General features: G+C 34.3%; 5 protein-coding genes across 8 annotated transcripts; 1 reads left to right on the plus strand and 4 right to left on the minus strand.

Annotated features, from left to right (window-relative positions):
- Window positions 1-7,752: 7,752 nt before the first annotated feature.
- LOC104908752 (uncharacterized) lies at window positions 7,753-9,148 on the plus strand. The gene is made up of 3 exons (XM_010697905.4): window positions 7,753-7,998; window positions 8,148-8,320; window positions 8,464-9,148. The coding sequence occupies exons 1-3, from the start codon at window positions 7,762-7,764 to the stop codon at window positions 8,525-8,527; spliced, it is 474 nt and encodes a 157-aa protein (XP_010696207.1). The 5' UTR covers window positions 7,753-7,761; the 3' UTR covers window positions 8,528-9,148.
- Window positions 8,601-14,735, minus strand: LOC104908761 (hypothetical protein). The gene is given in 11 exon segments (XM_010697917.4): window positions 8,601-9,068; window positions 9,071-9,521; window positions 11,509-11,616; window positions 11,718-11,789; window positions 11,896-11,995; window positions 12,159-12,230; window positions 12,431-12,480; window positions 12,624-12,914; window positions 12,996-13,229; window positions 14,320-14,351; window positions 14,464-14,735. Coding segments are annotated over 9 exon segments (1,416 nt in total). The 5' UTR covers window positions 13,224-13,229; window positions 14,320-14,351; window positions 14,464-14,735; the 3' UTR covers window positions 8,601-9,024.
- Window positions 14,736-29,213: 14,478 nt separating this feature from the next.
- LOC104908745 (putative L-ascorbate peroxidase 6) lies at window positions 29,214-35,067 on the minus strand (the record flags this gene model as incomplete). The annotated part of the gene is made up of 10 exons (XM_010697898.3): window positions 29,214-29,642; window positions 30,435-30,501; window positions 31,207-31,337; window positions 32,072-32,155; window positions 32,821-32,917; window positions 33,024-33,066; window positions 33,324-33,394; window positions 33,567-33,694; window positions 33,991-34,108; window positions 34,833-35,067. Coding segments are annotated over 10 exons (1,077 nt in total), but the record flags the coding sequence as incomplete, so codon positions are not given.
- Window positions 35,068-36,641: 1,574 nt separating this feature from the next.
- LOC104908727 (G-type lectin S-receptor-like serine/threonine-protein kinase SD2-5) lies at window positions 36,642-48,439 on the minus strand. 4 transcript variants are annotated; one of them, XM_048639269.2, is made up of 4 exons: window positions 48,254-48,439; window positions 45,586-45,766; window positions 44,448-44,634; window positions 36,642-41,888 (listed from the first exon to the last, which is right to left on the minus strand). In XM_048639269.2, exon 4 carries the CDS (start codon window positions 39,267-39,269, stop codon window positions 36,804-36,806), a length of 2,466 nt encoding a protein of 821 aa, XP_048495226.1. In that variant the 5' UTR covers window positions 39,270-41,888; window positions 44,448-44,634; window positions 45,586-45,766; window positions 48,254-48,439; the 3' UTR covers window positions 36,642-36,803. The 4 variants fall into 4 exon arrangements, with proteins under 4 accessions (XP_048495226.1, XP_048495224.1, XP_048495225.1 ...); XM_048639267.2 differs by having other exon boundaries at window positions 44,448-44,668; XM_048639268.2 differs by having other exon boundaries at window positions 44,448-44,673.
- Window positions 48,440-56,290: 7,851 nt separating this feature from the next.
- LOC104908713 (G-type lectin S-receptor-like serine/threonine-protein kinase SD2-5) lies at window positions 56,291-59,586 on the minus strand. Its single transcript, XM_010697862.3, has one exon. It carries the CDS (start codon window positions 58,944-58,946, stop codon window positions 56,469-56,471), a length of 2,478 nt encoding a protein of 825 aa, XP_010696164.1. The 5' UTR covers window positions 58,947-59,586; the 3' UTR covers window positions 56,291-56,468.
- Window positions 59,587-72,089: the final 12,503 nt, after the last annotated feature.

Below are 72,089 nucleotides of genomic sequence, written 5' to 3' on the forward strand. Positions count from 1 at the left end.
TATGAAGTAACATCGTTAGATATATGTATCATGCTGTGTCTCATTTCTAAAAAGTTTTTGGCACTTTGAAATAGGAAAAATAAAAGGAGAATCAGTAAGCGCCTGTTCGTTATCGTTTTCTGTTTTCAGTTTTCACTTTTCAGTTGTCAGTTTTCAAAATCATCATGTTTTCAATAAATTTGACTAATTTTTTATTCATTATAGGACATATATCATATGACTTTGAAAATCAAAAAACCGAAAAACAGAAAACCACAATAATATCGAACGGGCCTTGATTTTTATTTCTCGTTTTTTTACTAGACATTGTATTTATTTCTTAATTAATGTCTTTCTCATACTTATAGGATGCTCTACTCTTTTTTCCTTTGTGTTATAAATTTGACCTTGATTTCTTATATGTAAAATTAAGTTATTAATGAAAGAGTCATACGACATTTACGTAGAGATATAAACTAGCAAATATATAACAAATTTGATCAAATAAAATTCTAAATTTGCAAAATTAATATACTTCTAGACTCTAATTGAGATTATATGACTTAACATGATACTTTTGTATACTTTTTTTTACAAGGTTTGTTTCGATTTATTATATTTTTTAAATAGTATTAATTTTTTTTATTCAACTACGAATGCAGTACAAAAAAGAGAAAGGGGGATTCGAACTTATTGTATGAAGGTACATTATTATTTGTCTTTTGCTTCCACCAAGATCCAAGTACTCCAAACCGAAAGATTTTGTGTATAAACGAGTAAATATCAAGACAAGAGACCATGGAATTCGTTGGCTGTCTTATCTGACTATGTTATGATGATCTGGAAACTACAATCATCAAATAATTGATATTGCCAAATGCCAACCACCCAATAATTAGGATCTTAATCATATACTTTTGAAATTAATGTTAATCATACTAGACATTTACCTGACCCAAAATGCCAAATCTTAGAAAACATAATTATCGAAATAATTGCTATCTATTTAAACAATGAAAAAATAAATTTTCCCTGAGAAATTGTTCATAATAACAAGAATAGTCTACTAATTTACTTATCTTGAACTCCAACAGAGACAATGAAAAGAAAATTAGCCAATATGAAGTAGACAAAATAATAGTGAAAGTATGAATAGATACATTATTCAATGAAAAATATTCCAGGGAATGATTAGAGCTTTTACTCTAAACTCAACAAGAATCTGATCCTTCTAAGAAATTTCTTTCTACTAGTTTTTTCTTTTTTTCAAAAGTAATGAGCATGTTCGATAGACTTAGTGCTTATTTGGTTGGATGTAGGAAGTAGTATTTTCTCTTAGGAAGTTGTCTTTCACGTGAAATTGTATAGCTTAGGAAATCATGTTTAGTATTGTTTTAACTTTTCACAGAAATTTCCACTTACCTAAAGGGGTCTAAGTAGGTAAATTCCTTCATTTTGCAAGAAGAATTTCTTAAAAAGTTCTAATTCCCATGATTTTGCCAACCGAGCAACACCACCTTCTTCTAGTTCCTAGGAAATCGCACTTTTTGGTTAAACAAACACATATTGTATTTCTTAATGTTTACGCCTCATTAAAATTAGCAATGGTAGTTTGATATTCGGCTTGGTTGATTCCAATTCAATCTGAAATGAAGTGAAAAACATAATGTAGATGAAATTCGATTCCAGATTTTAGATACCACCCCTACAAGACTTTACTAATAGCATCTGTAAAGAAAGTCAAATGTCCTAATCAGTAAGAAACACTCATACGTAGCAAAGAAAGATATATCAATAAAAATACAGACTAAGTTACAAATGGGGATTATTATAAATATACACCGAGAATCAATAGAAAAAAAAGTTGCAAATCCAGAGGCAAATTAAACTAAGCATCTTCTGGAAAGGGGTCAAAATCATAAGCGATTTGGAATATGGTTATGCTAACCAAAAAAGATATCCAAACATTTTGCAGATCATCAGGTATTAATCTCTATGAAATTAATTGTATAAAGATTCCAAGTGTCATGGATTAAAGACAAACAATTACACAAGTTTCGCAGCAAATCTTCCATTATCAACTTTTTTTTTTGGGTGCAATCAACTTTATTCAAAGTGCAATCTCTATAAATATTCATTCTTCACTCAATTGCAGTATTCCACACATCCCCACGTGGTCAACAACATCAGATAGTGGTATGATGTCATATTATTTTATTTAAGAAAATTTAATGATACTTTCTCTATCTCAGAGTCATAGTATAAGAGTTTGAGTATGCGTCTCATCGTGACATTTCACGTAAAAATACAAAAAAAAAACTCAAGAACTTTGGTACAAACTTATATCAAAATTGAGTAAAATTGGTACCAATATTAAAAGGAAAAATTCCTCAGGTATCCCTGAGATTTGGCGTAATTCCCAAATTATCCTCTACATTTGGGGAATTCCTTAGATATTCCTGAGATTTGTGTTTGGGCTCAAGATATCCTTACTATGGACGGAATCCTAATGTCGTTAGGTATTCCTTCTGTCTCTCCCCAATTTTCTCTCTCCTCCCATTCGGCCACCTACTGCCAAACCCCCCTCCATCACTCCGGCGCCGACGACCCTACCCCCTCTCTTCCCCATTCTCGATTCCTTATCCTCGACGTTGGCGCCGACCAGAATAGCAGAACAGCAACCTATGGTGGTGCCTAGAGTGGTTTCGAGGGCGAGTTAAAGGGTTTGGGGGCAGCGTATCTGGGTGGGAAAGAGGAGGAGGCCGACTCACGATGGAAGACACGAAAGGGGGGCCATTTTCGATAGGGGGAAAGGGGGATGGGTGGTGTCGGGTGGAGGGGTGGGGGAATCGAGAATGGGGAAATGGAGGGTAAGGGTGGGGTGTTGAGGGTGGGGGAAAGGGAGATGGTGGGGTTGCCGGGGGGTGCTGCTATTCTGGTCGGCGAAGGGAAAAGGGTGGGTCGCCGGGGTGCTGCTATTCTGGCCGGCGAAGGGAAGAGGGTAGGATCGCCAGCGTCGAATTGGGTGATGGTCGCCGGCTGTTGGCCGCCGGCTAGGGGAGAGGGGTTGACAGTTGGTGGGGGAATGGGAGGAGAGAGAAAATTGGGGAGAGAGAGAGAGAGGGAAAACCTAACAGCGTTAGGGTTCCGTTCATAGTAAGGGTATCTTGAGCCCAAACACAAACCTCAGGGATACATGAAGAATTCCCCAAATGTGGGGGGTAATTTGGGAATTACGCCAAACCTCAGGAGTACCTGAGGAATTTTCCCATATAAAATAACTCTTATTTTGATACCCAATGTAAGTGAACTTTGATATCAACTTTGCATTTTGGTACCAAATTATACGTACTTTGGTATCAACTTTGAGCTTTGGTATCAGTAATACCAAAGTAGCCGCCCTTACTTTGGTACCTCCTGTGAGAGGTTTGGCCTCTCATGATGACACACCAATACTTTGTCATAATATAGTGCTTATATTCTTTTTGCACTGTTTCCAAGACATACTTTTGACCTTCAATATCTCCAATTTCGTATTTGATAAAAATATATGAAAACTGATATTATGAACGTACACGTTCAAGCGAAACTAACAAGATTCCACATGAGTATATATATATATATATATATATATATATATATATATATATATATATATATATATATATATATATATATATATATATATATATATATATATATTAATATTTGCTCAAAAATTTAAAGTTTATATCAAAAAAGAGAAACAAACATTATATTATGGGCGGAGGGAGTACAAAATTACAAGAGTTACACATGTCTATCCAATTTTAAAGTTTGACATCAAGAAAGGGAGACAAAAAGCTTTTTAAATACGAGTTTAGGGAAATTAAAATGAGTTTAATAAGTTCTAATACCTTATAAAATATAACTAGTATTTTGGCTCGGGCGATGCCTCAGATCAATTACAATAAGGAAATATGTTATTATTCACAAATTTCATAATTCATTTGTTACTTTTCGTATTTTTTTGTCTAGTGAATAATTGAAAAATTGACGTCATGACGTGATAAGTAAAAAAAACCTTAGAGGTTTGATTTTCAAAATAATAGCTTAAAAGAAATTGGGGTAGGATAATATATATGTTATCAATAGTCTCTTGGTCGTCGTACTGCCATAATAAGAGTTTGAGAGATGTAAATACTTAATTAAATCTTTTTAGTTAAATATAATTATTATAAGATTTTCTGATATTTTATTTGAAACATTAGACAATAAAGTAATAGTGTATTAATGGTTAAACTCCCACTTTTTATTTCAAAGGTCACGTGTTCAATACTTTGTAGTTACACAATATATATATATATATATATATATATATATATATATATATATATATATATATATATATATATATTATATATATATATATATATATATATATATATATATATATATATATATATATATATATATATATATATATATATATATATATATATACTTCCTCCGTTCCATAATAAGTGAAACACTTCTCTAAAAAAGCTCTCACATAAAAGTGAGAAGTGTTTCACTTATTATGGAACGGATGAAGTATATATTTGTAAATTGAGGAGTTCACATGAAAATAAGACATTTGCATTGGATGCTTGAGGAGAGTGCCACGTGGCACATATAATTCAATAATTAAGTTCTAAAAAGTTCTAAATACTAATAATTTTTTTAATAAGTTTAGATTAGTATATATTTCTTTTGGGGAGGCAAATAAGTAGAGAAATTTAGATAAATTCATATCAGTTCATATAAATTAAGATAAGTTAAATAGAACGAACTCTTACGTACTTGGAGTTAAACTAGTTCAAGCTATATGTGACTATGTGAGTATATATTGATATTTTAAATTTAATACAAATAATGTGGATCTTATCTAAATCAATTGATAAAGTCTTGTGGGCATGGTACTTAGGTCTAGAAATCAAATCTCGTGTACATCATTTTACTTAGTTGCACTCTAACACGAAAAAAAGATTAATACAAAAAACAATTTATAATTGTCATAGGCGTATTAATTATATGATCTAGTTATAATTCAGTTTTAATTTGTAAGAAATCGTGTTATATACTTACCTTTGTTTTTTTACTAGTTACAACTCATTGACTTTTACACTGCTTAAAATAATACTACCTCCTTTTCTTTTTAATATACACACTTTTCTTTTCGTACCGTTCCATTCCAATAGTTATATTTTGGATTTTTTTTTGTCTCAAACCTCCTTAACTTTGTGCCACTTTGCAAGAAACTACTTTAAGTAAACAAAATTGTCCAAAACTACGTGAACTCCATAAAGCCATTATTGACCAATACCCAAATGGTTTTCCAACCAGTTTACCATGGTTTTTTGGGCAATAATAGTCATGTGCCAAACACGTGAGTCAAATTTTTGTCATTTTTTGTTTCTCCTCTTCGGGGCCACCACTCACCATCCCAATGTCGTCACCCTTGCCTAGCCACAATTACCAATACGAGCACGTACCGTTGCTCGCCACAACCACTAGGACCACCCATTACAACCCAAAACCACCTAGTGCAACCTACAACCATCAATACGAACACCCAACAAGCACTCGACACAACCACTACGACCATCCACTGCAACCCACAACCACCAGTATGAGCACCCACCACAAGCCACATCCACATACAGCCACCGACCGTACTTGCCACAACCTATACGACCATCCACCACAACCCACAAACCGACCAACCCAGTTGCCACTACTCGAAAATCCAGATATCGAATCGATAACCCACAATCAATAATTGCCCCACCCAAACCCTACCACCATCATTAGCATCGAAACGAGGGAATGGAGGGAAGTGAATGAAAAATGGCAAAAAAAAGGGTCACGTACCCAACACGTCGTTATTATTGAACTGAAAATCACAGTCAACTCCCCTTTAAACCACTTAAGTAGTAGTCAACAATTGTTTTTACTATTTAAGGTAGTTTTGGATAATTTCGTTTACTTCAAGTAGTTTCTCGCAAAGTGGCACAAAGTTAAGGTGGTTTGAGACAAAAAAAAACCTTATATTTTTATAGGATAAAATGTCCAATCAATATTCCTCACTTTTGTCCCCTATGAGGTCTCTCACCAAATAAATTAACCTACTTTAATACTCCCACCTACCCCATTTTTCGTTCTCCTCTATTTTTTATTTACTTTTTGAATATTACGTCCCACTTCTCAATATTCCTCTCCTCTCTCTCTCTCCTACTTTTTCACTTTTTTCTTGGTTATATACCAAAGCAGACCGTGTATAATAGGAACGAGGTAGTATAAAAAAATTCATTATTTGAAGTCATATGACATATTGGGTTGAAAATGGCCTAATATGTCTAAACTACTCGCGAATAATCTTGTTCAAAACTCGGACAAAACTTATTGAAAACATGTTTGTTGAGTATTTATTTTTAGGGTTTCAAATTCTTTTAGTTGATGAGTCAAATTCAAACACTTTCTAGTCGATTCATGGATATTTGTGAATAACTCCTTTATATATACTCCATTTGTTTTCTAAAGATCTTTATATTTGAAGAAGTGAAAATATAAAAGCGGTAATTACACGAGAGTGTACTTGTGAGAGAATGTATAATATTATGGATTTAACATGAGAATAAAGTAATATGAAAAGGGAACAAAGGCTTTTAAAAAAAAGTAGGAAGATTTTTAGAAACAGACTTAAACAAAAAGTAGAAGATCTTTAAAAAAACAGATGGAGCAAGTACTTGCAACTTTGTAAAAAAAATAAAATGTCTTGTTAGGATGATTTCTTCTACTTGTATCAATAAATCACTATATAATTATACTTTGCTTATGTACTAGTTGGTCATTGTTAAGTTCCCTATTCTCAAACCCATGGTGTAGTTGGACTATCAAGGGCCACCTTATAATTTCATTTGGGCCATGCATAAATTGAACAGGGCCAACAAGCGTGCCAGCTCTTCCAAACATTTTTATTGACAACAGCCCAGTTATAATATCAACTATCTAGTTGGCTAAATTACACTTTCATGAAGTTCAAAAATTTGTGTCGTTAATTTATAACGGCAAATGCCAAATTCGGTAAAAGAAAATGGTCAAACTATTAATTAGCTAAACAAAAAATCATTGAAGCAAAAGTTACAAAAAGCTGTAGATAAATTCAGTAGTTAGAAAATCTATATATTCAAAACTCAAAAGTTAAGAGAGAAAAGAGGCAAAAAGTTGATAGACTACTAAAAGCCCGTTTGGTTAAATCAGCTAATAAGAGATTAACTAGTTATTAGGTCTATAGACTACGCTCGATATATTTTTATTTTTCTTTTATTAATATTTTACTTTAAAATGATAACACTAAATATCCTTTGATTGAGTGGTTAAGTTTTGAATATATAATCTTGAGATTATGGGATCAAATCTTATGCAATGTACTTACTATTTTTTTAATTTGTACATGGATTACACAGAGTAAAACACCCGACTAAAGAGTGTCACATGGTACCGTTCCTTCTTTGGAACACTTTTTAATACTCCGTGTAATTGTATATAGTATTGATGATAAAAAAAGAAAGTATGTAACTAATAATTTTTTAAAAAAGTGTTGCTATTATTTATTAATATACATTTGATTCCATACGGATTAAATGGGGGTGGAAGCAGATGCTAAACTTGTTTAGCAGACAAAATTTAAGTAGATATTCACTCTTTCTTTCTCTATTATCTTTGAGAATCAAACAAGTCAAGCTTTTTCATTAGAGAAAAATGATTCTTGGAATCATCTCAGCCCATAATCTAGCAACGCAATCTATCTTAGTTTCCCTTTCATCACAATTTCCTTCCCAAACTATCAATATGAAGTCATCCAGAAGCAAAGTGGTAAGATTATGTATGCTAAGAGATGACCCTGATGAAAGCACAGATCAGTATTACCAGAAAATGATCAAACACAATCCTGGAAATGCCCTGCTTCTCGGAAACTATGCTCGATATCTGAAAGAGGTAAGAAAATGCTATGAATATGATAACGATAACAGAAAAGCGAACTTCATTTTATTTTTTCGGTCAGGTTACAGGTGATTTTGCCAAAGCCGAAGAGTACTGTGAATGATAACAGAGTAGCAAACTTTTTCATATGTTTTTTGTGTCAGGTTAGAGGTGATTTCGCCAAAGCCGAACGGTACTGTGCACGAGCGATTTTGGCAAAAGCTGAAGATGGTAATGTACTCTCTCTTTATGGGGAACTAATATGGCAAATCAACAAGGACGCCACCCGAGCTGAGGGTTACTTTCATCAAGCTGTTCTTTCTCATCCTGATGACAGGTATAGTGTGAAAGAGGCAGTACATTGGAACTTGAGGTTAAGTGAAGAGTTTGAGTAACATAGTTTTATGGTGCTTTTTAGATGAAAGAACACATGTATCCTAGTAATGATCCTAACATAGTTTTGCACTATTGTCAATGCAGTTACATTCTTGCAGCCTATGCAAGATTTCTGTGGGATGCTGAAGAAAAAGACGAAGACAATTAGCAGATTCAGCAGCACAAAAGACCTCAAAAAAAGAAGCTTAAACACAAATCCATAATGACTTAGCACAAAGATGTGTTGCAAGAATAAACATATTAAATAACAAAACATTGTTCCAAATGCAAACTACACCAACTTGATCAATATCAGTCCTCCCCGTAGGCCCATAAGCTAATTTTATGTATTATAAACTACAACTGGTGTACTGAGAGAATCTCAAAATTTACCCACAACCACAGTTCAATGGCAGACCACTAAAAAGAGTACTTTGTAGAGTAATAAATTCTTAAGAATAAACAACTCGAAATGCAGTGATCCGACAATCCAGAGAAAGTGCAAATGCAGACGATTAAGCGACCAGACTGGCAAGTCTAAAAGCAAGAACAACCAAACCTCACCAAACTATGGACAAACTGCTTCATGACTTCGTTCATATTCATCTTCTGCTAAGCCAACACTTCGTGGAGGCGACTGAGTCCAAGTGCAACCGAGCTTTCTTTTCAATGCTGTATTACAACTTCATGCTCAACTGGGAGCTTCACTATTCCTCGACAATAGGCCCGTTCTCAACTCCAATTTGAGTTTCACCTGTGTCAGATGTTGAAACTTCCTCTTCAGCATGAGCGATAGGTGCAAAACCTGGGTTAGAGAGAGATACTTCCTCTTCAACACGGGCTATAGGTGCAGATTCTGAGCTAGAGAGAGGAGTTTCCTCCTCAACACGCGCTATAGGTTGAGAGCCATTAATTGTGTGATCCTGCACTTTAGCATTTTTCGACAAGCGTGTCTTCTCAGAAGGCAATCTAGGAAGGGACTTCCTCTGAGGTCGCTTAGACTGGACAGGTGAAGGTTCTTTGCTAGGGTTGGTTTGTAATACCGCCTTCTCATCCAGACTTAGTCTTCCTAGCCGATAGCTTTGGTCACCATCTTCAGCTTCCACTGAAGATGAGTTCTTCTTCCTACCGAGCTTGGGGGATCTGGGACGTGTAGTTGGTATCTGAATCAAGGAGAAATTTTTTGTAGAAGCACTTTTGACATTCCAAATATAATAACGCAAGCAATGAGCTAACTAGCTAAAAAAAGGAAGGGAACAAAACAGCTAAGCTAAAAATAGAAGTGCTGTGAGAAAAGAAAGAATGCTCTCAGAAGGACAAAAGGGAAGTGCATGTTTTAGCAAAAATCCAAGGTATTCTCCCCCCCCCCCCCCCTCCCCTTTACGGGCACAAGAAGAGGCAATGGAAACTTTAACGCATAAATGTTACATAAATCAACTCTTTTGCACCTCACCCACAACAGCAGGGAACTCTTCAGAGGTATTAGGGTAATGTTTACAAGTCTTAAGTATACCATCCTAAAGACCTTAACTAAGTAAGCAAAATGTTCAACCAAAGATCCAAGATTCTATAGCGTGTCCTGAATTTCTGCAAAATATCATTTGCAGCACCCCATCTAAAAAACCAAAATCAAATACATCATAAAAGGAATGGCATGAAAACCAAAAACTAGTTAGCAATGAAATATGAAACTAACTCTCTGCTCTTATTTCATTTTCTGCTATCCTTTTTCTCTGGAAATCTTTAACTTGTAAAAGCAGTCTGGCTGAGTCGATATATTAGCCTAGGTCCTCGAATAATACTAGATTACTAGTTTCTTACCACGCTAACTCATTGTCCCAGAAGAAAAATCACATCTGACTTTGGTGGTTAAAAACCTGCCAACTTAGAACAATAAGTTGTCACTTGTCAGTATGGGCAGCAAATTATAATGTGCAGAAGTTACTTTCTTAAGTTTATCTTCATGGTTTTTGTAAAAGGATTTTTCTAACCTATGCCACAAGGCATAGGGTTAAGAATTTCAAGATCTCATATTCTTCTCATTAGAAAAAAAATATATAATACAACAGGATTCTATTTGGGAATAATAAATAAGGATAGATACTCGAGATAGAGATAATTATGTATGTTTTCTTAGATAGTTGAATTTTGAAATGGAAGCTTTTTGTAAAATTATATCTTATATAGGATTTTTGATACTCTTAAACTATGTCTTGTGGCATAGATTAGGAAAATCCTTTTTCAAAATATTGTGCCACAGAAAGATGATCGCAAAAGTTGATGTGCCTATTACATTAAGATTGAGGGAGTACCTACTTTTTCACCCAAATCAATCAAATGCAATTTATTCAATCAGCTTATGATCAAGAGGAAAACTTTCCCTCGACTTTTTGGGCCAAATGTGAGGAAAGGAGGCCCACCAAAAACCACATTAAGTTAAACAGGGCATAGCATATCCATTCTGGTCCTGCAAAGAATGGAGACTCTGAAATCCAATTAAACACAGAACTTCCTCCAGATGAACAATACGATCACAGAAGTGGTGGTAGGCTGGTTGCGCATGGCTTGCCAATGAACACTTCAAATGCACCGACTATAAACATGGATAGGCTGACTTGTGTGGAAGACAACAGAAGCTGTCGCAAAACTTGAACAGCTTGTTTGGTAGAAAGAATTTGGAAGGAAAAGAAATGAAGTGGAAGGAAATTTGTTACTTTCCAATGTTTGGTTCATTAAATAAAAATTAAGTAAAAGGAAATGGGAGGAATTGGAAGGAAAGACACTTTGATAAAATTTCACTTTCCTTTCCTCCCAAAGGTGGGGGAATTTGGAAGGAAAGAGAAAATTCATACCAAACATGGGAAGTTAAGGTTTTTTTCCTTTCTCTTCCATTCTTTTCTTTTCTCTTCCCTTCCTTTCTCTTCTCTTCCTTTCCTTTACTAAAAATGAACCAAACACACTCGAAATTCTAAAATCTAAACTACTTAAATGAGTTAGATCACTGCAGAAAACTTTTCTACGGAGAAAATGAACATAAATACAGGAGCCAGCTTTTCATCTAAACAAAAGAAGCGAGAAGCAATTATAAGACTTTTGGCAGCCATCAATAGTCCAATAGAGTGTGCCAACAGTTAAAAGAAAAAAGTTTACCTTCTTAAGTTCAACTTTAGGTGTAGGTTCCTGGTAGAAACTAGGCATTGGTGATGCTTTAAAAGTTAACTTTTTCCGAAGCCTCTTAATCTCAGCCTCTTGAGATTCCTGCAAAAAAACATAACTCCTCATGAAATTGTAACAACTATTCACAGAATTTGGTCCTCCTTAGAAGAGCAAAAATAAAAGCATAAAAAAAAAAAAAACACCTTGGACTTGGCTTGCAGGTTATTTTTCTCTAATTCTTGTGCATGTATTTTTTCCTCGAGTTTGGTATAAAACTGTCCAACAGCAAGAAGATTAGTAGAGGACAAGATCCAGGTTACTTGATAAACATAGTCAACACAAGGAATAAATCCCAAACGAGAATGAAGAGAAAACACTGACCTCTCTTCTCTTCTCAGCTCGTTCATGACACCTAAAGCTGAAACCATACGATGGGAGCTTACCCTCTCTATTGGGCTTTCCATCTGCGGCAGAGGGGCTTCTGCAAAGTACTTAAGGATAATCTTATATATCAACTCAGAGACTGACTATAAGCAATTAAATAAACTATCAACTTTGGTTAAATAATGTCCCGTAACCCTCACCAAATTAGAATGAGGAAGAAAAGAGGAGAAAGACAATCAGATCAACATTACAAAGGATACTCAACAGATTCTTCATCTCCTTCAGCAGTAGATGGAGGTTCTTGTCTCAGGGGTTTTAACTTGGGCTTTTCCCTGCATTCAAACAGTAATGAGTTAATAAGGTGCAAAGAAAACCTGTTCTGAGCTTAATCATCTACAACCTCAAATTTCTGATAAACAAAGATTATGTAAAAGCAGCCAGGATTAGTTATCACGTGTTCATGATGCTCAGAGACTTCATACAAAAGCATGTTCAAGGGAAGAAAAGAAAATATCATAGCAGTTAAACCTACATGGCATTTTCACACTGCACAACGTTATCAGAGCCAGACTTCAGCGGCTGCTGTAACATAAGCATGACAAACCATTAGCCAATAGGAGACTGCAAATCACTAAAAAATATAGGAAATAAATGGATATCCTAATCAGGAAAGGAGCCCATATATAGGATGGTACACAACGAATTTTAAACTAAACAGTATCCACCTTAGCTTTTTGAGCATTACTCGCCATAGATACAGGTATCGTGCTCTTGCTCGAATTACTACTAGTAGCATGACGATCATTAAAAGATTTAACCTTTGCAACAAGCTGCTTTGGCCGTGTATTTGTAGGCAAAGTACCATTAGAAGTTGTCTTCACTGCTTTATTACTGTTGTTCTTATTTGACGTCACCACAGCGTTTTTCGCGTTGGAAGGCTTCTCATTTTTTCCCCTGCCTTGATTTTTTTGTGGCTTTGGCTCCTTCGCAGCTGTAGCTTCTGTTGTTTTCACTTCCTACAAACCAATAGATCAAATATAAGCAGCAAAGCTAACTTAGCAATACTTATCAAAACAACCGCGATTGAAGCAATGTACCTCAGGAGTTAGGGAACCATTGTTTTCCACATGCACATCACTAAGCTGTTCCACTTCGTCAGTAAGAGGATTAACCATTATATCGCTATTAAACTCACCAACACTTTCTTGACTAACATCAGGACCTACACTTGTCATAGTGCTGTCAAGGGTTTCATTCACCTCAGATGCAATGTCATTTTCTCCCAAGCCGTGGTGTCTGCTAAGTATATCCGTGTCAGCATCCATTATCAACTGCACATTGATAAAGAACCCTGTTAGTTCTAAGTAATATATAAGTATTAATGGTATTGCAGAAGACAACATAACCAAGCACTCTTGTGATATTCTACACTAAGCAATTATCAATTGGGCCAGTTTGAAAAACTAGGCTATCAGTAGTCCAAAATTATAATGAAGCCGACCACCACTAATCATAAGTTCAAAGGAAAGCCTTGACGCGATGGAAAGATTATCACTACCCTGTTGTAATAATAAGGCTATTAGTATTTTCTGCATTTAAAAGCCTCTCTTTTGATAAAAACTTTAGTGCAACGTTTGTGCACCTAATATGTCCCCTCATTCACCACAAATCACAAATTTTAAACTCTAAACCACCATTTCGTTCTGCCAAATACATTGCAATGAACTACAATGACAATAAAATCTTAATGTCTTCCATTGATAAAGACCCTATCAATATTATGCTGCTCTTAGCCAAAACTAGAATCCAGAACTTCCCTTTCAAGAAATGAAGTATTCATCTTTCAACAAGTAAACCAATCTAAAGAAGCAGTTTCACAATTCAGGATAAAATATGTCCAAGCAAAATGGATCAATAAAAAAAGAAATCATCTTCATAACAAAATTTCCATTACTCACAAACTAAAAGAACTTCAACACACTAATTCTACTCAAAACAGTAGAAAAAAGCAACAAGAACTACAAACCCACAAATTTATCAATCAGAACTCCAGAACACTTTATTCAAGTAGTAAAAGGTAAAATCAACCCCAAATCACTTCTAAGTCACATGATTTCAACCAAAGTTTTCTCTACACATAGTTTTAAAACATCACTAACTTCACTAAACAAGTAAACAAAACTCACAGCAAATTAGGTCATATTGACCCACAAACAATTCCACTTCAAATCTCAAAAACACATGATGCAAAAATCAACACTTAGATCCCCAAACCCAGAAAATTAACTTAAATCCAACTTATCAAAAAAACCCAGAAACCAACAAAGTCTACCTCTAAAAAAGTGAAAAAAAAATGGAACTAAAAAAACACCCAAAAAGATATAAAAAATGAAAAAATAATAAAGTTTGCATTTTGATCACCTGAGAATTAAAGTGCCATGAACCAACTCGATCTGAGAGAAAGAAAGAAGAAATGGGTAAGGGGGAATTTCAGTTTCTGGGTAGTGGGGAAAAATTTAAAAACAAAAAGACAAAAAAAAAAAAAAAAAGAAAAAAAAAACTGACCCACGATCTTATAACTGATGGGATTTTACAGTTTTTTTCAAAGATGTTATCTTTTTGTTTTGACAAATTGTATTTTTGTTCTTGGATGATTTGATATTTGATTCAAAAATGAAAAAAAAAAAAAAAAAACTGAAGAAAGCAGTTTTCTTCCTAGAGAGTGTGACTGGGTAAGAGAGAGAAAGTGGGGTTTTGAAATTGGAGATTAGCAATAGCAGCAGGTCACATAGAATAGAGATACAGACATACAGTCATACACACACGACCATTTTTAGGAGAGAGAAAGAGAGAGTTCACTTCACTATTACACATTTTACACTGTTGGTGTTTTGGGCAGTAAAGAAAAGAAATTTGCGGTTGGTCAGAATTGGATTCAGGGGAGAGTGAGTTAAAAACGGTTTTTTCACTCAATTTTGGCAAAACCTCACTTCACTACACCATAACATAATTATGGATCTCAACATAATTATTATGAATATACCTCTAATTTAATTTTTATCATGGTTATTTGGTTATATTTTTCTATATAAATTGGTTTGTTTGCATGATTTAATACTTTAACTAGTTATTAGGTCCGGACTATGCCCCGGGTAAGAAAATTTTTCATTTATTAATATTGTATTTTGATATGGTAACACTAAATACAACTTGGTCTAGTGGTTAAAACTTTAGTACATGAACTTGAGGTCATGGGATCAAAACCTAAACTATGCAATTTCTAATTTTTTTTATTGTACATGAATTACATGAACTAAAACCCTCTAGGGAGCGCCATGTGGCACCGTTATTCGTTTACGCACGCCTTTTAATTTTAGTTCAGTTAATTTTCTCTCACATTTTTTATTCGATTTAATTTAGTTTAGTTCATTTCAGTTCAGACAAATTAAGTCCGATTAAGTACAAAAGAATAAAGCGTAAATATATTGAGATTATGAATACAAGTTTTTTTTTTCTTGGTGCTATAACAAAGTTGTATGAAGTATGAACATAGTTTATTATCAGGTTCATGATACCTTATTACAACCAATTTTCCATAAGATCTAATTTGCCAATTTCCCTTCATGTTTGTATCATCAAAATCAAGTTTTTTTCAGTTCAGACAAATTAAGTTTGATTAAGTACAAAAGAATAAAGCGTAAATATATTGAGATTATGAATACACATTTTTTTTTTCTCGGTGCAATAACAAAGTTGTATCAAGTATAAACGTAGTTTATTATCTAGATTCATGATACCTTAGTACAACCAATTTTTCATAAGATCTATGTTGCCAATTTCCTTTTATGTTTTTATCATCAAAATCAGCTTTTTTTGTTAGAGAAAGATATCATAAATTTGCATATATACTAGACTTATTGTTTATTGATCTAAAAAGTCTGGAAATCTCAAAGAAAAAACCTGACCAATTATTATTTAGACACACCCATATTAAATTTATGAGAAATGATACATAGTAATTATGCATTGTAACCCTATTTCAATATTATCCTTACTTATCTGGTAGTTCAGTACGAAACCTTACACTCCAAAACGTATTATAAAAAATTGTGTGATATTCAAAGTTTTTATCATCAATTAAAATATCTCGAATATGTTATTATCTACGAAATGATGTTTTGTACTTCTATATAAAAAAAAAAGTTTCAAATAGACTCCTTTGTAGTTTGTAATAGCAATAGAATGTACTATTTTTTCTAGATCTCTATTCTATAAGGCAACACATGGGGGACACCAAAAAATAGAAAAAGGAAAAAAAGAAAAAAAAAATAGAGGATAACTAACTGTTTCATTTGAATGAAAAAGGGAGGAAAGTAGGACATTTAAAATATCTGTTTTTTGATAAAATAAAATGTAAAGACATATATTCTACCCAATTAAATTTTTTTTCTACTTCATTTGTTATCACACGTTATCGCACGCATTGCGTGCATGTAAGACTAGTAAGCCTTTAAACGAAGCAGTGAACTATTTGCTTCTTGGGCCCAAAGCAGTAGGCTTGATGAGTACCAATGTTTAAAGATATGCTAGTATTCTCAACTAAAGTCGATCTGCTAATTAATAATAATAATTCTAATTTGAGTTGCTTCAAATTAATCAGTAGAATGACATAACCTTTCAAGAATTATGTGGTGATGTTGATCAATCAGTTGAACAAGTAACAAGGGCCCCATGTTTTTTAACCAGGATTTTTTAAAAAATGAAGCGATAGAAGCAAAGTTATCCTTAGTATAGGATCATTGACTCCATTTAAATCTTGATATGTAGTATTTTTCAGTTAAAATTTTAGATTTATTTTAGTAAAATTGGACCATTTACCCCTATTAACATAATGGAAAATATAATTTACACCCGTTAATATGTTATTATGAATCCGCCACTGGTCCTTTACCTTCCATCTCTCTTCTATCGTAGCTTACCAATTCCCTTCCTACCACTACTTCACCTAGTAAGAATTCTTGCATTTTGTGTGCGAGAATCAGACAATAGAGCTTGAGAACTTCTTTCTCTTTTTATGTCCCACAATTTTGTTTTTGTCCAAATCGTGTTAAAGATTGAACATTTGAACATCTTGATTTTTGGGATTAAAGATCAAAATGTAATTAACGTGACAGAAAAAGGGCTATGTGGTTATTTTAAAATTAATAAATGAATAATTCTGGATTAAATTAGAAGATATAAATTGGGGGATAATATTAAGGGAGCATAAGTTGCATGGGATGTTTGATTGTGTTTCAGAATTCATGCATAAAGTCTCTTGATATTAATTACAGAAAGCTCCAACTTTCCAAACATGTCCACGAGACCACGAGGTGTAGGCTGTTGACTCTTACTCCTTTATGGAATGTAATTTGCGCCATCAATAATCCTGGATGTCTACAGTTTTCATAATTTGTCACCAAATTAATCTATAAATTAGTATTTGGCGACTTGGAGTATTTAATTTGCATTGATTTTTCATAAAAAGATAATGATTTTTTTTAAAAAAAAACAAGCTAGGTAACCCTCTAATGATGAATATACTTATAACTTATTTCCGTAGTTTGTCCTTGTTGATATATACCTTGAATTATCTTGCGTTAGGATTATTCTAAATATGTCATAAAGCTAATAAAATCAAAATATATGTGGATGTAGCTGATACATTATTAGAGAACAGACGTTAAATCTTTGTGCCAATTGTTCTTCAATTTTTCATTATTTTATAGCGTCCTTTACAACAATCCTCGTGAGATGTTAAACTATAAGTATATCAGGTTTTCAATAGTTTGTTGCCAAATTAAATGCAAACTCCTAAGATTGTACTTCCTCCATTCCGTTTTCAATGAAATATATATAGAGGATTGACACGGGGAAGTAGGAGAGAAGAGAGATACAGAGAAAGAAAAAAAGGGACCTATGTGATGAGAAAAGAGATAAAGAGAACTAAATACCAAATAAAATAACATCTCGTTTATTTTGAAATAGCCTAATATGTTAAGTGTTTCATTTCTTTAATTTTAGAAAGGAGAAAGTATTTAAATATATATATAGCTAGGCATAGTAAAGTAAACCCTTCAAAAGTAAAGGTATTGATTTTATGATATTTACATTAATTATATTTTTGGAAACATTCATCATTTATTTGTTTTTAAAATGAATTATTAACATGAAATATATTGTTCTTAGCAAATCTATCCCTTATTACTAATATTGGATATATTTGCATGTTTTCACGTAATGATCCGGGGTCTCTTATGCAAAAGTAGTTGTTGCGTGCGGTAGCCATTAACTCATGTAGCAAGGAGTTGTATTAAATTATTAGTTGTTAGCTGTCAGATATATTAGGTATTAGAGTTCGGCTTTGGAAATTTTTTGGAAAATTTGTCAGAAACCACCTTTTATAATCACTTTTTTGTGAGAAACCACCTTTTAAAAAAATTTGGTTAATTAGCCACCTTTTTTGTTCTTTTTTTTGTTGGAAGCCACCACTTGCCGGAATTCGACGTTGACCTTGATTTTTCGACGTTGACCATCAGATTTTCGCCATTTTTTTTCCAGATTTTTCGCCATTTCTTCCACCTAAGATGCCGGGAGATGCGAGGGAGGTGATGGGCTTAGGGCTGGGAGGGTGGAGATGGTCGTGGGGGGTGTTTGCCGGCGGGTTGCGAGGGAGGAGGGGGGTTGTCGGGGATGCGAGGGGGGAGGGGGGGTTGCCGGGGATGCGAGGAGGAAGGGGGGAGAAAGATAAAGGAGGGAAAATGGCGAAAATCTGATGGTCAACGCCGGAAAATCAAGGTCAACGCCGGATTCCGGCAAATGGTGGCTTCCAACAAAAAAAAGAGCAAAAAAGGTGGTTAATTAACCAAAATTTTTTAAAAGGTGGTTTCTCACAAAAAAGTGATTATAAAAGGTGGTTTCTGACAAATTTTCCAAATTGTTTTTATGATAAATAGTGTTTGGTAGAGTAGCTCTTAGTTTAGAAAAATAACAAAAAGAAACTATATTTAATATTTAAAAGCTATCTTTATCCAGAAACTAATATTTAAAAGTTTTTCCAAAAGACTAGTTGACTTCAAACAACAGAATGTACTTTAAACACCAAAATCTAATTCAAACACTACTTCACCAAATACTACTTTCACCATTACTGAAATTTTAAATTAATCCAAACACCATAAACTACTTCAAAAGTTATTAACGAACACACACATAATCATTAACCTGAGAAAAAATCGTTGTTCAACCTCTTTCTAATTCTTCCATAATGTCAAGGAAAATTGGACAGGAATAATCCCACCTTTGGATTATTCTGGAAATTATTCTGGAATAATCCTACCTTTGCTTACTAAATCAATTTTTTGGTCCCAAGAACCTGTAACTTGGCAAACCGGTAACTCCAAGTTAGTTCTTCCTCCTAGACCCCGCCCCAACCACCGGACCACGCACCAGCCAGCCACCAGGCCCCTCCACAGCCATCAGGCCCCCACCCCCTCTTTCTCCCCATCTCGCCGCTTCTCTCTTCCTCATGTCTCTCTCCTCTTTGCAAATTTCAAGGTGGTGCGAATGGTGAGATGATGGAGGATTGGGGGCTGCGAATGGGAGAGGATTGGGGGCTGCGAATGGTGAGATGATGGTGGTGAAATGGTGCGAATGGGAGGGGGTGAGGGTTGCGACGGGGGGAGGGGGTGGGGGCTGCGACAAGGGGAGGGGAGGGGGAATAGGGAATTGGGGCGGTGGGTGGGGGCTGCTAGGGGTGAAGGTGATGGTGGGGGTTGGGAAGGGGATGCGATGGGGGCAGCAGGGAATTGGGGTAGGGTGGGGGTTCTGTTGGGGGGTGATGGTGATGGTGGGGGTGGGACAACAGGGAAAGGGGGCTGGTAACTTGTTGTTAGCGGTCACTATGATTTGGGGACCAAAAACTCAATTTAGTAAGCAAAGGTAGGATTATTCCAGAATAATCCAAAGGTGGGATTATTTTTGACGGATCGGCCGAAGGTGGGATTATTCCTGTCCAATTTTCCTAATATCAACAAGACAAAATGAGAATCTGACTTTATTGATTACATAAATTATGAGTCGATGATCTTAACAATAATGGGATAGGCAAGGAGTCAGGTTTGCAAATTACTAGGTGTTCTCGAGAACTCCATGTTCTTTATCACTTTGTATTCTTCTAGTAATAATGAGAACGGGATATTGTCTCGTTTTTTATATGTAAAAAGGAACATACCGAACATTATTATATTGTGAAAAAACTCATTAAATTGACAAAATAAGTCTTCTTATATCTCAACAAAGAGAAAAGAAAATTGGTGAGTTTTTCAATCAAGACTATGGGTGCGTTTGTCCAATTAGAGCAATAAGTTCCAATCAGGTCTAATAAGGTCCAATAAGTTCCCATCAGGTGCAATAAGTTTCAATCAGGTCTAATAAGGTCCAATAAGTTCTAATCATGTGCAATAAGTTTCGATCGGGCCTAATCAGGTCCAAATAGTCAATGTTCAATAAATATTTGTATTATTGTCCATTATTGTATTATTCATATCACTATTAGTTGATTATGTTATTATTAGAATTTTAATTAAAGTACCACAATGATTATATAGTATTATACTTGTATTGTTGTTTATTCTTTTATTAAATATTTGTATTATTGTCTATTATTTTATTATTCATATTACTATTAGCTGATTATTTTATTATTAGAATTTTTTATTAAAGTACCACAATGTATAGTATTATACTTGTATTATTGTCTATTATTTGATTATTCATATAACTATTAGCTGATTATATTATTATTAAAAAATATTATAATCATGGTCAAATAAGGTCAACAATAATAATCATTATAATTACAATATTTTGCAATTCGTCTTTAAATAACTAGAGATAACATGTTTTCGTTACTTAATAACAACGAAAGATATAAATGTTAATCAATCTTTGATTTTCTACTAGTGTTTTATGAAATCAAAACAAGACTATTAGATATATTAGTGGTGAAAGTTATGTATAGGTAAATATATAAATAGTAAATTTTTTTTGTTAAATCATTTATAATAAGAGATAATTAATAATAATTTTTTTAAAGGACGAATTTTAATAATCATTACCTCATAATAAATTTTGAGGGGTAGTATTTACGTTAGAGGTAACATTTATATTATTACTCGTCAATTTTTTGTCTAATAAGGTCAAATAAGTTACAATCAGGTCCAATAAGATCTAATAAGTTTCAATCAGGTCCAATAAGGTCTAATAAGTTTCAATCAGGGCCAATAAGGTCTAATAAGTTTCAATCAGGTCCAATAAGTTCCAATCAGGTTCAATCAAGTCCAATAAGGTAAATCAGGTCCAATCAGGTTTAGTAAGTTCCAATTAGTTTAGTTCAGGTTCAATAAGTTCAGTTCAAATAAGTTCAGGGCCAATAAGTTAAAAAGAACGCACCCGTATACATCATGCATTCACAGAAAGAACGAGGTTGTTGTTCGCTAATGATTTATAAGAATATTTAAATTAGTTAATAACCTATGAACAATTTAAAACAGTAACCACTTTAAATTTTAATGTAGATAACAATCAAATAATATTAGCTGCATGTTCCCATAACACTTTCCCACCAGCAGAATGTGTGCTTTATTAAATCCAAAAAGAAAGAAGGATCAAAAAGGGATAATGGGGCTTCTTTTCAAATAATGTTAGTCAAGAGTAATGATACACATCTAATCTCTTAAGTTCTTAACTGATAAATATTGAGGGTAGGACTTAGGAGCGGAAGAGAATGGGGTCCATAATGGACATCCTTCGGAATCCGGATATTTTGTACGAGTCATATCCTATTATTTACTCCATCCTATCTTTATTGGTTTACCTCTTTCTTTTGCACAGAGTTTTAAGAGAAATAACATTGTGGGTCATAAAAAGAAAGAAAAACTATTATTTTATACTCCCTCCGTCCCATAATATAGTGCCTATTTCATTTTTGGTGGTCAAACTTTAAAATCTTTGACCGAATATTCTCATTTGTATATATAAAAAACATATTCATGTAGGATCTTGTTAGATTCGTCTCAATGTGTAATTTCATAATATCAACTTTTTATATTTTTTATCAATAAGGAATTGAAGATATTAAAGGTCAAAGTTATGCTTTGGAGACCGTGAAAAAAGAAACAAGCACTATATTATGGGACGGAGGGAGTACTAAAGAATGTATGTGTGATGAAAAGTTAGTGGTCTTATTCCAAAAATAGAAACAAAAGAAAGGGGTATACAAATCAGGGACATTAAAAAAGAAATACGGGTAAACTAATAAAGATCGGAGGGGGTATATTTCTATTTTCTCTTCTCTCATAATGCATGTTGTTGACCAAACTGGTCTTATGTAATTATATTTGATTTAAGCGAGACAAATATACTATGGAGTAAAATTTCTTTTACTTAATTACAAATTATGTTAGAATAATAGACTTTCTCATTAATAGCTGTTTGATTCAGCAAATTTAAGGGGGTCGTGCTGTATTGCCCGATCTGGTTCATTCTATAGTTTCTTCGAAGACGAATTTGATTTAAACTTGTTTAATTGTATTTTGTTTTTCTTTAATATCTATTGTACATGCCGTTTGACTTTCAATTAATGAAATTTCTCTTTTTAAAAAAATCACTTTGAAAGGGGAGAATATTGCTTTGAAAAATTTGTCAATCCACCAAAAGTTAAAAGCAAACAAGTTATAAGTGAGGCGAAATTAGAATAACTTGTTATAACAAAGTTATTTCTTGAAAAAACTCCTTAAAGAGTAACCTTATAATAGAAAAACAAACCCCTCACTTGAGAATTGAAGTGTAGGATTAGATGAGTCAAAAAAACATTTTTTTGAAATAAATAATTAGGACTTAGTATATATTCTATTACCAAAAAATTAAGTATATCATGATAGTCCCATATATATTTCGTGTAAGAATAATATCATACTCCCTCCGTCCCATAATATAGTGCCTATTTCATTTTTGGTGGTCAAACTTTAAAATCTTTGACCGAATATTCTCATTTGTATATATAAAAAAACATATTCATGTAGGATCTTGTTAGATTCGTCTCAATGTGTAGTTTCATAATATCAACTTTTTATATTTTTTATTAATAAGGAATTGAAGATATTAAAGGTCAAAGTTACGTTTTGGAGACCGTGAAAAAAGAAACAAGAACTATATTATGGGACGGAGGGAGTAGATTGTAACTCTAATAGAGAGATTGAATATTCAAAGTTAGACGTATGTGGCACAGAAATATAGAAGATGGAGACCTTACATTATAGAAGGCCAAGTTGATTGCAAAAGCAAAGTGATGCAATCAAAATTTTAAATTTTCAACTATTAGTATTAGTTTGAATGCAAATAACATATATATATTCCCATAAAAATTGAGGCAAAATGACAAATATGTTAGGTATATATATGATCCCCAAACAAAACAAAAAAAACTATTTTCATTTCTTATCAGTGGAGGAATTATTTAACCACATTCGAAAGAAAAATACTCAGCCATATAATGATGTTGATTGACTTTTTCACAATTTCTAAATCCATTGGATAAGTCGAATTGACACTAGAGAAAAAGAGTATTGATGAATGACGCTTGTTAATAATTTTTTAAATGAATTAGTTGATGAATTCTTGGATACTTTAGAAGTAAAATCAAGTTTATTAATATTCTAAAATTCTTAATTGACTATGTAATTATTTTTTTTTTTGGTGAAAAGGGTCTTAAATTACTTAGTTAAAACATTACATACTATTATGGTCCATATTGGCCACATCCGGCCCTGGAATACATTCTGCATGATATAAATCCATACAATAACTAGGGGGGAAGGGGAAAAGCCTAGTTACATTGATACAACCATATAAATCATCATCCCGTCGCCGGGCCATACAATCCGCTATGCTGTTTAGATCCCTACTGCAGTGCATAATCTTGATCTCCTGGAACATCTGTCGTAACTCCCTGCAAATATCAATGATATGAGAATATTGGTTAGTCTGAGAACTACCGTTGGACACGAGGTACACTGCCACTTTACAATCCGAGAAAAGGACCAATCTTTGAAATCTATGGCTGATAGCTAATTGAAGGCCTTCCCAAATTCCTAACAACTCCGCTAATAATGTCTCTCGCAAAGGAGTATCTCTTAAACCCTACCACCCAATTGCCCCTATGATCCCTAATTACCCCTGCAATCCCGCTCTCTTCTCTCGCATTCAAGAAGGATGCATCTGTATTAAGCATCATCCACCCCGACGGTGTTTGGTTACTAAGCTGACCCGGGATTACAGGATTGCTATTCATGTTGATTGTTTTTGAGCATTGGAGAAAAGTTCTAGTATGGTTTAGGGCTATAATTAGCACACTAGCCGGGCTAGGGGTGGTGAGGTGAGGGTTGAAAACTTTTTGGTTCCGGTTCTTCCAAATCTCATGACAAATGAACAGAAACAGGCTGGACCACTCAACGCCCCGAACTAACTCATTACACTTGGAGTTATCTTTGATCCATTCTGATAACGGGTGTCTATATTTGGTACTAAGGCTGGTATCTCCCAGATCTCTTGGGCTTTTGGGCACAGACGGAGTATATGATTTGCGTCTTCTCCTGGGGAGGAACATCTTGGACAATTTGAATTTTCGGAAATTAACCTTTTGAATAGGAGGATCTATGGGGCAAACGATCAAGGCATGTAAGCCACAGGAAGAATTGGATTTTGGGTGATGTTTTGGTTTTCCAGACCCATCCCAACTCGTGAACATTCGAAGGCTGTAACTGAACATGGTATGCTTGAGATAACGAGAAACCAGCATGTGTAAGGAAAGAAGGAGCTCGCATGTCTCGCTCTCTATCTGGGTTTGGGGGGGGGGGGGGATGCTCTTGATTCTATCTATCACCTCCTGGGTTAAATAGATAGATAAGTCGCCTAAGTTCCATTGGCCATTTTCAACCAAAGTGCTCACCTTTCTGTGGTCTTCCACAAGATTTAGGGGCCCCTGTACTTTACTTCTAATGGTTCCTATATTCAACCAATCATCATGCCAGAAACTAATATCCTCTCCCGTGCCTAGAATCCATTCCCCATGCTTGTCAAGGATATCCCATCCTCTCCCAATGCTCCTCCACACTGGTGATCCATTTGCAAAGGGTGTTACCTTATGATCATGGATATACTTTGACATTATACACTTCTGGGCAAGATTAGGGGGACCTTGAGCTAATTTCCATCCTAGTTTTGCCATGAATGCTTTATTCATTAACTTCTGATTTCGGATCCCTAGTCCACCCTCAATCTTGGGCCAGAACGTTGTTTCTTTACCCACTAAGTGAAGTTTTCTTTTATTCTCTTCATCCCCCCATAAGAAATTATTACAAACCTGGTCCAGCTCATGAAGGGTACGGGCCGGGAAAAAAGTTGCTTGCATGTAATATGCAGGTATAGTTGATAGGGTGGAGTTAATCAGACATAGACGACCAGCTTTTGATAGATATTTTGTCTTCCATCTAGCCAGTCTATGTTTTATTAATCGCATGTGTTTCTCACCTCAATGAGGGAAATAGTTTCTCACATGTCACATTAATTTAACTACACTTTCTTATTTGCTATCTCATTGTTTTATGTCGGGCATCGATCGTAAAAGTTTATTACATGATACGAATTTGTGTGATTAATTTGTTGATAACTTATGTATCTTCTTAAATGAAAAGGGCTTTTAGTGCCACATTAAGATGAGGTATTTGGATGGAGTTATTTGTTTCCATTTATAACTGAAAAATTGGGGCTTGTTGAGCCTCTGGGTGAGTGACTTTGTGCGAGAACAACCGAAAAGAAATTTATTTTATCATGGGTTTATGAAAGGGGCCCAAAAAAATTTCTTTGATGATTCTTTGATTATAATCTTTCACGGTTTTTCCTTTCCACTTCTTTGTTACCATTTACATTTTTTTTTTGATGCCTAAGGGGTTGGTAGTGGTATGAGCCAGCATAGCCACATTTAGACCTGGGTATGGACCGACCATGTTCACGAACTTGGGTAACAAGGGGCCAGGCCACATTTAGACCTCGGCATGGGTCGAGCATGTTCACAGGCTTGGGTAATGAGGGGGCAGGCCCAAGCCCATGAGTGGTGGGTTGTGCCGGGTCGGGCCTCCAATTTCCAGATTTTGCTCACGAGCTTGCAGGTCGGGCTCGTGCCTCTTGCGGACTTGTCCTGTACTTTATGTTTTTATTACATTCTTAACCATTTTAGACTGAAAAAATAAAGAGAAGGGACGTTCGGCCGCGGGCCATATAGGCGTGCTCGTGCAGGGTCGGTTCTGAAATAAAACTTCTTGATTGTGGTAGGCTCATGACCCACGTAGCGGACAACGAGTCGGACTGGGTCTCAAGCAGGCTGGCCGCGTGTCGACCCGACCCGTGCCCACCTCTAACCACATTGCTTCCATATTACAGAATCCCATACCAATACCATAAGGGTTTGAAGTATGAGTTTAAAATTGATAATTTTGCCAACCAAACACTTGATATAGAATACGATGACATCGCTTTCAGCCATTTAGTCACATACACGAGACCTAGATTTCGCAAACCACCTACTAAAACCATTTAGTTAATCAGACATGATTAATCAAGGGAGACAAACCATCGTCTAATAGAATCTAATATTTTTACCACCTACATGTAAGAGCGATTTTCCAGTTGTGCAAGTCTCCAAGTTAAGAGGGGATCAAAGAGAAGAACAAGCTTGATTTGAGCACATGGGTGTGCATCATGCAATGACTAATATAATCCAACGTCTCTAAGAGGAAGAAAAAGGAAAAAAAAAACATTTCAATCAGGGTGTACTGTTCACATAAAAGAATAAAGTGTTTTACTTATTTCAGAATGAAAGAAGTATATGTTAGAATTTACAAACGGGGGTACGTAGCACAAGATGGCTAGAATCCAGTGTAGGAAAGCACAATTTGAGCACCGACGGTGCTACATAATACACGAAAAAGATGTACTCTTGTTCTAAAATACTAATATAGTCTTAATAATATTCAAAGTAAATATATTGACATATTATTCTTGGCACTTTGCTATCTACTCTCATAAAAGATATTCACAGGCTTTGGTTGACCTTTTGTTATACCACAGTCCACATTTTGTTTTCACGAACAAAACTAAGCCACAAACTTAATAAAATCGTGTTCATTTAATTTATTCAGTTAGGTTTATTGATGATATATGCAATTTTGTACTTCCTTTGTTTTTAAGTTGATTACTTGTTTTTTGCACAAGTTTTAAGAAAAGAAGGGAGAGAAGGAAATTGGACCTCTTTGCCTATCTCATTAGTTTTATTATTAGGAGAGGTGAGAAAGTAGTTGAGGGTAAAAGAGTACAATAATTGTAATTTTTTTTTGTCAAAACGAATATGGTGCAACTAAAAGAAAAATGCGTCAAAATAACAAAAGGTGCAACAAAAAAAAAAAAAAACAGATCAAATATTTAGTTTCATTTTCCTTTTCGAGAAGTCAGGTATTCTTCTTAAATGACGATATCTTAGACTATTATTTTGGGATAAATCAGGTTAAATAAGCTAATTCGTTAGATGTATTTGTATAAGGTTGAATTTAACTAAAAAAATAAGTCCATAAAATTAACCAATGCGAGTTTCCAATCCAATAAGACAGTTCTCCTTACCAATAAAAAAAAGATTTAGGCTGTAATATTGTACTACTTTATTAGTTCATTTATTCTTTTTTCTTCAAAGTTAGCTAGAATCTTTTTATAAAAGAAACTTGATCAAAATATAACATTTTAAAAGGAAGTAATAGTAAAAATATAATGTCCATTTTTTTTGACAGTTGAACATTCTCTTGGCTACTCGCATAGGGCCTGACCTAGAGGCCAAACATTTGAAAAGAGGGGGAATTATAAGAGAAATCCTCCTTCAAATACCCCTTATTTGGTGGGAATCAAACTCCTGACCTTGACGTGATGTAGGGGTGGTTTTTGGCCCATATAGTCACGGTCATAGAATAGGGCCCCAAAAATATAAGGGTTCCAAAATATATCTATTTCTAATTGTTTGAAAATTAGACAAAAGAAAACATTTGGATCAGTAAGGGAAGGAACAACGAGAACATGAAATTAATCAAAGTTTTGTTGTTTAAACTTTTGAAAATAGTCGTCATTAGCTAACTGGAAACATCTTGCTAGTGAATTGAATTTTAGACCTTGCTAGGGAAAATGGAAAAGCTCACCATTTGAACCACCCCCAATTCCTAGTATGATGTCCATATAATTCAATCGAAGTATATGTATGTTGACATACTCGTTTTCTAATCTACTTTTAAAGACGTGGACATACCAATTATTTTTAGACATTGCTATTTAGTATTTATTGAGACATACTTGGACGTTGGACCAAAGAGTCTGAGATAAGACATGGTTGGACCAAAGAGTCTGAGATAAAAACATAACAAAATTATTTAGCAACTTCAAACATGTGGAGTATTACAACATAAGACAAACGCTTCTTTTGGACATAGGTGGTTGGACTCATGTAGTCATGTCCTTGGATAAAAAAGAAAGATAAAAATATTGCTACTAATAAACATAGCTCTAAATTAAATATGGGATAATTTCATTATCTAAAGTGAATAGTTTAAGTTTAAGTTCAAGTCAATTTTCAATAGTATTATTTCAAGTTTGAAAACTAAGTTCGAAGTGTCTCCCTTAAATTTCGGTAAATATGGTTTATTTTATTTTGATATATTTACACTTTTTAATTTTAATAGAATCCTCATTTACAACTAATAATTTAATCGGAGACATTTTTTTTCCACATAGGTGCTTAATCATTTGTTGATTTTAAACCTCCGTATCCTTTACGATTGTGTTTGTTTTTGGATGGTGTAACGTGTTCAATTGGATTAGTTTTGATTTTCTAAATTTAATTCTCAAGCACCTTTCAAAATTCTCTAATTCTGATCATCATGAGCTTCTCCTTCTCTCCTTACTAAGTGCATAATTAGGGAAGCATTGTGTATAATCTTGGGAGGCAACACTAACATTTGATTAAAACATTATCATTAGCGCGAATTTGCTTCTAAAATATTGTTATTATGCAATAAATCACAGCAACTGCATCAAATTAACCCATCACAATGCTATATTTCCTACATGCATTGTAAATTGTGGATTTTTTGATGAAAAATTACCAGTAAACAAGACTTTATGAATAGAACAATTGCTGGTTCATCATTAGTAATGTCATTTTCAGGCAATACCGTATAATCCAGGGTAATAAGCTAGTTACAAACATCTATCCTAGGAAATTTTCTAAATGATTAATACAATATTGGTCCCCAGCTCATTCTACTTGATAATAGTACAAATTAAAATGTATACTAACAAAATACCAAAATATATCTGAACTTCTATTCTTCGCCCCCAAAATATCTAAATCTTCCATGATCCTTAGTAGCAGTAATAGTGCAAAATCCTTTTCATGGTTTGATATGCCACCATATTTTCTCATAGAAGTTGCAGGTGGTGCATATATTTCTCATAAAGCTTTCCACCTTGCACCTGAATTGACTAACTTGATGTAAACATTCTTAAAATCCTCAAAAAACTTATCCTGGTCGTTCGCGTAATCTGTAATCCATCTGCACTTGAAACAGTGTTGCCATCAGAAATCAGCATTACAACAACAGCAGATCAGATTATTATTGATGCATGAGTTTTAATTATACTATATTTTGACCCAGGTTCTTACAGTGATATTCATGAAAACAATGGGGTGTGAAGATTGTGAGTGAGATGTTTACGGTTTCTAATTTGCTATACACGTTCGAAACTTCCAACCTATGTTACCAACACTTTATATTTTACATCAAGTGCTTGTGTCGGATCTCAACACTCCAACATGGATATGGATACTTGACACTTTACTTTGGACCAAAGACTCGGAGATTTTTCATAAAAAAGCCGAGTCTGAGTGTCTGACACTTGACATGTATTTATATCTGACATCTTTATTTGGGTCCAAGTAATACAGGTTCCAACAACCGTGAACAGTTGAGTCATGCTATGTAGAGAACTCCTTATGCACCGAACATGTCAGGACTCAGGAGGGCGCATTTTGGAGAATCTACTTAGTGTGGATCCTACACCAAATCCTCGTCTTTGTTCGACAGATAACTCTCTTTAACTTTTTCGTAAGTTATAAGCGTAGACAAAAGGAAACAACTATATGCCAAGGATAGGGAACCAAAGTACAGAGATAATACTATCCTGCATCAGTGTAGTATCCTAATTTAAGAAGGCAACTTGGTGGAATAGGGAAGTTCATAAACACACACTTCTAGTTACTACATTGAAACATAAAGGAAAATGGATCATGATGGTTAACTACAGAAGAAAATGATGAATTCTTCATGAAAGATATATTGACCGACCTTAAACATTCATCATCCTCGACTAGTGCACGATCAGAAGGAAGTCCAACCATACTTGACATTCCAGCTGCAATGAAGGAATCAACATATATCGAGAGTTCGAGCAGTGAGAAGTTCATACAGGAAAATTCCAGTCACATGCAGAAGATAATGTTAAATTCCTATTTGCAGTCAGTAGTATCAGTTTCAGAAAGAATACATATTTGAATCTAGTTCACTTAGTATTTCCATCAAATTCAACTGCTATATATAATTATTTTACCTCTCAGTTGGATAATTTTTTTGAAAGTGATAGGTTTGTGGATCCTGGTTTTAAAAGTTACCCTGAACAGTGCAATACTAATGCACTTCTTCCTGTCAATTGTTTTACTATAAAAATCTCTGCTTCTAGATGGGCTGAAGGACAGGAAAAAACCTTTGAAGATTGGTAGTAATGATATTATACATGCTGCTGGTTGTAACTGAAATGTTCATAGTTTAATATATTTATATATATTTTCAAGTTCCTGTAACAATTACATGTGAGGATGACCTATATGTTACTCAGACTCTTTCACCTCAAGTATCCATGCAGGATTATAGATACTCTAATATGAGTATGGCCTATGAATACTTTTATTTTTGGGTCAAATAATGGAGAACTTTCATAAAATAGTCGAGTCGGACACTTGGACACATAGTCGTGTCTAACATGATTACTCGAGTCCAAGAATAATCGACTCATTCTATCCTTCTCCTCGATGGTGGATGTGCAGATCATAACAGAATTTACCTGGCTGACCTGATGACATCCAAGATTTCTCAAGGAGTATTTTGTAATATGAATTGTCAAATACAACAGGGCTTCCAAAACCTTTACTTCCAAGAGTATGAGCCCCAGAAAGTGCAACAAGTTCTTGTGTCCTGTTCACAATCAGGAAGGTCACAAATTAAATAAAAATCTATAAAGAAAGCATAATGCAATCAATTTATCAGTAATGATCATTGAAATAATATATGTCCAATAGCTTTGTGGGGGCTACTAGTTGAGTTCTTAGAGCAACACCATTTATGACTACTTGTCAAATAACTGAGTTCCTAGAGCAATACCGTTCACGACTAATTGTCAACTGAATTCTTCGAGCAACCACATTCCCTCAATCTAGAATTAATTGTCAAGTTACTTCATTACTCCACAATTATAGCCTTAACATAGTTTCCCCTGAAATACCTTTTGCAATGGTTGTGTGACACCTATCCTCTCTCCCTTAATCAATTAAGTAGAGGTATGTTAGGAAATCCCAGCTTACATTCTAGAATAGCATATTCGAATATGATTTCCGGACAGGAGTGCTTTTACAGTTTTACTGGAGTATCTTTATACATTCTTAGCTAGAATGGCAACCCAAATTTGATCGCATACTTCTGATTAGAATAAGTTCTTACACTCTTAGCAATTAATACTAATGAAATCAGGTGTAGTAAGAAACTAATGCCAAGCATAACAACCCCATTAGGAATAATATACTATTATAAGCATCTATGTGATAGCTTTAAGTAATGCCATATCACTAAAGAACTTGTTAACTAAGCTAATTTTTCCAAATCAAGTTCATTTCATGTTTTAAAGAAGTTCATATATAGGTATACGCACTCACGAAAAGCCTTTTCTTTGAAAGCACTGCTTCAACCTTAGCGCATCCAGTGATTCTTCAGGTAGTTTCCCTTCAGGATCAGGATTCCTGTAAAGGAAATAGCATAACATTATAATGGAAAAGATAGGAATTGAGAACGCATATGGGATAAAAGGATTGTATTTTCTTCAAACTGAATTGACTCAACAACAGAGTTTCTATGTAGACCAGCTAAAGGTGCAAAATACATGCTACTCCATTATAATTATTGGTCTTAGAAATTGGGTTGTTATATAGAATGCCATGTGTTTGTTGATAAATTACGTTTCAAGTTTTGAAGTCTTCACACCACCTACGAGGTTCAGAAATGTCTCGATGTTGTCTCTGCAATTATCTCTCAGTTAATAACTTCGTCAAAGAGATGTTTATGCGTTCTAAACTCATTTTGGGGCTTCGGAACTGATAAAGCTAAGTTTCTTGTAATTAGGTGGGGAAAGAAATCAACTTGATCCCAGTTTATCCTACTTTATAACAAAAAGCTAAAACCATTATGAAGAGATAACGGTGGGTAAATCACTGAGATACTTCTAAAACAACATGAGTCTTGTGGAGACTTCGAAAAAATTTGATACCCATGTAGATTTTTAACAGACACAGGAGAACCCATAGAAAAAAACCTTATAATTTATAAATCCAAGATGAAATTCAACATGATTTTAAACCAAAACCAGAATCTTATCAGCAGGCTCTAAAACCAAGTGTAAGGACATTACGGCAAATCAAGTCTCCCCAACCGAAGAGGGATCTCTGGACCTCCACAAATCGAGACTGCCTCAGCTCCTGCTACAGCTATCATGTCTGCCCATGACACTAAAAAAAAACGCATACCCAATTAACTAGTATTAGTTTGCTGCATAAGATAGGAAACTGAACACATCCTCAAGAAAGTTGCTACAACTTTTTAGTACAAGCTCACCTGACAGTCTTTCATCCACCACATTTTTCGCTTTTTCAACAATCTATAACCGGGATTCATGAAGGAGTTAGATGGGTTGGCACCATATAATGTATGAAGATAAATAATTTAAAACTAAAATCTAAAATACCCACAGAACAACAATTTACGTAGCGATTAGCATGAAGAACAGCCTTCCAAATAATGCTTGCATTATGCAAAATACATGTCTATACAAGGATACAAATATTATAAAAAAAAACATAATAAAATACTCTGAGGTTGGGAGAAGAGGATGAAAAAAAAAGGGAGGGAGCATGCCTTGAGAGATTTTTTGAGCCCTTTATTCTCAGGCCTCTCGAGTTCATATGTTATGGAGCCATTCATACCTCCTGTCCAGGAAACCACGTAAAAAATGCATCCAAGTTAGCCAGATATCTAGAATTTTCTATAATCTCAGCTCATACTCAGTTCTACCAAATTTAAACAAATTCAGTAACTAGCATAAACATAAATCAGAATTGAGTTCCAAGTGCTAAAACCCAGTAAAGTTCCCTTGAATACCTGAGTTCTCACTGAGCTCAAAAGTTCCTGCATCATGAAACACAAGACGAAGTACACCAGCTGCCTTTCCTTTTGTCAAAACCTTCCTTATCTCATCCTTTATAAGTAGGTAATCAGGAGCTCCCAGCCTTCATGTATAACATAAAGTCGTAATGTTTGATGTTCATCCTAAACGATAAACTAGCAGTGAAAGTTGAGGCAGGAAAATTATAGCCTTCAAAATCTCCCTATATTCATGACTAAGCACACGCGAATTCTCAGTGATTTGCCAAAGAACTAGCAATAACCTTCGAACCAATATGAAAATCCACAAACTATATGCTGAAAATGGATATAGAATTATGATGGATGCTGCAAATAAAATATATGATCCAAACATCACATAATCCAATCAACAGAACAGAAGTACAAAACTTTTACTCACTCTTCTGCTTCAACAATGAGATCATCGACAAAATCTCGCAAAGGAAAAAGAAAAGGAAGAGTGGCAGAAAGGAAAATGAGTCCTCTTCTACCACGCGAGTTGACATTGCTACATTCATCTGTGATCAAATATTTAAGCATTAAGACAAAATTAACAGTACATATTTCTTAAGATTGACCATGTCAACCAACAAAATTTCAAAATTGTAAAACACACCCCATTTCCTTCATTAAATTTCAAAATATAATTCGATTTACAGATTAATCAAGCATTCCTTCTTTCTGATCCCTACTTCAAGCATTTACACCATAATTTCAGTCCTAATTTCCATATACTAATTTAACTACTCCATAAAATCATTGTAATAACTAATAACTAATGAAAAGTGATGACAGAAAAAAAAATCACAAGACAGACAAAATGTTCAATGAAACTTCCATAAAAAACGAATCTTGGAAGCTCCAATAAGTGCTACATAGACATATTTCAGGCAAGTAAAACATAAATATCCAAATTTTCAAACATTTGGAATTTTCTCAACTAAAATTAACTGAAATTTCTACTCCTTTAATTTTATATACAACTTCTATTGTTATTCATATATTTGTAAAGGCGGTATTCTTTTGGACTGAAATAAACTGAACTGAACAGAATTTGTCTGAACTGAAGTGAATGAAAACTGCAAGAGGAAACTAAGTGAACTGAATCGAACTGATTTGTCTGAACTGAACTGAAATTTTAATAATTCATTCACCCAAAAGAACATAGCCTAAGTACTAGTTAAAAGATAGGATTTTTAGAATAATACAAATAAACAGGAAGTAAAACTGTAACGAATTTACCTGAAATGGGTGGAAGTGCAAAAGTAGGAGTGAGAAATGGAGAAGCTTTGGCGCCAAATTGGACAGTTGACGGAGAAGATTTGGCGGGAAATTTGAAGTTGTTGAGGGGAGAAGATGATGATTGGGTGGCAAAACAGCAGCGTGAAATGGAAGATTCGCCGCCGACCGTCGTCATCTTCAGGCAACGGTCCAAAATTAATAGCTGATCCGTTTTAAAGGTTTTTTTTTTATCTAATTACAAAGAATGGGAGATTCGAACATATGATTTATCATTCATAGCACTCAATTTTAATTACTAGATCAAGACAACTTTGATATCCGTTTTAAAGGGTTAATATATTCTACTTCTGCATTAATTTTAATCGATGTGTTATGCATTGGGCTGTTTTATTTGGGTAACAATTATTACAAGCCCAAGATCAGTTATATAGGCTTATAGCCTTAAAGACATCTTTTGGGTTGAAATAATTTGGAAAAATTAGGGGTACTGAATGGATAACCTGTATATCTATTTGTTATATAGGGGAATTTTTTAGAATTGAGTTATGTCCTTTCTATAAATATGTCTTTTTTGACAAATAAATATGCCCCTTACTATAAATAAAACTACATCACCTATTACTCTATTAGTTTAAACACAAAAAAATGTAAAACAATTTAACGTTTGACATTGCATACATAGCGTGCATATAAAAGCTAGTCTCATATAATTTTAACGGATAATGAGTTAATGACTAATGAGATCCAACTTAGTGAATCACATAAATTTTTTAAGTAGTCTATTCAAGTAGGAATATTTCCCACTGAGTAAATGTAGCTATCTCCAAGTAATTTAGGTCGTAGGGTTGCCTTCCAACCTAAAATTTTAAGTTGTTCTCTCTTTTCTGCTCGTGTTTTACATGGTTGAATATGACTTGATATTGGTACATCAAAGCAAAATTTTGGATGTCTCATGATTTCAACAATTCACTTTATTCAGGACCGTGGATGGTTTGAGTTGAATTTTATTAGAATTATGTTCAAAGTTCGAATAAAATTTCATTATATTATCTAGTTACATAACTCATTTACTTGCTACTACATTTTTTTTACAAATTTGTCAAATTCTCAAAAGAGGCTTCATTAAGATATGTTCTTTTCACTTAAAATAAGAGAAATATGATCTATCTTTCTATGTCTTGTTTGTTTAAAATGATTATAGTCTTGTATGATCCAGTTAAAAGTTATGTTTACATCTACAAGTTTTGCAATTAGGTGAGTGTTTAAGGACAAGTTAGGGGTAAATTCTCAAGAAATCTTACTACCTACTACCCTGTTTACTTTTTAAGTTTTTTAATTTGTTTCTATGATTCTACCAAAGTTACAAATTCTTGTTTGAATTTTGCTCTATAAAGTTATATGTTACTTGTTCCTTTGGGTAATAGATGTATTAGTGGATCAGTGAGTGGGGATTTCAACATCAGATAAGCTTCACATCTGTGAGCAATCATATACGGAGGAATTATCTATTAGTCAAACAAGTTGCATTTCTGATTTTGCAACAAACGCAATTGCAAATCTATAGTAATCCGTGACAAGGAAATAAGAGTAACTCACACGAAGACTTTTTATGATATGGCGACATATAAGTACAGTAACTTGATGATATGAATCATTTGAAAAATAAACGGATTCATTCTATAGGAGATCTCTTACAAAATCAATTCGGATTGGTTCTAGTTCGTTTAGTATTTGTTTGTTGCTGCTTTGACTTAAACTCATTTTATGTTAGCATTTGTTAAGGTACGGATCATGGCAATTGGCAAAGAATGACAAACAATAATTTCATTAGTTTTGAAGTATCATAATAGAACAAGTTGTTGCTTAATCATCATGTACTTCATAAGCATAATCTATACAGGAAGATATAACTAAAATTAAAACGCTTAACTAAATTATTAAGTTTATGGCTAATACTTGTATGTGCATCAGCTACCTTGGCCCTGAGAGCTGGGCAGCCGACAGTACAGATGAATGCCCACTCCTCGCGTCTTTGTTGATCGACAATGTACAGAAGTTCGGAGAGGATCCTGCACCTTTCAAGGAGGACGGTGGAGGATGTGGAACAGGGAAGATCCCTTCAAGCATTTGAACAACTGTAGTCATAGGTGGTCTCATTGACATGTCTTCTTGTACACACCACAATGCAACCTTAATTGCTCTGTTTACACTCTCATCATTTGGGCCATATTTTAGGCTCGAATCGAGGATTTCTCTTATCTTCCCTTCCTCCATCATCTTAAAAGCATAGGCCGGAAAATGGGATTTTTCGGAGGAAACTGTAGGATCATAATTTTTCCTTCCTCCAATAATCTCAAGCAAAACCATCCCGTAGCTAAAAACATCGCTCTTTTCTGAGATTGCGTGGTTTGTTATCCATTCAGGCGCGAGATACCCACGTGTGCCTCGAAGTGTGGTGAAAACATGGCTTTGCTCCCTCGTCATCAATTTGGCTAACCCAAAATCTGATACTTTTGCCTCAAAGTTTTCATCAAGAAGTACATTCTCAGGCTTTATGTCACAATGAACAATCTTCACTTCACAATCCTCATGAAGATATGCTAGACCCTTAGCAGTACCCAACGCAATATTGAACCTTGTTGGCCAATCAAACGCACTGGAATTATTACCCTTGCTGAAGATCCATTTGTCTAAAGAATTGTTTGGCATGAATTCATAAGCTAGAAGTCGGTGAGTCCCTTCAGCACAAAAACCCTTCAGTTTGACGAGATGGATGTGGTGGATGCTGCCTATGATACTAACTTCAGCTCGGAACTCCTTTTTCCCCTGACCAACACCTTCGAGTTTCTTGACAGCAAGTAGAGTTCCATCTGGAAGCTCGCCTTGGTAAACTGACCCAAAACCTCCTTGCCCGAGCTTCAAAGAGAAGTTGTGGGTTGCTTCTTGCAGAAACTTGTAGGTATATCTTACTGGCATACCTGATAATGCCAGAAAGAAAGTTTCATCATCATCTTCTGAGGTTATCTCAAGAGGAAATTCTTTCTTTTTGATGTAATATATGTATCCTCCATAAATCATAACAAAAATGAATAAACTCACTAATAATGTACTCATGATAATAAACAAGTGCTTTTTGCTATTGCTTCCCCCACTTTTTTCTCCATCTTTAACAACAATTCCATTCTTCGAACTTACTTTAACATAGACGGAGAATTTGGACGTGGGATCAGAGATAAAGCTTCCAATCCAATCTAGGAAAAAACAGTTGTGTGACGTTTTATCAAAGATCAAACCACGGCATGTGCAATTGGAAGCACAGGAAGTCCGGCATGCACTCAAATTAGTAGTTTTCATGGATGGCTTAGCAAACTTAAGAGCAAAATAGTTGAGTCCATCTCCTGCATTCACAAGATCAAAGCTCTCATTCGTATTTCCACATGGATTCATGATGCTTATATTACAAGACCGGGAGACTAATCCTGAAGGGCACCCGCATCTGCTACTTGAACAAGCCAAATACGCCTCACAAGCCACAGGTGTTCCACATGGTCCCCTCGGTATCCTCATCGAATATACCACTTTTGATCGCCCGTTTTTGAGGTCGTACATGGCCAAAAACCCATCACTCTGTAAAATTGCAACCCAAGTTGAATTCTGAGCGTTGGTATTAGAAGAGAGCACATATTGCCATAGCAAAGCTTTGCTCTCATCATAAATCTTCCATGAATTCGACTCAATCCTGGCTAAACTAATCACTTTGCCATCTTTGTTAATGATCTTCCTAGTGTCCTTTCTCATAGACCAATATATCTGGGGCGTTGTAGTCTTGTAGCCAGAAGTGAGAATCATATCACCTGATTTTGTCTCCAACACATATGTCAAGTTACCCCTTGCAGGATCAGGATCACTTGACAACTTCATCCCTTGCACGAAATCTTGATTCGAAAGAAGGGTATTGGTAGGATACCTAAAACTCTCCCAAATGATGGTGCTATTATCACTTCCATACAACACCAAGTTCCCAGAATCCTGCAATTCAATTGCAGAAACCAGTTTTCCACCAGTATCAGCCTCCCAAACCGCCTTCCCACTGCTTTGGAGGGACACACTACCATTAGTGTCAAACACAAATTTATCAGCATTTGCAACTGGGGAGGCTCTGTTTGCGGTCCACACAACTGTGGAGGTATCTTGGTGAATGATCACTAATGAGAACAAGGTGACATCATTTGGAATAGGTTTGAATCCAAATGCAAATGTACTGTCATTCGATAGGAGAAACAGCCCATTTTTATCAATATAACCCATTTGAGAGGCTATAAATCCAGGTAGTATGGTGCCACTTTGTTGAATTGCAGCCATACAAGGTTGGAATAATGCAAGAAAAACAAGCAAACATGGAGGGCATTTTATGTGAATGAAATCCCACTTTCCCATAGCTAACACAAAAAGGAAAGAAGGCTGCAAAAAGATTTACCTACTCAAATTCAGAATGATAATCAAAAAAAATTTATTATCTTCAAGGACAGATCATGCATATAAAAATGAAATGCAGGGACTGCAAACTTAAATAAACATTGAGCTAATACAAGCAGACTACAGTATGTGAAGCAAAACTAAATGGGAAATGAACTACACCATACCCAGATCACCTTTTCGGAAAGGTAAGTAGGGAAAATTGGATCAGGAAAAGGTAATACAAACAATAAGACTTATTAGAATAGTAATTAAATAGGTAAAGTCAACTTACAACTTAGACACACAAGGAGGACACTGAACACCCCCCTCCCACCCCCCATACAGAGTTAAAGTCTACATTTAGTTGAATAAAAGTCAAAGATAGAGACCTAACACCTATCCACTCCAAGTCATAGATATTAAATGCCTATAGTAGATAAAGAAACAGGACCAACCCTCCACTTCCCATTACAGAGTTACCTGTCCTATAATAACATAACACTAAACTTTTTAGTGGAGAGAGAACCACAATGGTCCGTAATGTTGGTGGGATTTGAACATAAGTCTTCGCTTCTACTCCAAGACATTACCATCAAGCTAGATACCAACGTAGCACTATATATAGCTTGCAAGTTTGAGATACTGACAGAATCTTGCTTATTTTGGTACCAATATAATAAGAGTAAGAAATTAAAGTAACTCATATATTTTTTGGACTGAGAGAAACTGAACTGAAATGAAATGAACTGAATGAGAATTGTGAGAGGAAAATTAACTGGACTGAAATGAAATGAACTGAATGAGAATTGTGAGAGGAAAATTAACTGAACTGAACTAAAAGCCTTATTCCGATTCTTCATTTCTCCTCAAGTACCTGAATCGTATCTTTGACACTACGACAAGGACATATACACTTTGATATATTATGCTACACTTATAACAATTGTATATAAAATAATTAAGTTAGACACTCAGGCCCTGTTCTTTCGAGCTTATTTTCGGTTCAGTTGTATTGTTGTTGTTGTTGTAATTACTATTTATCATTATATTATTGTCATATATCCCCTGAAACCATAAAGAAAAAAGGCCTTTGATTTGTGTAAGAATAAAAAATCACAGGTGAGCAATTTACTATGGGTATGGGCATTTCCAAGCAACTTATGACCAAAATTAAAGAAGCCTGGTATTATGATATTGTACATAATAATAATATGAGTTTATTATGACAAGGATTAGGCTATGACCTTATCTAGTCCCCCAAGGATTAAAAAGCTAAGTGTGGTTGTCAACACTTCCACAATCAAATGCCAACTATCTGCTAGAAGTATCACTTAGTCTAAATAGATCAAGGCCGTTTTTTATTCTTGTGGCCCTGTTCTTATAACAAAGTGAGGTCCGTATTATAGGTAGATGCGTGACTTGGGAACTTTTGGGAAAGAGGTATTAGTAATAGCACGGAGATAAAGGCGTATTCGTTGTAATTGAGAAAAATATTAATAAAAATTTAGTTGGGCTTAACCTCAATATTGAGCCCCTAGAAAATGTGGCCCTGTATTGTATACCTTTATGCACATGCCAAAATTCGGCCCTGCGATAGATACCTATGCAGTACGTAGTAATGATAGATTTATCTCTGAAATCCATTATAATAAGCACTTTTAAGTGAAATTTGTTCTTTAAAGGCCATTTTGAGTAATTTTAATAAAGTAAGGGGAGGTCTAGAGAAGGTAAATACAAGAGTGAGTGGACCTTTTAGTCCACTTGTAGACATCCTTACCACTTAACAAGGTACATCTAACAACTCATTTGTTGCTTGTGATATTGTTTTTGGCCAATGTCCAAACACCTTTTTATACAATAGAGAAAAGGTATACTCGATACATTCTTTGGAGGCCAACTCTTGAGAGTAAACATATTGGTGTTAATGCTCATAGTAATCAATAGGATCTCCTTAATCCTCTCACCAATTGTGCAGATAATGTATTCCAGATGTGATAGAGAATATATGTAAATAATTCTCTTCACGAGTTTAGAATATTTATTATGTAAACATTTCCTATTGTTGTCCGGTTTCCTAACACAATTAGGACTGACCCTTTATAACCCAATATATAATGATCAATAGAAATCTCTCGAGGCAAGGAGATTCACATAATCCAACAAGATGTTTTTTTCTTTTTATAATAAAAACAATAATACTCAGTTGCTATATCAAATGGACACTAGGAATACCACTGGGAAGTTAAACCTGAGTTGTTAAGAAAAAAATCAGTTTTTATGTATCCCTACATACCCTAATCCATTCAGCAAGAGTAATCTCTACTTTACTCACATTTGGACACTAAAAGATGATCATAGATCTAACCTTTCCATGCTGTGCTAACTCCATAGCAGCACCAAATTAAGTGTAAACCAGTTTTCATGGTTTGATATGCAACAAAAATGTATATTGGGAGTTGCAGGTGCATATGATCATAGAGCTTTCCATCTTCCACCTGAAAGGACTTTCATAGGCTTAAAATGCCTAACACCATGGACTCTATTCATTTGCAAACTTTGTAATCCCTCTCCACTTGAAACAATGTTACCATCAGGCATCTGGACATCAACAAAAAAGAAATATGAATTTTGATGCATGTCTAATGTGCTAATTAACCTCTAATTGAACTATACTGTTTCCAAAACCGAGGTTTCTACAACAATCAACTGTGTATTATCAATGCTGAAGAAATACACTAAAATTGTGAGTGTGGCACCTAAACAACAGCCAAATGCTAACGTAGAACATAGATGAAATTCCCAAACCATGGGGAAATGAATTAATCTAATTTAAGAGGGGAACTAGGTAAAACAGGGTAGTTCATAAAGACATCATTCAATTACCACAAAGACAGCACAGGTAACAGTTATTCACATAATGAAGTGCAAAAAACATCGACGATCTTATGGAAGTCCAATTATACATTGAAAGTTCTGACTTGAGGAACAAAATATGACAAATATAAATATATAATGTTATAGTCCTTTGAAGAAATTAAGTTACTGTAAAAGTTCATTTTCAGTCTAAACTCTCTCAGTTGGATTCACATATGCAAGTAATATCTGCCAATCTGAGTTTCAGAAGTTGCTAAAACCATATAATACATGCCTATTTCTTCCCCTTAACTGTTAAAGTCTACATTTAGTTGAACAACAGTCAAAGAGACATACTCCACTCCAGTTATAGATATTAAATGCCTATAGTAGATAAGAAACAGGCCTGACAAGTAGATACTCCATTTCCCATTATAAAGTTATCTGTCCATTTATATTATACTACATTATCTGAGCCTATAATACATAAGTACATAACACTAACTTTTTGGTGGATAGAGAGCCACAATGGGACACAATGTTGGTGGGATCCGATCACAAGTCTTCTCTTCTTACCTCCAAGACTTTACCAACGAAGCTAGCTACCATCGACAGATAACATAGCACTATAGCTTGTAAGTTTGAAAATACCAACACGGTATTGCTTATCCTTGGTACCAATATAATAAGAGTAACAAATAGAAGAACTCGTATTGTTTATGTACACTATACGTATTCCTTCATTTTACCTCAAGTACGTGTATCGTATCCTTGAAACTACAACAAGGATATGGATACTTCATATTTTACGTCAAACTTTAAAAAATTGTATATAAATAGTCGAGTTGGAAACCAGAAAAACATGTGTCTAACACGAGTATCTTAATCCAAGAAACATATGTGAATAAATGTTAAACTAACTCTTCTCATATTAAATATGGGGTTGCTTTTACGCATTCTCCCATACCCACCAACATTGTTACTCCGACACCTTCATTTACCTCAAAAACGGGGTGTCGTTACGACACTTTACTTGGATACTTCATTTTAAACTAAAAACTTGATTTTTCCTACAAAATAGCCGAGTCAGACACTTGGACACCCGTATCCGAGTAGACACTCAATCCGTGTCTGAGTAACATAGCCCACAAAAACGAAAAAAAGAAAAAAGGCACTTGATCTGCATAACTGCATAAGAGTAGAAAATCACACATGTGAGTGATTTACTATGGGTATGGGCATCCTCAAGCACTTATGACTAGATTAAAGAAGGCTGATATCATGATATTTTATATTGTGTATATACTAATAGGAGTTTAATGGTGATAAAGGCTATGACAATTAAACTTAAGAGAAAAGCTAAGCGAGGTTTTCTACACTCACAAATCAAATGCCAGATGTCTGCTGGAAGTATCACTGGGATGATGCCATTGCCACGTTCAAAGGGACCAATAGTTACCCAGGTATACGTACGAATGATAGATGCTTCTCTAAAATCCATCAGCATTTTTTTAGTGAAATTTTGTTTATTAAAGGCCATTTTGAGTAATTATAACAAAATAAAGGGACGTTCTACTTCTAGAGAAGGTAAATACAAGAGTGGTGGAGCTTTTAGTCCACTTATAGAGAGATTGGGGAATGGGAAATGGGAATCAATCCTCAATAACACCCCTTCCACCTAGCAACCTACACATGCTCATCTACCTCTTAGAGATCATATAATATCTTTAGCATATTATTTGATTCTCCCTAATACATATTATCAAGATTGTAATCTCTTAATTACCTTCCTATATCTTTAGTTATCCTTTGTTATCTCTCATGTATATCTTTATTATTCTTGTATATCGTTTAGATATCACGGTTATACTATAAATAAGTTGTAAATCCTTTCAATGCATTTAAGCTTTCTCATTAACTTCATCACTATCAACTCATTGCTTGTGATATTGTGTTTTACCAAACACCTTTTTATACATAGAGAGAATGTATGGTCGATACGTTCTTTAAAGGTCAACTCTTGTGGGTAAACATGCTCATAGTAACCGATAGTATTTCATTAATCCTCCCACCAAAGCTTGTGCACATAATCTATTCCAAATGTGTGTTTTTCTCTATAAAAAAAAATTTTAGTGCTCAGTTCCTTTTTCAAATGGACACTGGGAATACCATTGGGAAGTTAAGCTTGAGTTGTTAAGGAAAAATCAGTTTTTACGTATTCATACGTACCCTAATCTCAGCAAGGGTAATCTACTAATCTCTACTTTAAACAAATCTGGACATTAAAAGATGATCATATCTAACCTTTCCATGCTGTGCTCACTCCATAGCAGCACCAACCTTAAGTGCAAATCAGTTTTCATGATTTGATATGCAACCAAAATCTGTATTAGGAGTTGCGGGTGCATATGATCATACAGCCTTCCACTGAAAGAACTAACTTGACATAGACATTCTTAAAATCCCTCACAACATGAACTTTGTAATCCATCTGCACTTGAAACAATGTTGCCATCATCAAGCATCTGGACTTCAACAAAAAAAAAAAAAAAATTGATGCATGTCAGCACGTGTAATGTGCTTGACCTCTTGAACTAACTCCTTCCAAACCGAGGTTTCTACAACAATATTAATGCTGATGAAGAAATACACTAAAATTGCGAGTGTGGAACAGCCAAATGCTAATGTAGAACATAGATGAAATTCCCAAACCATGGTGAAATAATTAATCTAATTTAAGAGGGTAAAACAGGGTATCATTCAATTACCACAACAAAACAGCACAGGTAAGGGCCATTCACATAATGAAGTGCTGAAAATATCGATAATCTTATGAAAGTCCAATTACACATTGAAAGTTCTAACTTGAGGAAGTTCAAGGTAAAAGTTCATTTTCAGTCTAAACTCTCTCGGTTGGTTTCATATATGGAAGTGATATTTGCAAAATTGAGTTTCAGAAGTTGCTAAAACCATATGATTCATGCCTATTTCTTCCCCTTAACTGTTATAGTATACACTATACAGGGACATATGTTGGCAGTGCTTACATTGTTCATTGTTTGATGTTTAAATGCATATTATCCAATGGAGACTAAAATACTAAATATGCATACACAGACATGCAGCAGGCACAAGAGCAATCTAATTCCTCCATGCTTCTCTTCATTTGTTAATTGTCAATCATTATGCATAGGTTTATGATGTGAGCTGAATGACCTGAAAACAAAACCACAGTTTCTCATGAAGCACTTTGTACTATGAATTGTCAGTTACAATAGATTTCTCAAAACTTTCACTTCCAAGAGTATGAACATGTGACAGGGTAACGAGTTCTTGTGTTTGATCCTGAATGAGTAACGCGGTAAAGAAAACAATACGAAAAGCACCTGCAATTCTGCATAGGACACAGGACATGTATAGAATGCATGATGCAGTGAATCACCTGTAGCAATCACAACAATTGTACAGACCCAGTGACTTCAGCAGCAACTAATACTCCCCCACTTTGTCAAGTTATCTCGTCCTTTCCAAATTATGATTTTCACATTGTATATCCAAAATGCCTTTTATAGAAGTATTGGTCCCTCGGGTGATAACTCACAGTCCCTTCAGGATCAGGAATCCTGTAACATGAAAATTACACAACATTGTCATGTAAAGATAGGTGTGAAGTTGTTCTTGATATTATTACACTTCAAAAACTAAACAAAAGCTAAGTACAGGATCTCTGGAACTCCACATATCGAGACTACCTTAATTCCTTCTATAGCATTAATGACTGCCCACGACACTAGTAAAACGACAAACCAATATTAAATATTGTAATGGCTAGCTGCATAAGATTAGAAATCAAAACATATTGTGAAGAACACTTTGCTACAACTTTTTTGTACCAGATAAGATGATAGTTCCGCACCCACCACAATTTTTGGCTCTCTCAAAATCTGGAACAGCTAATTATACCAGAGGTGAATCTAGCAAATTTTCTAAGTGGGTATAAGAAAGGATTATATGGATTAAATATAGAAAAACAGTATTAATGGGCTCTTCAAAGATTTAAAATTGGGACTGTGCGTGCAGGTGTATGATGGGTTATAAAAATAGAGGTCATTATTCATGGCGTGTAAGAATATAAAAACTTAATATATAAAATACCCACATAGAGCAAGACAATAAGTAGCATGAAGAACAGGTTATGCCCGATTACACAATTGCTAAGATTTTAGATAATGCAGGATCTGGTCATGAATAAAACCAGGATATCAGATAAAAATGTGCCCAAGTTAACATTGTCAGATGGCTTAACAATATAAAGAAGAGGTATGCTTATATATGTGTTATACTTTGATATTATAGATACTAGCATGTGCTTGTCTGTGATGATGGGTTCAAATGTTGACTAATCAGGTCTTGAAGACATTGTCTGCGTTTAATGCTTCATGTTGTATCAGTATACTCCACAGAAGACACCTTAATATTCATGTATTACAAACAATATAAACTGTTGTTACATCATGTGATGATGTATGAATGTTTGCTTTGTAATCAGGCAAGTCAGCTCCATAAAATGTTCTATACTCTAGTATAGTCAAAACCAAATAATATTACTAGAATTAGACAGTAAATTCAGAATGGAGTTTCAAATGCCAGATCTCAGAATAGGTCCTATCAATACCTGGATTCTCAGGCCTTGGTAAATTATTGCTTCACCAACTAGCTTATTAGGTTTTACGCATATACTCACTTGTCCGCCAGACCGCCACAAAAACACCCGTCCCATTTGAGTGGTCGTTTTGTTAGATGTGGGAAGTTCCACTTAGGGAATTCAGAATCAGATAAGTAATTCCTTATTTTGACGGGAAATAGAAATTCCTTGGAAGTTGTACTTCTTAGTCAATACCAGTAACCACCCTAACAATTGTGCATACATCTATTTACTAGATCATATTCTCATCTAGATGTCAATCAAACAATCACTAATTAGCACGGGTTAAGCATGCCACATTCATCCTAATGCATCGATATATTCGTGCAAGGGTGAAAGATGGGGTAAGGTGGGCGAAAGAAAATTGATTCGACCCCTTAAATAAATTGAGATAGCCATAACCAATTAAAGCATTAAGTTATTTTATTCATAGGCTCTAAAATTTTTAAAGTACAAGTTTGGTTTCCCCACCCCTAGTTATTGTTATTGAACAATTAACCTCGGATTGTAATATTTTCAACAATACTATCTCTGTATTTTTCTAGTTGCAACATTTGCTTTTTCACATTTGTTGAGACACTTTTTTAGACGTTAATATCTCTTATTGGATATAAGTAAAAATTTGATATCCGGAATCCTCGTATTGAGACGAAACGAACAAGACTCCACTTGACTATGTTTTTTCTTATATAATGGTGCGAGATAACTTAACAAAGTTGGTTGATAAATAGTGCCAAAAAGGCAAATGATGCAACTAAAAAATGCAGAGGTAGTATTAGTTAATGAACGAATGACATTGTTTACCAAAAAAAAAAATACAAGTTAAGCTCAGCAAACATATATGCAATTCGCCAAATATAAGTTCGGAAAAAACTTGGTTAACCTACCGGGTAGACTACCCACCCCATAATATAATGTTGTGGTAATTATGATAGTGGAATCCAACTAGACTTAAATACTTATATTTTAATTATCTATTAGTAGCGGGTAGTCTACCGGTGGGTAGATAAAGCAATGTCCAGTGAGTTCAACAACAATTTTACATTTTCCCATGTAATTTTGAATTTCAACAACAATCACGATATCCAAGTATTAATTGCAAATCAAGTCACAAATAATATACTAATCACTTCGGCGAGTTATTCGCAATGCTGAATCATCATAAATTACTAAACCAAAAAGAAATTACTATACATTTATCTTTCCTCTTTTCTTATTCTTCGAGAGCAGAAACATAATTTTTAAAGTTTTACAGGTCCGAATTATTTGTAATTGAAATTTTGCACAAATCAGGTGCCCTAAATCGAAAATTGAAAAGTTCCTCAGGCCCTAATTATATGTAATTCGATAATCAAATAAATAATTAATAAGAAAAAATAAGCGAAGCAAGAATGTCGCGAATTACCTGGAGTGGGAGTGAGGGAATGGAGCTGCTTTGGCGCCAAATTGGACCGTTGACAGCGGAGATATGGCGGGAATTTCGAATTCATTGAGAGGAGAGAGATTGATGATGATGATGATGATGATGATGATGATGATGAAAGCAGCGTAATTTTGCTTCGTCTTTTTTTTTCGATCGTCATGTATCTATATATATATATATATAAAACAAGGTTCAATTGGCTTATGTGTCAAGCTAATGCTCATTTTGCCACATGTCATCACTATACTTATTCTTATTCTTTTAGTGCCACGTGTACAATGGATCAATTACAATCTTATAAATTTGGTAAGTTTAACTCAACAAATGGAATTGCTTTACAATCATATTATTTACGGCACAGTTGCTAACTAATAGTAAACAATATTAATATTGATAAAACTTACCATTTTACATTACTATTTATGTAACTTATCAAAAAAATAAATGTTATTATATAAGATGTTCATGTAATCACACCCTAATATAAACTGATTTTCTTCCACTTCTTTCTTTACACGAAAAATAAAAAAAATTCAAATTAATCTCAAATAATAAAAAAAATAAAACTACCATGTTAGCACAAAAACAAAATGGCGTTACCGTAAACAAAAACAAAAAAGATGAAGTTTACTACAAAAAATTTAAATTCATAAAACCCTAAATATCTAAAAATGGAACAAACTTATATTGTCTATTTATTTTTTACTAACTTTAAAATTATTGTGTCACTCACCGGTAGAAATCATCCTTATTTCAATAATCTTAATTCTAAATTTTTTATTTGATGGGTAATTTTTAAATTCCTAATTGACAGTTATACTACTAATATATTGAATTAATTTTCACTAACTGTTAAAACTTAGAATCTTAATTTTTTCAATAAATTTCTCACTCACTAAATGTAATAAATTACAAAATTTTCAATACATTGGCATATTGACTATTTCATTCCAACCTTAGCTTATATTATTGATTTTTCTCACTCACTATTATCAATTTTAAGAATTACTCCCTCCGTTTCCTAAAGATCTTCCCTCTTTCCGTTTAAGGGTGTTTCTAAAAGATCTTCCCTCTTTTGCTTTATTCCTTATTTGGCAAAAAAAATTTCCCTATTTACCCCCTCATGTCACTATCATATGGTCCACCATTACATTATTAATTCAATTTTCACTAGTAGAATAAATGCTATTTGCTGCGGTGATATTGCTGCGGTTTTACCCCTACGCAGCAATATATCATGTTAAAAAAAAAGAAAAATATAAAATAACAATATTGCTGCGGTTTTGGCCGAAAACCGCAGCAATATGATTTCAACGAAAATTTTTGACTATTTGACCAGATATATTGCTGCGGTTTCTGATAAAAACCGCAGCAATATATTAAAATAATATTAAAAAATATTATTTGAACCTATTGCTGCGGTTCCTACAAAAAAACGCAGCAATAGGCGTTTAAAATTAATAATAAAATAATCCACCCCACTCCTCACGCCTAAATTAAACCCTAAATGTTCTCACTCTCTCTCCTCCTCTATCAATCTCACGCATATCCTCCTCCCCCTCATATTCTCTCTCTCTCCTCTATCAACAATCTCACGCCTCTTCTCCTCCCCCCTCATATTCTCTCTCTCCTCCTCTATCAATCTCACGCCTCTTCTCCCTCATCAGTACCTCTCCTCCCTCATCTCCTCTCTCTCTCTCCCTCTCTCTTTTTTCGCTCGTCGTTTCCCTTCAGATCTCGCCCGAAACCGCCCAGATCTGTTCTTCGTCGTCTGTTCTGTTCGCCGGAAACCGCCCAGATCTGTTCTTCGTCGCGCGTCTGCTTTCTCTTCGTCGGCTGTTCGTTGTTCTTCGTCGGCTGTTCGTTGTTCTTCGTCGGCTATTCTTTGGTTCTTCATTTTGTCGCGCGTCTGTTCGTTTTGTCGCGCGCCCAGATTCCTACGAAGATCGAGGCGTGAAGATAGAAGACTCCAAGATCGAGTTCGAAGATTGAAGACTCGTCTCCTTTCATTTTTATTTTTTATCTTTTCTCGTTTTTTTATTTATTTTGTTTGTTTTACAGATTTTTTTTTTCGTTTTTCATTTTTTTATTTTTTTTTTTTTTTTTTTTTTTTTATTTTTTCAGATCTGTTTTTTTTCCTTTTAGTCTGATGTAATATAAGTTTGTCTTTTTATTTTTTGTTTATGTGTTAGAATTAATGTTAAGTTTTTCTGATGTAATGTTTATGTTTGTCTTCAATTTTTTTTCGTTTTGTAGCTAGATTTGATGAAAGTTTATAAATTTTGGCTATTTTTCTGAATTTTGTTCAATTTCGAATTTAATGGAAAATGAAAAAAAAAAAAAAAATTTTTGACCTGATGGAGTATATTGCTGCGGTTTTCCTTAAAAACCGCAGCAATATTTATTTTTTATAATAAAAAAAAGTAATATTGCTGCGGTTTCTGGCCCAAAACCGCAGCAATATTACTTTTTCGGCCACCTTATATCACCACAATTCCAAATATTGCTGCGGTTTGGTAGATATAACCGCGCAATATTACGTAATATTGCTGCGGTTCAAAACCGCAGCAATATTATTAATACCTATTGCTGCGCCCTCAATTGCTGCGCGCCCTATTCCGCAGCAATAGGGCACTTTTTAACCGCAGCAAGTAGGCTTTTTTCTACTAGTGTTTACTCCCTTTCTCTCTCCTACTTTAACCCCTTTTATTTGTTTATTTATCTTAACCCCTTTCTCTCTCCTACTTTACTCACATCCCACTGCACAACAACTTGATTTTTCTTGGTATCTGTAGGAACAGTAAGTGGGAAGATCTTTAGAAACGGAGGGAGTATATGACTCATTTTAGATTATATTATATATTATATATATATATATATATATATATATATATATACATATACATATACATGGAAACATAAAATCAGTTCAATTTCATCATAATTAGTCAAAAGCAAAAATTGTTTAAATGAACTTACCAAATAATTTCAATCAATATTGACCCATTTAGAAAATTTCTTTAAACTCCATATCAATCCAACTCCATATATTCCCCTCAAAAAAAAAAAAAATCCAACTCCATATATTTGCGGGTTTGCATGCGGTCTTTAAATTTTCTCCACTTTGTAGATCGAATGATTCTACACCTTGGTTGTATCAAGGAATTATAGAAACCATGCTTCAAATGCAAAGAACATGGAGATCAAAGGCTTAATTTCTTCATGAAACCCACATGCATGAGTTTTATATTTGTTGTTGATGCAAAAATCGATGATTGGAGTTAATATTTGATGGATAATTTGTAGGTTTAAAGTATAAAAAAAATGTAGCTAAGAGAGATTTGCTAAAAAAACGTAGATAAGTTGTATGCAATAATCGGTAATAAGATAGTTTTGGTTCTATAAGTTTTATCATCTAGGCGTGGGTTGTAATAAGATAGAGATTGTATGTAGAGAGAGATTTAGAATCAATTTATGGAGAAGATGATGTATGTAGTTGTAATAAGAGAGATTGTATGATATTTTTTATTAATAAGTTAGAACACATAGTGGACTTAGAGCATTATTTTATAACCAAGGGCCAAATTGTTTGAAGCATCATTATAGTAAAGTGGTATGCTTATTTATGGAGAATACAAATTTGAAGCATTTTGATTGTGTCCAAATATAAGAAAATATAACTTTTACAATCAAAGTTAATCTTTAAATAAACACTATTTTACTAGCTTCCATTTCACTCTTTTTCACTAAAGGAAAGAACTTACCACTTCAGATATTCAAATGTGTCAAAAAATTATATGGACTTGGCCCACACTAATTAAAATCGTATGGATCTATGCTAATTCATGTTATTTATTAAAAAAAATCACTATATAAAAAATAGATATAATATCTGAGTAAATATGAATTGTAAAGTTTGATGATGTGGAAAAAAAACGCAAAACTTTGCGCTAGCAGACATTGAAGCTAAGCTACAAAGCAATGGCAGCACATTACGTAAATTCAGCGAAATGCCATATCCTAATGATCTTATCATGAAGACGGGCAAAACAAAATGATAATGGACAGCTTTCCTATGACCGAGGGAAGTTAGAAGAGGAGTTCCAGCGACTGTTTCAAAGATTAACAACTGAGCAACGTGGAATTTACAATGAAATTATTGTCAGCTGTATCACGAGGAAAAGGAGGGGTGTTCTTTGTATATGGATACGGAGGAACAGGTAAGACGTATCTTTGGAGATTGTTGTGTGCCTCATTAAGGCGTAAAGGAGATACCATTTTGCCAGTCGCATCAAGCGGAATAGCTTCTTTATTGCTTCTGCGCGCGAGGAAGAACTACTCATTCTAGGTTTGGACTCCCGTTAAATGTTGCTGAGAATCCAACATGTGTTGGCATTAAGCCAGGCTCGGAATTAACCAGACTCCTTATGAAGAAAAGTTAATCATATGGGATGAAGCTCCCATGATGCATAAATACTGCTTTGAAGCTCTAGATAGGAGTTTAAAGATGTTATGCAGTTTGTGAATCCTGCAAATCAAGATATCACATTTGGTGGCAAGGTTGTAGTTTTTGCTGTGATTTAAGAAAAATATTACCCGTGGTGCCTAAAGGAAGCAGACAAGACATTGTCTTCTCAGCAATAAATAGTTCTTACTTATGGGACTTTTGCCGAGTACTTAGGCTGACAAAGAACATGCGCCTTCACAACGTTCAAGTAATTAAAATGTTGATGAAATTAGAGAATTTTCATAATGGATACTCAATGTTGGAGATGGCTAAGTTGGAGGGCCAAATGATGGTGAGGCCGATATTGAAATACCCCATGAAATGTTTGTAGATGGGGACATGACCCTATTGCGACAATAGTAGAAAGCACATATCCTGACATAGCGGATCACATTTGGGAACCAAGTTATTTTCAAGAAAGAGCTATTCTTGCTCCAACCAATGAAATTGCTGAGACGGTTAACGATCACGTGTTATCTCAATTGCCAGGTGAAGAAAAACTTACTTGAGTTCAGATGCAATTTCAGTGGAGGAAGGAAATTTTGGAATTCATGAGATGTATTCAACAGAGTTCCTAAATACAATTAAATGCGGAGGATTACCAAACCATATAGAACGACTGAAGGTTGGAGCACCAGTGATGCTCCTAAGGAATATTGATCAAAGTTCTGGGCTATGTAATGGCACAAGATTGGTCGTTAAGCACTTAGGCGATCGCATTATAGAGGCTATTGTGGTATCTGGTAGTAATTTGGGCAATAAGGTCTTCATTCCACGAATGACGCTGACTTCGTCAGACTACAAAATTTCCATCAAGTTCCAACAGGAGCAATTCCCTTTGGTTGTGTGCTTAATGACAATCAATAAAAGTCAAGGACAATCACTTTCGCATGTTGGCCTATATCTTCCTCGGTCTGTTTTCAGCTACAGACAATTTTATGTGGCCGTATCAAGAGTTACTTAGCAAGAAGGGTTTGAAAATTTTAATAGTTGATAAAGAACGTGAAACATCAAATGTTACCACGAACGTAGTGTACAAAGAAGTATTTCAGAATGTTGGTTAAATACTCTTATTATTAATGTTACTCAATAATTAATTTTTATTTTCATCCACTTTGTTGACATGTATTTTTTTTACCCTCAGATTTTCATGATTTATATTGCATGCGAACTTTAAGTGCTTCAAAATATGTTGCAACAATATTTACAGATATTACATTTGATGTATACAATTATCTCAAAAAATAAACTTCCCGTGCATTTTTGCACGGGTTAAAAGCTAGTGCATTATTAAATTGATGTGTGGGGATTATCGGAAGCCCAAGAACCTTGGAGATCTGTAAAAAAAAAATCGGTAAGATAAAGGGGACTTACTTGAGTGGAATATGTATGTATACGGTATAACTAAAGACTATAGGGTGTTAATCGAGTGAGTTAAAAAGCAAGATTGATAGTCTAGTAGTATTGGTACTACCTCCGATTCCATAGATCCTGTGATCATGGTAAATCAAAGGCTATTTTTTTTTGTTTCACTATCATTTAGAATTTCCAAATGAGCATAATTACATATAAGTAGAATTTCAAATGAGCAAAAAATAGCCTTGGGTGTACGGTACACTCGATACACCCGGGTATATGATGAAAGTACTCCCTTATTTTCCCGAGCGAGTCAAAAAATCATTTAGTAAAAATTTTGAATCAAATCAATTTCAAGTCAAGCTTTGAGTGAGTTATAGTCTAGTTAACTCAAGTCAATTGATGACGGCATTTGATCAAAAGTGATACTCCCTTTGTTTCAATATTGGCTGCACACTTTTCTTTTATGTTGTTCCAAATTAGTTTGAACTTTGCATAATTCTATTATTATTATGTTAGTTTTCTTACATTCCTTTCGCCCACACTTTACCTTTATTAATAATAAAAAATCTACCCGATTTTCTTTCTTTTAATATAAAAATACCCTCCACCAACTCCTATCACATCTAATTTTTAATAAAACAACATTGGATACCACACCATCCACACTACACTCTATTAGCTTAAATTACGTATTCCAATAAGTGTTTAGATCTTTTTGGGACACAGAGTAGTTGTCATAAATGGAATCCCTACTCTCAAACACCATACGTGACAAGAAGTGAATTCAAGACCTCAAGGAACTAAAACAGGAGTCTCTCCAAGACCATGTACTACTTGGTGAGTTGGTGGCTCATAGTGAAGTATACTAGACATATATTGAATATTCCCTTGTCTAGTTCCAAAAGGAAGAGTTCATACATGACTCCGAATTTAGAAGAGAAAGGATCAACTTGGGTTATGGAATATGGAGTATTTCAAACTAGTTAATTAGAGATATAGAGGTAAAAAAAAAAAGTGAAATCTAATTGCTTTATAACAAGGATAATGGAAAGAATTAGCTAACTTTCTCCAAATCTGTGGGATAAAAAGGGGATGCTTCCCAGCTATGAGTAGAGCAGGGAGTGAAGCTACAAGGGGGCTAGGAGGGTTCGGCTCACAGTTCGACTTTGTGGTTCATATATTTTTATAATGGTCTTTATAGATTTTTTATGTATATTATATAAATATTCTTATTTGAGTGGTAAAGTGGGAATGACAAAAATATAATTCTTTTATTGGTTTGTTAAAAAAAATCTGAACACATTAACTTTTGATTCCTGGCTCCGTCCCTAATAGTGAGTCTCGCTAGGGACAAGTAGCGTTCATCATGAGTCATACCATTGGAAGATTTGGAACAATTGCTCCTGTGCCAACTTTTCTTTTCATTTTTTTTTTTAGTATTATTCAAAACATCAATAATGGTGGACAATCTCTAGAAGTTATTGTTTCAGATTTTGGTGTGAGTTTTTCTTTCTTTTAGACTTGTTTTTCTTAGATGATTGGGTGGAGAGAGTAGTGCTCTAGTGGTTGGACAGTTCAATAGCAAATTAGCTTCCCTTGTTGAATGAGAAATCAACTCTGTTGGTCAACCTAATTAACTTTTTTTTTGTTTGTAACAAATAATAATTATAGTATACTTCTATAAATAATAATAATGATAATATTTCAGAAGTGTCAGAACAGAAAGTATCATTTCTGATTTCATGACTATTTTTTGTTGATATAATGGCACTTTTCAGTACTACTTCCGTTTCAAAATATAAGGTATGTATGATGTTCAAGGTCGAAATTTGACCGTTAATTACTCTCAATATATATTGATAGAAAATTTTAAAAAATAATGTTATTAGTATTTTTTCAAGACGAATCCAACTGTATTTTGTTTATAATTTTTATTTATCATATTATGAGGGATATTTATGATCAAAGCAAATTTTCGTAAAACATGGATGCCTTATATTTTGAAACGGAGGGAGTAGTTTGTTGTTGGATTGAATAATTTATTGTCAAGTACAAGGTTTGGTTTTTTGGGATTACCGATCATGCATCTTTAATACTAAATGACTGGCATAGATTAAGGATCAAATCCCAACAAATGACACCAATAATGACAATTTACCAGCACGTAACAAACTATTCTCATATAATGATAATCTATGTTACAAACAACATGTTTCATGCAAGAAAATGTAACAAATGACAATGTGCAACAAAATTGTGATTTTCTCTACTGAATTGTATTACTATATACAAGAAGATACAAAATAAGAAAGATCCTTGTATATGCATCAGCTATCTTGGCCCTGAGAGCCGGACAGCCGATAGGTAAGCATCGCTGTTGCAATCGGATGGTCCAGATGAACTCCCTGTTCCGGTGCCATCACCGCTTGATAACTTGAAGAAGCTCGAAAATAGCCTTGCACCCGTCAAAGAAGATGTAGGAGGGTCAGGAACATGGGAGATCCCCTCAAGCATTTGGACAACTCTGGTCATAGAAGGTCTCACTGACATGTCTTCTTGTATACACCACAATGCAACCTTAATCGCGGTTTGCACACTCTCTTCATTAGGGTCGTATTTTAGGCTCGAATCAAGGATTTCTCTTAGCTTCCCTTCCTCCATCATCTTGAACGCATAGGCCGGAAAATGGGATTTCTCGGAGGAAAGTGAAGGATCATAGTTTTTCCTTCCGCCAATAATCTCAAGCAAAACCATCCCGTAGCTATAAACATCGCTCTTCTCTGAGATCGCGTAGTTTGTTATCCATTCAGGAGCAAGATACCCACGTGTGCCTCGAAGTGTGGTGAAAACATGGCTTTGCTCCCTTGACATCAACTTGGCTAACCCGAAATCTGATACTTTTGCCTCAAAATGTTCATCAAGAAGCACATTCTCGGGCTTTATGTCACAATGAACAATCTTCACCTCACAATCCTCGTGAAGATATGCTAGCCCTTTAGCAGTACCCACAGCGATGTTGAACCTCGTAGGCCAATCCAAAAGACAATCATTATCCTTAGTTCTCTTGAAAATCCATTTGTCTAAAGAATTGTTAGCCATGAACTCATAAGCTAGAAGTCGGTGGCTCCCTTCAGTACAGAACCCTCTTAGTCTGACCAAATGAATGTGGTGGATGCTTCCTATGATGCTAACTTCAGCTCGGAACTCCTTTTTCCCCTGACCAACCCCTTCGAGCTTCTTCACAGCAAGCGGAGTTCCATCCGGAAGCTTTCCTTTGTAAACTGACCCAAATCCTCCTTGCCCAAGCTTCACAATGAAGTTGTTGGTTGCATCTTGAAGAGATTGGTAGCTAAATCTGACCGGCATCCCCGATAAAGACTCGAGGAAATTATCCTCTTCCGACGTTGCCTGAGGGGATCCAGGAACTTCCTTCTTTCTCATGTAATACCTGTATCCTACATAAACCATACTGAGAACAATCAGTACAGTCAGGATTACTATCGTGATGACAATTGCTAAGTGCTTATCTTTCCTTCGACCACTCCCTTCTCCAACTTCTTCAATTGTAGAAACTTTAACATAGACCGAGTATTTCGAGGTGGGATCGGAGATGAAACTTCCGATCCTATCAAACATAAAGCAGTTGCTTGAGCTGTTATCAAAGAACAAACCAAGACACGAGCAATTGCCAACACATGAGGCCTTGCAGCCATCCAAATCAGTTTTCACAGATGGCTGAGCAAACGGGAGAGCAAAGTAACTGAGTTCATCCCCGGGATTGACCAGCTGCACACTGTCATTTCCCTCCCCACATGGAGCAGTGATGCCGGATCTACAAGCCCGTGAGGCTAGTCCTGCAGGACACTGGCATCGATTGTTAGAGCTAGAAGGAGAACATGACGTATACGCATCACAAGGCTCAGGTGCTCCACATGGATCACTTGGTATTCTCATTTGTGGATCAACCTTTGACGTACCACTTCCAATGCTATTGAAGGCCAAAGTCCCATCACTCTCTAAGACAGCAATCCAAGTGGAATTCATGGCATTAGAATCACGAGTGAATACATATTGGCATAGCATGACCTTACTATCATCATAAAACTTCCATGAATTCGACTCAATCTTCGCTAAACTAATCACCCCACCATTCTTATTGATGGTCTTTCTAGGATCCTTTTTGATAGACCAATAAGTCTGGGGTGTCTTGTAACCAGAACTAAGAATCACATCACCTGACTTAATCTCAAGCACATATGTCAAGTTACCCTTACTAGGATCACTCGAAAGCTGCATCCCTTGTACGAATTCCTGATTCGAAAGAAGGGTATCAGTAGGATGCTTAAAACTCTCCCAAACTACAGTAACATTGTCACTTCCATACAACACCAAGTTACCAGAATCCTGCAATTCGATTGCAGAAACCGGTTTCCCACCAGTATCCGCCTTCCAAACCGCCTTCTCTCCGCTTAGGAGAGACACACTACCATCATCACCAAAAACAAAATTATCAGATTTTCCTACTGGGGAACCTCTATTAGCAGTCCACACAACTGTAGAGCTCTCTAGGTGAACGATCACTAGTAGGAACAAGGTGACATCATCAGTAGTTTTGAACCCAAATGTAAAGGTGGAATCATTTGATAGGAGAAAATAACCATTATTATCAATAAAACTCATTTGAGATGCTTGAAACCCTAAAGGTAATCTGCTAGTTTTTTGAATGCTAGCATTACAGGATTGAGATAATGCAAGAAGAAAGAGCAAAAATAATAAACATTTCAAGTGAAAGAAACCCCACTTCCTCATATATAAGTATGACTAATAAACAAAATTAGTACACAAAAATCAAGAATTTTAAACTAAGATAATCTACTAAGCTCCAAATCATAAACACCCAAACACCATTTACTAAGCCAAAATGATTGAATTACCTAAAAATTTCACAATTTTATCAGGAAATTCACAATTCAACCCACAAAGTTTAAGTCTTTAATATAGGATCAAGACAAAACTCACAAACACGTGAAGAATGGATCGAATTATGTATCAAGAACAAAACAAAATCACTCAAATTTTGGGGAATTTGATCATAAAAAAAGAACCCACTAGAAGTTATTAAAGGAAAATCTAAAGGGTAATCTCAATTTAGGCAAACAAACCCTTAAAGTTGAAGTCTTTTTGTATTTTTTGGAACAGGAATTAGAGAAAGAGTACCTGTCCAGCCATAGCTAGTAAATGCAAGCAGGTGAGAGGGAAGAAACACACTTTCTCTCTCCCAAGTGGCCTTAGTTGTTTGGATATGGAGAAAAAAATAAAGACAAGTGGGATTTGATCACATGGGTTACCTTCCTTTGTCATAAATAAGAAGAGAACAGAATTACATTTATAGACTACTCTGTTTGTTCTGTTTCTAGAGGAGAAGATCTGAGTTGTTTAATTAATCTTTATAAAGAATGGTGAAAGAAATTTTAAAAAAAGGTTTTGGAGCAACATAGGATTTCTGTGGTATGAAAATGACAGCTGTATAATTCAGATAGAGCTCACCAAAGACGGTAGAGGTGACAAATGGGTCATATGGGTCGGGTCAACTTTGTGTTCAGATACAGGTTCATGAGATTTCTGGTAATACCGCATTGAATCGGGTTTTCAATTTCGCAAATGAATAAAACACACATAAGACTAATGAGAGTAAATTAAATACTCCCTCCGTCTTTTTTTATTTGCTACAAGCACTTTTTCACAAAGACCAAGGAGGGAGTGGGGACCATTGACATAAATGGAATTAACAAAAAAGCAAATAGGTAAATTGTGGGACCTATGTATTATATATGGAAACATTTACAAAATCAAGAAGGGAGTGATGGCAAATTTGTAAATAAAGTGTGGGACCTATGTACTATATATGGAAATATTTGCAAATGTAGCAAATAAATTGAAACACCCCTAAATGGCAAAATGTAGCAAATAAAAAAAGACGGAGGGAGTAATTAATAGATAGTGACTAAATCATATTGTATATAGTATTTCGATTATGACAATTTTTTCCTTAAATTGGTTTTAAAAGTAACTAAAATGACAACTTTTGGGTCGGGTCCGGCTTTGGATCATCGTCATCGAGTAGATTGGGCTTCGTATCTGTTTTACTTTCCGGTCGATTCGAGTAATTTTAAATTTCGGGTCATTATTTTTGGGTGAAAAACGAATCTCGGGTCGGATCAACAGGTACGTGTTTATTTGCCCGCTACACCAAAAGAGGGATATTAGAGTATCATGATCATTAAAATTACCACTTAATCTTTGAGATGAAGGAACTTGGTACATTATATGACATTTTTAAAAGATGCCATTTTTATAGTGTCTTTTCGGAGACATCTGACAAAATTAATTGGAATGATACAGAGATGTCACTCTTAGAGCACCTTCATTCATGGGGCACCCCATTTTTTCTCTCTCCTCACCTTATTTGTCCACCTCATTTTTCACTACCTCCCCATTTTACCTTACTCAAATTTGAAACACATACCTCCACTCATCTACCTCCCCATTTATCTTCTCTCTCTTATTTCCTATACCCACCACCTTTTCTCTCTCCTACTTTCCCATACCCCACCAATATTTTATCTATTGATTATATATTCCATATGTAACATGATTTCTTTGTAATTAAATAAAAAAATCGTAATTATCCTCATTAATTTCATAATTAATCAATAAATAATTGATACACTAATTAAATTCGGTAGTTGCTAATTACGCTATGTAAATTGGTAATCACGCTATTAAAACGATAAATCGTTAATTTATGCTCATATTTTAATTAAGCTATTTAATTGAGATTTCTTACAACAATGGCTACACTTAATATTACAAACAATAATTCACTCATCATTGGTTGATTGGCGACAATTGTGCCAAATGTGTTGAGCCAAGTCCTTTTGTAAGGAGTTGTGAACATCTCTATCCCACGCATCAGCTCTATTTTACAAATATTGTTGCATCCCTATATCATTGTAGCGACCAAGTTGAACAGAGAATGTTTCAAGCCTATGGCTAGACGAAGTACTAGCAATCGAGGCATTTTCTTGCTCGAAGTCTGATGCGTCTTGATAATTTAGATATGTATCCCGTTCATATCTAAAATGTTTTTTAATTAGCAGATTTTTTTTAAAATGGCAAAATTATGCAACGGCTATTTTAAAAAAAAACCGTTGCTTTTAAAGGAGAAGGTGACATTTGTCAGCTTCTGATTGGGCCTATGGGGCGCGCGTCAGACTGGCCCACGCCAGCTCTCCCCTTCTTTTTTTCTCTCTCTGCCGCGCGTCAGACTGGCTGGGCCAGCTGGTCTTTTTTTTCTCTCTCTCACCCGCCATGTGTAAGCTCCCCATTTGTTCTTCATTTGGGCACCTCCCCTAAAACTTGAGCATCCTCATTAAATGGGGAACCAACCCCACTCATGGGGAGCCCCATTTGAGGAGAGAGAGTCCATATGGGGAGGGTAAAATTTGCCATTGGAGGTGCTCTTATACTTCATCTTGTAAGTTAAATATTCAGTCATGATATTTTCGTCACTTAAATATATATACAAATATATTAAAAGGCGTGCAAAAGTAAGTCTATGTGTCACGTGACACTCTCCTCAACTTTCTAATGCAAATGTTTTAAGTTTATATGTACTCCTCACTTTAAAACAAAATTTGTAATTGCAAGGTATCAAACACTTGACCTTTGAATATGAAAAGTAAGAGCTTAACCATCAATACACTATGACTTTGTTGTCTAATGTTTCAAATAAAATATCATGAAGTCTTGTAATAATTATAATTAACTAAAAAGACTTAAACAAATATATATATCTCTAACACTCTTATTACGTAACTTACAAGAGAATATTGATGTCATATTTTGTTACCACAATTCCTTTTGAGGTATTGTTTTCAAAAACTCAAACCTTTTAATTTATCATGTTGTGACGTGAATTTTTCAATTTATAAATGGACAAAAAATAAGAAAAGTAGCAAAATGAATTATGAAATTTAAAAATGATAACATATTTTTTTTTATTGTAACTTAACCGGGACATCGCCCGGGCAAAAAAAAAAATAGTTTTTAAATATATGGCGTCTAGCATTTAAGTAAGTCGTCCTAGTTGTTACTTGTTAAATATATAACACGAACGAGGATATGATGAATATAAGAGGCTAAAGTAGCTTGCTAGTTCTCTGACTTACCAGCAAGAGACTAGGGTCAAATCTCATCAAACTTAGGGCCTGTTCTCCCCAGCTTATTTTCAGTTCAGTTCAGTTCAATTCAGTTCAGTTCAGTTCAGATCAGTTCAGTTCAGTTCAGACCAGTTCAGTTCAGATCAGTTCAGTTCAGACTAGTTCAGTTCAGTTCAGCTCTTGACAATACTTCTACTCTCACATATCACTATTCATTTCAGTTCAGTTCAATTCAATTCAGATCAGTTCAGTTCAGATCAGATCAGTTCAGATCAGTTCAGTTCAGATCAATTCAGTTCAGTTCAGTTCAGCTGTTTTATGCCGAAGAGAACAAGCTCTTATTCTAATAAGAATTTTCCCTAAATACAAGATATTTAAGGTAGTATATGCTTTTTCCCCTAAAAAAGAAAAAAGTAGGGCATGTTCTCTTTGTCATAAAACAGTTGAACTGAATTGAATTGAACTGAACTGAATTGAATTGAATTGAACTGAAATACATAGTGACATGCGAGAGTAAAAGTATTGCCCAGAGTCGAACTGAATTGAACTGATCTGAACTGAATTGAATTAAATTAAATTGAACTGAACTGATTTGAATAGAACTGAACTGAAAATAAGTTGGGGAGAACAGACCCATAATATATGCTTTATTAGATTTTGTTTATCTCGGGGGATCGACATAAATGAAACAATGATAAATTGATTGCTTTAGAAGATGGGTAAGCAAGACTTTCAACGAGGTTTGATGAGGGTAGATGGGAGTTCATCCGGAAGAGTAAATAGTGGTGAAAAGAAAAAGAAAGGTGGCAGATTTTTATTTTTTAATTTAGAAGTTGGACGAATGTATGAATATATGATGCAAATCAAGTCAACATCTTTTGCAACTAACTTATGCTTTTCCTTTCCTATACGCAGGTAGTACTATTTTGTTTCAAAAGTATTGAATTCCCATCTGTGTTTCTTTTGGATTTAGGAACAGCCAAAACATTTATCCTTCTTTTTCTTACTTCTTTCAGTCTTTTGGTTAAAATTGCTAGGAGTATTTTTTTTATTCACCTAAAAACAATTTGCTTGCTTATTTAAAGAGCTTTATTGGTTTTTTAATGGTAGCAGCCATTTTTCTATTACCACAACAACCAACGCTACGTCGAAGAGGTGAACCATGATACAGTTTAGATAAAAAGTATTTACCCAGATTAAAGGTGATCATTTTGACCCGGCTCGCTGGCCCGGCCCGGCCCGTTTTCGAATTTTCTTTGTTCCGGACTTATTTTGATCAGTTCTAAATATTTCAACAATTCTCGCTTCTTACTTCTCATTCAAAATAGAAGTTGAGGGGTTCAAACTCAAGTTCATAATAGCCAAAGGCTAAGTGTTAATAGGTTTCGATATTAGTTTAGCTTAATTTTATAAACATGTTTATAGAGTTGGGACATCTATCCATACTAATATATTAAAAAGTGTTTCTAAGTAAGGAATTACGTCACGTGGCGCAATTCCTTAGAGTGTTTAAGGTATGTAAACACGCATACAATGACCTTAAGTTTATACACTAAAGTCTTAATCACCAAACCAAGTAAAGTTTGGTATTATATTTATTAATAAAAATGTTAATAAATGAAAATTATAATTAACCGAAGCATAGTCCGTGTCTAAAAATTACTCCCTCCGTCCCAAAATATAATTCTCATTTCCATTTTGGGTGTCCCAAAATATAGTTCTCATTTTCATATTTAACTCCACATTTTTCCGTAATTTGTCTAGAAAAATCATGTCCCATTATTTATTTACTCCTTGAATTTTTTTTTCTTTTATTTATTCAACCAAAATGTTACAATTAATGCTCTTTCAACAATTATTCTCCATTCTCTCTCCTAAAATCATCTTTTTCATACAACATTTATTTAAATAAACAAAAAATCTTTACTATCCCTCTTAGATTCTATTTGCATAAATTACCATGAAAAAGGGAAAATAGGAACTATATTTTGGGACGGAGGGAGTAGTATTTTAGTATTAGGCGGCACTCTCCTCAAATTCCTAACGCAAATGCTTTATGTCTATGTGTACTCCTCACTTTTTTAAAAAAAAATATAAGTGCAAGGTATCGAACACATGACTTTTGAAATGAAAATTAAGAGCTTAACCGATATACACTATGACTTTGTTGTCTAATTAATGTTTCAATAAAGTATGATAAAGTCTTGTAATAATTACACTTAACTAAAAAAACTTAAACAAATATATACATCTATAACACACTTATTGTAATACATATTCTCTTACCACAATTTCTTTCAAGGTATTATTTTCAAACTCAATTTTTTTACTTATCACATCGTGACGTGAATCTTTCAATTTTTTAATGAACAAAAAAATACGAAAAGTAGTAAAATAAATTATGAAATTTAAAAATAATAACATATTTATTTATTGTAACTGACCTGTGGCGTCGTCGAGAAAAAAAACTAGTTTATGATAAAGAACTAGTGGATACAGTTAGTGAGAATAGATAGGATCCATTAACTAAGGAGACATTCAGTATCACTATTAGATAATAATATTTGGTTATTAGGATTTATATAGTCATTAAAGTGTACTCCCTTTATTTCAATATAATTATTTTATATATTTTACAATTCAGCATTATCCACATACTACTCTTGAACCATTATTTATGATTTATATGCAAAGAAAAATAGAATCAAGCAGCCATGTGAGAATTTGTTAAATTCACTCAATATGTATTTTTGAAATATCAACTATGATATAATAATTTTTACAAACGTTAATGAGAGTGCGTGAAAAATCAAAGTATTACTATTTTCGTGAAAGAGATGGAGTATAATGATGATATTAAGCTTAGTCATACTTAAACAAATCATGTTTGTTTTGGGAATGGACAATAGAAAAATGGACACTATTAACATCTCTCCGTTTTCTTTTGTTTTTCTCATTTGAAACCCTGAAACTATTTACAATTAGAGAGAATTTCCTAAATTCTTCTGAATATATAAGAAAAAATATAACAATGTGGAGTTTTACTTGATAGAGTACGTTTCAATGAGAATTTTATTAATAATGAATCGCTATAATTTGTACATATATATAATGAAAGATATTTATAACCAAAGAAGTGTTTTGACAAATATACAAATCCAAATCCAAAGAACGAAAGAGAACAAAGGAGTAGTAGGATATTTGAGGCATAACATGAGAATAGAAAAGCTAAAATATTAAAATGTTTCATTCAAAATAGTAAATAGAGTTTTTTTCTTTCTTTGACATTCGATCACTAAATAACTACTTCCTTCATTTCGTTTTAAATTTAACAAATGAATATTATTTATGAAATATAAATATTTATTTGTTGTATTTAAAACGAAATGAAGGAATATATTCTTTATGACGGAAAAGATTAAGAAAACATATTGAAGTTTTTTATTTTCTTGTGGGCAATCAATAATCACTTTTTTTATTTATTCAGAATACGTATCATGGGATGAGCAGATGAAGAATTTTTTCTTTGAATAATGCAAAAGTGGGTTTTAATTCCCAAAATATGCCCAAAAATAAAAAAATTCCCTGCGTACCGTCCACGTAGGACGGCACGCGAGAAACTAGTTTTTTTTTTGTTTTTGCCCAGGTAAACCGCTACTCAGAGTAGCGGTTTATATTTATAATAAACCGCTACTCTAAGTAGCGGTTTATACACATAAACCGCTATCTCAAGTAGCGGTTTACTTGGGCAAAAATCTGGAGTTGGGGATAATACTACAAGAAAATACGTATCAACGACGGCTAAAAGCCGTCGCTAATGACAAAAAACAGTCGCTGAAATCACCGACGGCTAAAAGCCGTCGCTAATAACAAACAACGGTCGCTGAAATCACCGACGGCTTTAAGCCGTCGCTAATGACAAAAAACAGTTATTGTTGTTGGAGTAGCGTTTATCATAATAAACCGCTACTTGAAGTAGCGGTTTATAAAAAAAAATTCAGTAAACCGCTACTTCAAGTAGCGGTTTTGTTGGAAGTAGAAAAAAAAAAAATTCTCGCGCGCCGTCCTACGTGGACGGTATGCAGGGAATTTTTTTATTTTTGGACATATTTTGGAAATTAAAACCCACTTTTGCATTATTTAAGGAAAAAATTCGCAGATGAACCTAGTAATGACAGATGTTTTTTCTCGGTAGACAAACAGTAAATTATTCTGCTCTTCCCACAAATCCTAAAATCTGATTGTGTGTATGCCAATTAAGTACTCCTGGTCCATTAATTAATCATAGAGCATGCTGCATGCATGCGCCACGTTGCACAGTGCATGGAACCTGACAAATTCTCTGACAATGAGTCCAAAGACCATATATCACCACGCAATAATGCAAATTTTACCATAGGGTGTGCCGTAAATATGGTACATCTAAAGTTATTTTGCTCAAAATTTGTTTGAATTTTGAAATCATTTAAATAAATAAAATGTTACAACTAATGTTCTTTCACTAATTATTCTCCATTCTTTCTTCTAAAATTATCTTTTCCCATACACCATTTATTTAAATAAACAAAAAATATTTACTATCTTTCTTAAATTCTACTTGCATAAATTACCATGAAAAAAGGGAAATGAGAACTATATTTTAATACGGGGGAGTACGTTGTATGAAATAAAAAACTCATTTATATCACTAAATTTTGTGACATTCTATGTATCTGAAAAGAGGAGAATATTTGTTAGAGCTCATAGAGACTTGACTCCTAATAATTTTTTTGGACATATTACATATAAAAGATATGTAAAATCTTATAAGATAATAATTAAATATTCAACTTTTAAATTAAAGGTTGGTAATAACAACAATAATTAAAGTAAGGAGATAATCTAGCCGTCCCCTACTCTCTCTTTTCTCTCAAAAACCCTAACCTCCTCTACCCCTTCTTCAACTGTTAATTAAGGGGATGTCATGGATGATTTCAACCATGGTAATTAAGTCCCTTTTCTCCTTTTATTTTCAATTTTTAGTTCATTTTCTTCTTTTATTGAATAAATTAGTATCTCTTTATGAGATTTCTTCAAACCTTGTTATGAGGTTTTTAGTCTCTGTTGTAGAGATCTCCCTCTATGGAAGTTGTGAGTAGGGTTTTGTTGTTTTTAGATATGAGAAAATGTTCTCATTGGTTGAAGTTTGAGACTCAACATGAAGGTATTGGAATCTCGGATGCGGTTAACATGGCTCGATCAAGAATGCTCTTCCAAAAACCTATGTCAGAATGATAGATGTCTACATCAATTGCGCTTGATTAAGCAAATACAAGGGGGCTGCGATGTATTGCTCGATCTGTTTCATTGTAGTTTCTTCGAAGACGAATTTGATTTAACCTTGTTTAATTGCATCTTGTTTTTCCTACATATGTATTGTAAATGCCGTTTGACCTTCAATTAATGAAAATTTTCTTTCAGAAAAATTAAAGGTTGGGTATTGAAAAAAAAATCATATTAATTTTTTGGCTCAAAACCAGTCATCACTTACCAGAATAACCGATACGGTTAACTTAACTCGTCACCAAATATGCAAATTTGAAATTGTTTTGAGCAAATTTATGACTCCTTTATAAATTATATTTTACACTTGCAAACTCCATACTCTATTCGTTTTAATATAAGACATTTACTATTTACGAACGTTTGCTTTGACCATAAATTTCTCTTCTAATATGACAAATAAAAATTTGTACCATTAGATTCATCGAGAGAAATACAACAATAATATCTTTTTTCTTTAAAATTTGTATGAATATGAATTTTATGGTTAAAGTTTGATCTCAGATATTACGCAGACCTTGCATTTTTTCGTGATTAATATTATTTTAAGTCAAGTTTACCAAATAAAGTAGTAATTCGGAATGATATGGTAACTATTTCTCTTCTTTTAATGTACCCTCTCAGATTTTGTGGGCAAGGGGATTGCAACTTGTTGTCGGTTGAGCGACTACAATTGAATGACCTTCACCTACGCGTACGTAGATAAAGCGAAATTATAAGAATTAGAAGGTGCCATAATCTCAATTAATATCACGTTATTCCATCGAAAAGAATCATAGCACGTAAAACTTGTCCAACTGATTGGTAATCCTGATATCGATATGCATACCGTGTGAACTGTCAACTAAGGCCAACCTTGTGGGGCTGCTGCTTGTTTTAAAGCATCATTTTTCAAAAAAACTTCGGTTGGCTAAATTTCAGTCCACTATAACTATAGATATATAAGATGAATGGTCCGACATCATAATCTCGTACTAGTTAACTCGGCTCGAGTTATTAGCGGATTAGACACTCTGAGAATAAAGGAAAAGGCTGAAAGGATAAAGAGAAATCTCTACCGGCTTCAAAGTCCCATAATGGGAATTGAACTCTCAACCTTAAAAACATTATTATACTAAAATTGAGCTATTTTTAGCTTATTAGGTCTTACATAAACATTCATATATCAAGCAAAGTTATAAAAAATAGACATGCCTACAAGTTTATGTGACACATAATATTAGGCTAAAATTTAGCTATTTACTCATTCAATATCACTATTTCACTACTCAATATGTCAATACTCAATATATGGAGGGAAAAGAATTTCTTAAAATTTGAAATTAGTTTATTTAATTTATATAAAGTTATACGATGTAAACAATCTAAATCACCCAATTGTCTTTGTTGAAAAATGTTACCATTTACCATTTGGTTTTGCTTTAACATCAAAACGGATAAAAAATTGGATATAACAAGGATATATTAGAAATCAAATATATAGATATTCTGAAATGATTTTAGGGAAAAAAGAGTATATTTAAATTTATGAAAAATCTAGGAAAAAAGTTTAAAAAATTGATAAACACATTTTATTTTTAACCTAGTAGTGCCTTCAGTCTTCAACTTACATATGCATAATATTCCAAAGCTGATGGGACTGAGCCACTTGTAAAACTAATCGTAGTAGTTAATTGGGGCACCAAAAAGGAACGAGTGCATTGGTCAATTATTCTAAGTTTATAAACAAGAAAAGTAATTCTTGATTGGAGTATCATCTTTTTAAGGACCCAGATGACTAGAAACTCTAGCTGATAAGCCAGTAAACCAGATCCTTTATCAACTTTATTTAGTGATGCACGTAGAATCTTTTCATCTTTGTGTACGTAGTTCATGGAAAAAGTACGGAAAAAAGGTAGTACATAAAGTATTTAAAATCAAAAGGCACAGTTGTTATTAGTAATATTGACAATTAGCTCCACTAAAACAATACTCCTAATGCAATTGAATTGGATTACAAAAACAATAATATCTTACTAGTGACTCCCGTCACATAACATAATTTGAGTGATTAAAGGACTAAGGTGTGATGACAACCACATGACATGATAATGATGCAATATGGCTAAGATGTTTATATCATTATATAAGCCCTAAAGGAATATTCATGCTATTGCGCAAATGCGAAATGCTTTAATAGTTTTATATATACTGATTAATGATGAGGGTGATCAGCAGTGATGGATCCATAAACTTGAACCTATGGTTTCGAATAGAGATGCGCAAGGGTCGGGTCCAGCTGGATTCTAGACCCGAACCCTAATTTATCTGCAGACCAGACTCGGACCAGGACATTAAGGGTCTGAAAAAATTGGACCAAGACCCAGACCCTTAGGGTCTAGAGGGTCCAGGCCTCAATTCTTTATTTTACATAATTTTCAGCATTAATATCAATAATAATCTGAAATTCGCATGAAACAAACACAAAAAATCACATGAAACAAACATAAGATCGCATGAAACAAACACAAACATATAAATTGAAAAAAACGAAACAAACACAAACTTATAAACTGAAAAAAAAAAACGAAACAAACATAATTCACAAATATATAAACTGAAAAAAAAAACGAAACAAACATAATTCACAAATATATAAACTGAAAAAAAGAACGAAACAAAAACACAAACATACAAACTGAAAAAAAGAAACAAACACAACTTACATAAGAGTTCAGAATGGGTGTTTTGGTGTTTTAGTTTAGGTTTTAGTCTTTTAGAAAATCAGTTTGTTTTTTTAAAAAAAAGTTAAAAATGTATATATTAAATAAGTTTCTAAGGGTCGGGTCTGGGTCCAAAATTTTAAGACCCGGACCTTGGACCCAGAGCCGGACCCTTAGAGTCTGAAAAAGTTGGACCCATACCCTTAAATTAGGGTCGGATCCAACAGGGTCCGGGTAGGGTCCTGGACCCATGCCCATCCCTAGTTTCGAACATAAGCAATTCAGTAAATCACCATTCATTAATTAGGTCAGATTGCATATATTTTCACTTTTTAAAATGTATACATATACATTTAGATATTAGCTCCATTTCTTTCTAATTCTTACATAGATTTTTCAGTCACTTCTAATAACTTTAGCTATATATTCGTAAAGTTTATATAATGTCTTGCACTCTAGTCTACGTTGACTTTTTCAATTGAAAAAAAAAAATTGCAAAAGGGATTTGCCCAGCAAAACAATCGAAACCCGCAACATTCCGTAGGCTTACAAACTTTAACTTAGGCTTATAATCATCTGAGCAACGCTCCTTCTTTGATACAGAAAAGCAAGAAAAGAAATTTTCATATCCATTATGGGTTCTCCTGAACCCAGTGAACCCATAGTAGATCCGCCCATGGTGATCAGTTTGCTTTGGGCGGACTTTGGATAAGCCAAAAATGACTTTTTAGTTTTTTTTTTTGCCCGACTCGATTTTGACCCGAAAAGCCCGCTCATTTTATCCCGAAACAGCGGCTTTGAACACAAATTTTTGGCTCAGCCCGATCAATGGATAATTTTTTTAGGCGCGGCGAAGCCCAAACCCGACCCATAATCACCTCTAAGTTTTTCATATATTCTTCACTAGTAAACTACTTCTCATATAAATACAAACATAGAGTAATTAGTCTATTAGCTTGACTTTGTTCGAGTTTCATATTATCGTAGAGTTGGAAAGTTTTAATTCCACGTGTTACTATTTTAAGCATCTTTTCATCATACCAAACTCGAGGTGAAACTCAAACTCGACAATTTTCATGACTTTATCCAAATCTTTATTATCTATTTAGACTTTTTGGTCCTTTGTATTCTGGATCTTGCTCGGCTGTAAGGTTGTACTACGTACTAAGTTCTAGATAAATCATACTACAAGAATAAAAGATGCTCCCACATGCCGTCAGTAACAAAAGATCGTGGCGAACTCACCTTATGATTTGGAGATTATACATTCAAACTCTACTACTTATTTGTACTAGGGATCTCTTTATATCTTCATACTCTCAAGTGTTGACCTGTGCAGCTGAGCGGCTGACCTGAGCGAGATGCTGATCCACTAAAGTCCTTCTTCTTATCAGGGGTGTCCAGTGGTCGGAAAAAAAAAATATACTGGTGGAAACTAAAACTAGCTGCTCATTAATTAGTCCTTTACTTCTTAGGGCCTACAGCCATAAGGCCATATAAGTATAATTCATTTATTCATCTATCAGTATTTTATTCATCAGTTATCAACATCACTATAAATTCGCACATATGTATATATCCAGCTCATAACAGCCAAATTAATTTTTGAATTGGGACATGATGTTAATTAGTCGGTTAGTTCTAGCTCAAGATATAGGTCTTTAGCTAGTCAGTTTAGTCGTAGCAGCCGAAAATCAAAGGGTGAC

Source organism: Beta vulgaris, chromosome 2 (assembly GCF_026745355.1).
Source record: "Beta vulgaris subsp. vulgaris cultivar EL10 chromosome 2, EL10.2, whole genome shotgun sequence".
In the NCBI taxonomy this organism is placed as follows: domain Eukaryota; kingdom Viridiplantae; phylum Streptophyta; class Magnoliopsida; order Caryophyllales; family Amaranthaceae; genus Beta; species Beta vulgaris.

Excerpts from the sequence above, each read along its gene's own strand:
- LOC104908752 (XM_010697905.4), top strand. The coding sequence starts at position 7,762 with ATGATTCTTGGAATCATCTCAGCCCATAATCTAGCAACGCAATCTATC. Across the intron at positions 7,999-8,147 it reads ATGCTCGATATCTGAAAGAG|GTTAGAGGTGATTTCGCCAA; the intron begins GTAAGAAAATGC and ends TTTTTGTGTCAG. Across the intron at positions 8,321-8,463 it reads CTTTCTCATCCTGATGACAG|TTACATTCTTGCAGCCTATG; the intron begins GTATAGTGTGAA and ends TTGTCAATGCAG.
- LOC104908727 (XM_048639270.2), bottom strand. The coding sequence starts at position 39,269 with ATGGGAAAGTGGGATTTCATTCACATAAAATGCCCTCCATGTTTGCTT.
- LOC104908713 (XM_010697862.3), bottom strand. The coding sequence starts at position 58,946 with ATGAGGAAGTGGGGTTTCTTTCACTTGAAATGTTTATTATTTTTGCTC.